This window comes from Phyllobates terribilis, unplaced genomic scaffold, assembly GCF_046119375.1.
Source record: "Phyllobates terribilis strain yellow unplaced genomic scaffold, ASM4611937v1 Scaffold_5__5_contigs__length_657084704, whole genome shotgun sequence".
NCBI classification, from domain to species: domain Eukaryota; kingdom Metazoa; phylum Chordata; class Amphibia; order Anura; family Dendrobatidae; genus Phyllobates; species Phyllobates terribilis.
In genome coordinates this window covers 8,749,766-8,821,854 of record NW_027362765.1, presented here as the reverse complement: position 1 = coordinate 8,821,854, position 72,089 = coordinate 8,749,766, and the positions used below count along the sequence as shown (strand labels likewise).

Genomic DNA, 72,089 nt, shown 5'->3' with positions numbered 1-72,089 from the left:
TTTTGCACATTTTGCATTTTTTACATGGGAAGAAACCTTTAATTTTTTGTTGGAATGGGCTATATGGTATCTGGTTAATTGTGTAGTTCCTAACAGTAGGTGCTATGATGGATCCTAGGTTACGGGCTTTTTTAAAAATGAAATTGGGTCTGTTGGTTATTTGGTCTCCAATTACTTTGTCGTCCTTTAATATGTGCCAGTGTCTTTCTACAATTTTCCTGAACAAGTGAGTGTTGGCACAGTAGGGTGTAATGATGGGGATATTGGCATTATAATTGGTTTCTTTCTGTTTGTTTGTCCTAGTTGCACTTAGGAGGTTTTCTCGTGGTATGGCTGCTATTTCTTTTACTGTTTTTTTCGAGAAGTTGTGCGTTATAGCCCTTCTCTAGTAATTTGTTTGTTAATTGTTCTGCTTCCATGTGGAAGTCTTGGTATTTTGTGCAATTTCTATGTAGCCGTAGGTATTGGCTGCGGGGTACGTTAAGGAGCCAGTTTGGGAGATGGCAGCTATCTATGGGAATATAGCCGTTTGCGTCGGTGGGTTTGTGGTAGGTGCGGGTCCGAATTTGATTGTCCTCGATGTAGATGCTGAGGTCTAGGAAGTTTATGGTAGTGGTGCTAGTAGTGGCTGTAAATTCCAAAAAGAAATCGTTAATGTTAATTTGTTGTAAGAATGTATTTAAAGAGGGTTGGTCGCCTGACCAGATGAAGAGGATGTCATCTATGAATCTCCGCCAAAGGACCAGGTTCGTGTGTGGGGTGCCTCCGGGGTGGATGGCTGTTTCTTCCCATCTGCCCACATAAAGGTTTGCATAACTAGGTGCGAACCTGGTTCCCATGGCGGTACCCCACTGCTGGGAGTAGTAGTTCCCTTCGTAAAAAAAGTAGTTATGTGTGAGTATGAATAACATGCAGTCTTTGATGAAGACGCTTTGTTCAAGGGACATTTTTTGTTGGAGATAGTGGAGTGATGCCTCACAGCCTTTGTGGTGTTGGATGTTGGTGTATAGAGATGTGATATCTAATGTGCCCAGGATGTAATGGTTTTGCCATGGAATGTCATTTAGTAACTGAATAGCGTGTTTGCTATCTTTTAGGTGGGAGGGTAGGGTTGGGACAAGGTCTTGTAAATGGTGGTCAACTAGCCTTGATAGGTTTGCTGTTAGGCATTGGATGCCGGAAATAATTGGTCTTCCTGGGGGTTTTTTTTGGTCCTTATGTATTTTTGGTAAATGGTAGAAGGCAGCTAATCTGGGGTATCGAATGTTAACGTATTCGTATTCGTTTTTATTGAGGTATCCTTCCTGGAGTCCTTGTTTGGTTAGAGTATGTAGTTCCTCCTGATAGATTTTTGTGGGGTCAGAAGGGATGACTTGGTAAGTTCGGGAGTCACTGAGTAGTCTTAGTGATTCTTTGTTGTAGTACTCCTGATCCAGGATTACTATGCCCCCTCCTTTGTCGGCAGGTCTGATGACAATGTTATTATTCAGTTGTAATTGTTTCATGGCAATAATTTCAGATTTATTCAGGTTGTTTCGAAATTTCTGGCATTTTTTGATGTTAAGTTTACGGATGTCGTCTGTAACGTTCTTTTCAATTACGAATACGTTAACATTCGATACCCCAGATTAGCTGCCTTCTACCATTTACCAAAAATACATAAGGACCAAAAAAAACCCCCAGGAAGACCAATTATTTCCGGCATCCAATGCCTAACAGCAAACCTATCAAGGCTAGTTGACCACCATTTACAAGACCTTGTCCCAACCCTACCCTCCCACCTAAAAGATAGCAAACACGCTATTCAGTTACTAAATGACATTCCATGGCAAAACCATTACATCCTGGGCACATTAGATATCACATCTCTATACACCAACATCCAACACCACAAAGGCTGTGAGGCATCACTCCACTATCTCCAACAAAAAATGTCCCTTGAACAAAGCATCTTCATCAAAGACTGCATGTTATTCATACTCACACATAACTACTTTTTTTACGAAGGGAACTACTACTCCCAGCAGTGGGGTACCGCCATGGGAACCAGGTTCGCACCTAGTTATGCAAACCTCTATGTGGGCAGATGGGAAGAAACAGCCATCCACCCCGGAGGCACCCCACACACGAACCTGGTCCTTTGGCGGAGATTCATAGATGACATCCTCTTCATCTGGTCAGGCGACCAACCCTCTTTAAATACATTCTTACAACAAATTAACATTAACGATTTCTTTTTGGAATTTACAGCCACTACTAGCACCACTACCATAAACTTCCTAGACCTCAGCATCTACATCGAGGACAATCAAATTCGGACCCGCACCTACCACAAACCCACCGACGCAAACGGCTATATTTCCATAGATAGCTGCCATCTCCCAAACTGGCTCCTTAACGTACCCCGCAGCCAATACCTACGTCTACATAGAAATTGCACAAAATACCAAGACTTCCACATGGAAGCAGAACAATTAACAAACAAATTACTAGAGAAGGGCTATAACGCACAACTTCTCGAAAAAACAGTAAAAGAAATAGCAGCCATACCACGAGAAAACCTCCTAAGTGCAACTAGGACAAACAAACAGAAAGAAACCAATTATAATGCCAATATCCCCATCATTACACCCTACTGTGCCAACACTCACTTGTTCAGGAAAATTGTAGAAAGACACTGGCACATATTAAAGGACGACAAAGTAATTGGAGACCAAATAACCAACAGACCCAATTTCATTTTTAAAAAAGCCCGTAACCTAGGATCCATCATAGCACCTACTGTTAGGAACTACACAATTAACCAGATACCATATAGCTCATTCCAACAAAAAATTAAAGGTTTCTTCCCATGTAAAAAATGCAAAATGTGCAAAACAGTAATAACACAAAAACAATACACGGTCAAACACCAGGAAGAGTCATACCCTATCACAGAATTTATAACCTGTACCACCACAGGGGTTATCTATGGGCTATCATACCCCTGTGAAAAAATGTACATAGGGAGAACCAAACGACCCATGCACACTAGAATCAATGAGCACCTCAGGAATATTAAACACAAGTTCACGGGCCACCCACTCTCCAAACATTTTATGGAAAAACACAGTGGATCCACTAAAGGGATCAAAGTAGTTGGCATACAGGTAGTCCATAAGAATTGGAGACTGGGTGACCATATTAAGAATATGTCTAGAAAAGAAAGTGAATGGATTTTCAAATTAAATACACTAAAACCAAAGGGACTGAACACTGAATTGGAGCTATTCGCCTTTAATGATTGACAGGTGGATCATGTATATGACGCGCCCCCTGGGCCATGTTGTTAGGGATACCCGGAGCCGGATCAGATGGGGGTTGTAGTTTTCGAGTGGCTGTGACCCGGTCCGTGCCCAGGGTGTCAAACTCAGTGTGCGGCAGTCCTTGCAGATGTTCTTAGTGTCGACTACGCCACCCGTTGATTTGCGGTCAAAAGGCCGCCGCTGCAGAAGGGTCCGCTGAGGCTGGTGGTGTGTGTGCAGCTGTGGTAGTATAACCCCCAACGGGAGGGGTATAGCCTCAGGGGGTCAGACGCGGAGGATGGTGGTTGTGAAGGTGCAGCAAGGAGACTCAGAGGCATGAAATGCAGTTTCAGGGTTTTTACTCACTGGTGTTGCTCGGGTCACTCTGTACAGCAGTGACCACCCAAGCCGTGCTGCATCCACCAGGTGCGGGACTCGGTCAACTCCCGGGCAATTCCTGAGTATGGTCCTGAGCTCCCTTCTTCTCTCTCTCTGGCCGTTCCCACCAGGGATCCACCTGTGTCCGGCTCCCTCGGGTCTCTTGGTGGTTGAACCTTCTCTGGCTTCCCTGACCCTATGCTCGGTGTGCCATTCTGGTGGATTTGGTGAGGGTCGTGGCAGATCCTGACCACGACCTCCGGTTCCTGGCTAAGGTTTGTTTTGGCCTCTGCCAGCTTGGGATCCGGTACCCTTGTCCGCCAACCCTTCACCCTTTTTGTCCTTATTCTGGGATCTTGGGGTTCTCTTCTTGTTTCCTCTCTGGGTCCTTCTTACTCCTCTCTCTCTCTGCAGGCTCTGTTCTGGAGCTGGGCCCAGCCGGAGCCACAGCTCCCTGTCAGCCCTCCTGGCTGAGCTCTCTCCTGGACTCTCTGACCCTGTTCCTAAGATGGTGCCCACCTTATATACTCCCTCTATGTGTGAGCTCAGGTGAGCAGCACCCAATGAGCTCCTAGCTTTACCCAGACTACTCCCCCTATCTGCCCCTACACTACTGGGATGTTCCACCCCCCTCCCACTCCAGCCAGGGACAGACGCTGTCGTACCTGCACATATACTGGTGGGAGTACCGTAGTTCTGTCCCACGGAAATGGGATGTATGTAGTGCATGCAGCCTACTAGCTCAGTTCCACACTCCATCCTTACCCGGGAGTGGAATACCACACCTCTGGCTTGAGGTGTAATACCCCTGTAGCAGCCGAGTCCTCAGGGTGCTACATATACTATACCATCACAAGGTATATAAGGGCACCATACTACTGGGTAGGGCTATCCCTGATGAAGACAGCCGCTGCTGTTGAAACGCGTTGGACGGACTGTCCCTAACTCAGACCAGGAAGCACACCCAGGCTTCCGTACCTCGTGCACTCCGTGCACCACGTGACGCCGCGTCACACGCCCAGCATCTCGCGCGCTTCTCTGCAGGAAGCGCGCGTTCTGATCTCCTCCTCTCCACCTCCTCACAGCGGAACTACGCGGGTTGCGGCAGTCACCGGCCGGGACACCGCACCCGCTCCGGCTACCGGACGTCACGACCAAACCCCAGGACCACCAGGACCTGCAGCCAGAGCCTCCTGCTGCATCTGACCGCACGAGACCAGGTGGCTTTCCTAACCGTATGAGACCCAGTGTCCCTGCACTGAACTCTGACACTCCTCTGGACCACCAATACGCCTTGCAGCTCATATAAGGGCAGCCAGAGCCTCCTGCTACATGTGACCCTGGGAAACCCAGTGCATCTTCTGCCGTACCTGACTGTATGACACCGAGCGCTTCTCCATAATATTCTACTACCACCTCTCTGGACCACCACTAAGCCCCTTGGCTTACAAAAGGCACAACCACTCGGTCCCCTCAGGATGCTAACCTCCATCGCAGCCGCCACGGACAGCTCAGCCAGAGCCTCCTGCTGCACCCACCACGCTCAAACCCAGGTGATTTCCAGTAAGGACACCCACCCACTGGACCCATCACAGGACATTGACCATGTTCGAATCTGATCCAGCGATTGAATATGACTAATACACTGTGAAGTCTACAGGCCCTACAGATCCCACAGACAGGATCAACGATAAAAGTGGGCCAATCATATCCAGCAGAAGCTTAATCCAAAAGGAGCAAAAAACCCCTCCACGCTGAGGAACAATCACCACGTCTGACCAGGTCTCCGCACCAATACCTCCATCAAGGAAAACCGGAACCATATGCCAGCACTGACCCAGTCCAATTGAACTACCTGCTGGCCTATTGATTGATACTCATGTATTGAATTTTATGCACTCTATTTACTTTATTTTATCTATTGAATATTTACCGTACACACCCGGACCCAGTGTACTTCTTACGGACTATATTTCAAGAAGCACCCAGAAAATGGATGGAAACAAAGTCCTGGACAGTTCTGACCAGCAATGAATCCGGATCTAAATCCCATTGAACACCTGTGGAGAGATCTTAAAATTGCTGTTTGGAGAAAAATATAAAAATCTGAAAGTCCTCAGTGGTTGATACAATCTTTTCAGTTAGCCATTAGTCAGTAAGCTTTTGAAACTACTCAGGTCTCTTCATCAGACATAGTATAACACAAAACAAAAAACCAAGCAATGTGAACATTGCTTGTTTTTTTGTCTTGTTTGCGTTCTGTGCAAATTAGGGGTGTGGCATCCCCCTTGTTGAGCTGGTCAGTATATATGTAGCTTACCACGGGCTTAGGTGGTCTGATATTGGGACCCGGTTCTAATTGTCTACCCTTTAATATGCATCACTTCAACTTTGATATACAGTAAGGTTTTTAATATAGACAGTGTAGGACCGTCCTAATTAGGGTCACCTTGTCGTTGGTGGGACGGCTTGTACACTTTTTTTGATCAAAAATAGTTCACTTAGTACGCTTTATTTCATATGCAACTTTGCATTACATTTATATATAATGATGGTAGGGTATGTGATATATTTTTTGTCTTTTGTAGGTTTTGTATAGTATAACACAAAATCTGAATAGTCACATATTAATACACAACAGGGCTCAGGAATAATGCAATAGATAAGACAAGTGACTTGAAGCAGAGGGAGAAGCAGTTGTGGCCGTAAAAAGGTTTGGCCACAAGTAGATCTATTCTTTTTTTCTTTTATTGTGTGGCGATGAGAATTCATCCTTGTTCTAAGTTTTTGCCCTGTCTCCCCTACATACAGACCCCCAGTTGGACATTTGGTACATATAATTAAGCTCATTGTGATGCAGCTGAAAGTACCTGGGATCTTGTGGTCCTGATGTGAGTTGGGAATCTTTATCTTGTCCGTGGTCATTATAAATGGACGGGTTTTACATTTACAGTTGGTGAGAAACTCCTCAACGACTTATTAGTTAGTTGGGTGTGTGGTGGAGTTTTTAGTTGTGCAGCTAGGGCCGTTCTAGTCTGTACAGAGACTAGTTGGGTGTAGTTGCGGCATTCTCCCCTGTGTGGATTCTCCGGTGGTTATCAAGATGCGCTTTCTGGTTAAAACATTTCCCACATTCTGGACATGAAAAAGGTTTCTCCCCTGTGTGAGTTCTCTGATGTTTATAAAGATATGATTTGTGTCCAAAACATTTTCCACAATCTGAGCATGAAAAAGGCTTCTCCCCTGTGTCAGTTCTCTGATGTTTGATAAGATTTGATTTCTCTGTAAAACATTTCCCACATTCTGAACAGGAAAATGGCTTCTCACCTGTGTGAGTTCTCTGGTGTTTGCTAAGAGTTGATTTCACTGTAAAACATTTCCCACATTCTGAACAGGAAAATGGCTTCTCTCCTGTGTGAGTTCTCTGGTGCCTAACAAGATCTGATTTCTGATTAAAACACCTCCCACTCTTTGAACAAGAAAATCTATTCTTCGCTGTGTGAATTTTTTGAGGTTTAAGAAAAGACTTTTTGGGAGGAAAACTATTTCTATATTCTGAATGTGAAAATGGCTTCTTTGCATGAGGAGCAGTTCGTTTTTTAATGCTTGTTTTGAGACTTTGATTTTCCTTAGTAGTCGGTAATGAATCAGAAGACAGGACCTGTTTCAAAGGATCAGATGACAGATCATTGCAGTGAAGGGATGATGGTATATCTGGAGTAATGGCATTCATTTCAATTGTATCCTGTTGGATCTGAAAATTATCTGATTTGAAAATTGAAGATGTCAGCTGTCCCTCTGATCTCCTGGTACAGACATCTGCCAAGAAGAAAACCAATTATTATTTTTTAATAAAAAACCCTTGAATTTTATATTTTTGAACATTTCTACTTAAACTGTCCATAAAAAAGGTAAGTTATATAAAAAAAAATCACTTATTCACCAGGACAATGACCATCTAATAGAAAACCTCATAGAATGGAGCAGTAGAGCATGGTGTTCAACCGTTTGTTCATTCTGCCTCCCAAATATGGAATAAAAAGCCACCAAATGATGTTATGTAGGTGAAATAATACCAATAAAAACTTCTACTTATCTCACAAAAAACAAGCCCCCACTCAGGTCCATCATCTGTCAATGGAATAACAGAGGTTTCCACATTATTAATGGCTCAAAGGCTCTTGAAAAGCAACATGGCTTCCATAAATCAATCCAGCAATATCCGATCTCCCAAAGTCAGCTCTCCCCCTCGCTTATGAGCTTTGCAGTAGTTTATGTGCCTAAATCACATTTAGCATCCATGTATTTGGCATTATTATAGTGAGAAGATCCCACTTAATTTACGGTGTGTGTCTCCTCGAGCACAATCTGGATACTATGTGTTGGGTAATAAAATGTTATATATGCAATTTTCACTCTCCAACATCCACTGCGTGCTAATTTCTGGAAAGTGACTGTGGAGTCAAAATAGTCACTACTCCTATAGATTAATTCACTGAGGGTTATAATTTCCAAAATGGAGTCACTTTATGGGGATTTCTACTGATCTAGTTTTCTACTATTTTGTTATATTAGGGCTTCTGCAAATGGTGTGCCCCATCTCCTCTGGGACGTCTACTTCTCCTCCTGCTTCGACTTGTGTGACGTCTGCTTCTGTCACCAGGCGCCGCTTTATTGATTCTGCAGGCGGCGCTGGTGATGGAGGAGACGTCAGAACCAGAAGCTCTGGGCGGCGCAGGCTCTGTCCAGCCACTAAGATTAGGGTTGCTGTGACCTGTAGTACCATCCAGTCTGGCAGTATGGGTGTGTGTGCTGGCCAGCTGAAGTAATCTGCTCCCTGCTTCAGCCATTTGGAAAGCACCACACCCTACTAAAGCTGGAAGCATATAGACGGAAGCTGCCAGATACAGCCTTGTCCTCCTCTGGTTCAGTCCTCTGTGCTCAGATCCCGGCTTGTGTATTTGTTTCTGTTGTGACCTCGGCCCGTTTACTGACTACTCTTGTGTCTTCTGATTTTGTATTTTCTCTGCCCTCCTGGCTCTGACCCGGCAACCTGATTATTCTTCTTCCCATCTCACACCACAGAACAGCAGGTAACACCGTGGCCCAAGCCTAGGGGTCTCTGTGTAACGCCAGATCCATGTAGAGGGGATAAAGGGTGATGAGGAAAGTAATTTGTGAAATCTGTAAAAGGGCTAGATAAGACAAGCCTGTTCGTGGTAGCCATCTTTTGAGCTTCCAGGTGACCATGAACAGCGCCCCCAATACATTGTGTCTGCGAACTATTCCAGCAAAATCGGCATTCCTAATAGCTAAATAGCGCTTCTTCCCTTCTTAACCTGCCATGTGCCCAGACAGTAGTGTACAACCGTATATAGGGTATTGTCAGATTCAAGAGAAGTTGGAAAATAATTTGTAAGGTCCATTTGTTTCCTATTATCCTTTGTGAAGAATTCCAAAGTTATCACCACATAAAGTGACACACGTCAGATTTGAAAAATGGCCATGATTAGGAACAGAAAACTGGCTGCAGGAAGGGGTTAAATCAGAGGATTACTGAAGTCAAAAACTGTGACTATAGACAATAAAACATCTACTGAAATGAACAAACTCAACAGTCTCCATCAGAGAAAAATGAGTAACTAGTGGTGAAACCTCTCTGGGGTAATTAGAGTATGGGGCTCGGTGGCCCCAGCCACGCACAGCTTAGGGATATATCATGGCACAGGTGTGATGTTTTCTGTATAGTTTATCACAATCCTGTTTGAAGTTAGTTGGTTTTAAAAGAAATAGAACAGTCAGGATAAAGGGAAACTCTGCTGTTATTGTACAGAAATTCACACTTGTCGCTCACTGCACATTTAATGTCGATCATAAAAGTGAAGTTTGGCCAGAAAGACTGGACCTGGTCTTGTAGGAACCATATGAGCACATTCAGCAGCACAGAAGGGAGAGAAGGTATATTCATCCAATAAGATATCAGGGTTCTAGGAAGCCAACAGCATCATTACCCTCCACTTTCTCTTACAGGCCCATCATAATATTTTTCTTCAAGTAATTTTCTGGCTTTGTGCTTTACAGATATGGGCAGGTAACGTCTCCTAATCACAGGGAGTAGGTGGATCCTCCAGATTGTAAGTTCTATAGAAAAGGGCTTTCACAATTTCCCAAAGTAATTTGAACATTTTTGGATGGAAGAGAATGTTGTGGTCTAGTGGCAAAATAGTGATGACATGATTGTGATACGGCCGGACTACATCACCGATAAAGCAGCCACAGCCGGTGACTGAGAAGAATCTGTGACTTCTCTGTATTTAGTGGTTACTACTCACCTGGGTAGTCATATGTAGGAATCTCCTCTTTACACCGCTCATCACCCCTCACATATGTCTCTGTAGTATTAATATGGGTCAGATCTTCACCCTGAAACAAATATTGTAAAAGTCACAGACAGATGGAGAAGTCACATCTATGATCAGCTCTAATCCTGCCATCTCCACCATTCTAATTACACAAATATAAAACATATAATACTGGTGGATAAAAAGACTGAACACAAGACCTTCACAGCCGTCTACACATCATAGGGGAGATCTCATGACACCTTCTCTCCATCTACCTGATGATCCTGAGGAACATTGGGATCTTCTTGTTTAAAGTCCTGTGGAAGAAGAGGACGAGGACATCTCTCTGGTGTTGTCCTCTTACTGGATAGATCTGGAGGAAACACATACAGGGACTGAATTCATTCTTTCTATACAGATAATTATAGGCCGTGTGTATTTAGTCCTCTCTATTACATGGTGATGTGAGGGGCTGGGGAACCTCCTTCATGATGTCCTTGTACAGATCTTTGTGTCCTTCTAAATACTCCCACTCCTCCATGGAGAAATAGACGACGAAATCCTGACACCTTATAGGAACCTGACACATACAATGATACCGTCATCTCCCCGATCCCTTAATAGTGTTACTGTGTAATGTCCCAGCATTCCCAGCAATGTCACCTCTCCAGTCAGCAACTCAATCATCTTGTAGGTGAGTTCTAGGATCTTCTGGTCATTGATGTCCTCATGTATCATGGGGTGAGGTGGAGGCCCTGTGAATGGGCTCAGGTGTCTTTCCCATCCCTCAGACACAGTGTCCTGACAGCGCTCACTAGAGGTCTTCACTAATATGCAATCCTGGTTATGGAGAGACACATTAATAAATCTCCCTCCAGACATTTCCAGAGTCCTCACCTCTCCAGTTCTGTCCATCTGTTATTTCCATAGATAAGAATGATGTAATGTGACGTCATCAGAATCTCTCACCTCTCCAGTAAGCCGGAAGAGGATCTCCAGGGTGAGGTGTAATATCCTCTCCGCCATCTTGTCTCTGTCCATATCCATCTTTGATGGATAAATCAGGAAAATTTTCTTATATAGAAGATCTTCACTGAGAGGATCTGATATTGTAGGGACCTGAATGAGGAGAAGATGAGCCGATGTAACATCATAAAAATCCTGTGTAATAATACAGCTATTGGAGATAATGAGGGGAAACATATAAGGAGATTTATTATTTTACAGTATTTAGTTTTTTCTTTACATCTAGTAATAAAACCTATATATTTTATGCCACATACAACAAGCAGTTTCTTCCTCGGAGTCTGCAGCTGAATACGTTACTCATAGACTCATCTTCCATAAAGCTAATTCTCGTCTAATTTTCTGACACTGGAATGGACATTGAGAATAACCTCGGCACTCAATGGTTCTTATAGAAAATTTTTCTTTTAATGCAGTCCAAAAACAAAAGTAAATGTTTCGGTCGATCTGACCTTAATCAAGAACTATTGGAAATAGCACAAAGAACAAAACAATAAATAAAAGAATAATAATAAGTAATAAAATAAAAAAGCATATACAAATGGATCATAGTGCAATAACATATTAATATCTCTTGTTTAACCTGAACAATAAACATGCTGTCAAACAGTGCATAATATTTCATCAAATCCCATTAATGCAGATACATCATAGTATAGAGCAAGTATATATACAAATTGAAGAGAGGTGACACCTACTAGACTGCTGGATGATATTCAAAGGTAGGGATTCAAAAGTGTGGAGATATGGTGACACTGGTTACTTGGGTCTGCAGAAAAGAGCAGAGAGTGGCAGACTCAGAGTTATCAGACTGAGAGGGACTGTGGAGGCAGAGATACACAGAATAGAGCTGGACGTAGCATACCTGTGACCCCTAGTTCCGGGTTATAAAGTGGTGCTGCACGTAGTGGCTTAGAGAAACGCTGTGTCCACCGCTAGTTCCTGGTACTGTGTGCGTTGTCCTGCAAAAAGCAAACATGGCATCTAAGAAGGCGTGACAGAGTTAGGCTGAATGCCCCTCTTTCCCCAAGTACTCGATAGTATGGGGCTGTCTAGTTCCTACAATACTGAAATGCCTAATAATGGTGTCTGGGCCTGCAATGTACGAAAGTCTATTAGGCCGGACCAGAGGTAGCGTCCAATAAGTTACCTTTTAAACATTAGACTAAAGTTGCATGGAAGCACTGATTTTGGGGGTTTTGGTTGACTATATAATGTATTTGGGGGCCTCCCGACAGTACCAGTCAGTCATACAAACCACAGGAAAGCTGTAATATTTGTGTGTATGGGGGAGTCTGGAGAGATAGCCGTCTGCCAAATGACCGATCAGTCAACACTTATCTCGTGTGTATGGGGCCGTTACTATTGCACAGGCAGTGATGATACACCGCACTACAGTAGTACAGTGCATCACCTGAGCGATCAAAGGCTTGTATGTTGTATGATCGCACTAATGAGAGTGGTTTAAAAACGTTTATAAAAAAAGGTTTAAAAAAAGTTTTAAAGTGAAAATATCACAGTTTTAGCAAAAATAATTATTTGTCACTATAGGGAAAACATGCATATAATGGTAAAATGGAGAAGGAGGTCAGCTCACTGTTTATTCAATGCACTTTGTCTGATGATCACCGCATGGAGCCGCCCTGGTCAGGAACATTTCAAGGTTCAAGTAGAGAAAGGAGGAGAGATGGATTCTCCAGCATTGTCCATATTGTTAAAACCTCACATTTATTGTGAATTCATAAAAACTGTTGTGATGGCATACCACCAAGTGCCCACATACCAAACCAATGCTTATTCCTGATTTACAACATGTGAGTCTCTGTGATACTTTTATATCCTTCCCTTTGGAACGCCTGGGTGTCCATTGATTACTGAGCACTTCTCAGACAATTTAACCCTGTATTGTATGGAAGAAAAAGATAATGCACAAATACAACTCATGCATGAGACATTCAATAAAATCACTGGAAATCAAAGACAAATACAATTAATTGCACTGTAATATTAATCCTGTCTGATGTTCATTCCCTGTGGGGCTCTAGTTTGTAATTTAAATATCCAATATGACTTTCTATTTAAGATTTTTCTTTTCATATCTCCACCTCTTAATGGTTTATAAGACTTTTCTATTCCTAATATCTGAAGGATCTGATATCCCCTTTATGTTTTTGTGAAAAGTGTCTTGAAACCACAGACAGGTTTAATGCTGTGGGATTGATTGCATCAGATAAATGTCTTCTAATACACTCCCCCCAGACACGGCCGTTCGAGGAAGCGGCCCGGGCCCCGACAGTGAGTGGGCGGGTGGGCCCAGACAGTGAGTGGGCGGGTGGGCCCAGACAGTGAGTGGGCGGGTGGGCCCAGACAGTGAGTGGGCGGGTGGGCCCCGACAGTGAGTGGGTGGGTGGGCCCCTCTGATTTTCCAGGGCCCCGGCACTTGCCCGGGTACGCCGGGTGCTGACGCTGGCCCTGCCCTACATGCATGTATACATGCTCGAGGGTATACATGGAGGGGAGCAGGCAAAGGGAAAACCAACTCCAGAGGGATTATTCCAACTGCCAGGAAAAATCCGCAGCATTACCAATTATTTTGCGGAAGCGCAGCGTTTTTGCCGCCATTGACTTGCATTACAACGCATGGAATCCGCATCCCTGCATCTGTAGATGCGGAATCCATGCGTTTCAATGTGCGGATGGTACCCGGGTGTGGAGGACAGGAGACTCTCCTCTGGACCCGGGTACCATAGAACCTGTAAAAAAAAGAATAAAATAAAAAATAAATATTATACTTACCTTCTGATGGCCCCCGGTGTCTTTATCCGATGCGTCCTGGCTTGCCAGCAGCTCGCGATGGTCTGAAAAGGACCTGCCGTGACGTCATTTAGTCATGTGACGGGTCACGCAACCACTGACTTCGGCAGGCCATCAGAAGGTAAGTATATATTTTTTACCATTCTTTTACGGTCACACTATATAAATCCATGCCGGTTGCATGGATTTATACAGTGTGACCAAGTTGTCAAGCACTTTCCAAGTGATGCTAATCGCTTGGAAAGCGCTTGTCAACCCGCATGCGGAAATGCAAGTGAAGAACGCTTCACATCCGCATGTCACTGGCAGGAAAACACATGTAAAATCCGCATGTACAATCTGCATGTAAAATCCACATGCGTTTTTTCTGCCAGGGAGATGCAGAAACGCTCAAAAAAAATCCGGAACATTTCTGTATCGTGGGCACATAGCCTTACATTAATTGTATGACTCAATTAATTGTATTGTATTAATTGTATGACTCAATATTGAGCACACGTAGCCATCTATACACAGCGGGAGGCTGCATGGTGCCATCTATACACAGCGGGAGGCCGCACGTAGCCATCTATACACAACGGGACGCCGCACGTAGCCATCTATACACAACGGGAAGCCGCACGGCGCCATCTATACACAGCAGGAGGCCGCACGGCGCCATCTATACACCGCGGGAGGCCGCTCAGCGCCCCCCCCAGAGACAGCAGGAGGCCGCACGGCGCCGCCCCCCAGAGACAGCAGGAGGCCGCACGGCGCCATTTATACACAGCAGGAGGCCACACGGTGCCATCTATACTCATCAGGAGGCCGCACATAGCCATCTATACACAGCAAGAGGCCGCACGGCGCCATCTATACACAGCGGGAGGCCGCATGGCGCCCCCCCCAGAGACAGCAGGAGGCCGCACGGCACCTCCCCCAGAGACAGCAGGAGGCCGCACGGCGCCATCTATACACAGCAGGAGGCCACACGGTGCCATCTATACACAGCAGGAGGCCGCACGGCGCCATCTATACACAGCAGGAGGCCGCACGGCGCCATCTATACACAGCAGAGGGCCGCACGGCGCCATCTATACACAGCAGGGGGCCGCACGGCGCCATGTATACATAGTGGGAGGCCGCACGGCGCCATCTATACATAGTGGGAGGCCGCACGGCGCCCCCCCCCCAGAGACAGCAGGAGGCTGCACGGCGCCAACTATACTCAGCAGGAGGCCGCACGCAGTCACTCATGCAGTCACGCACACACACAAACATATACAGACATATACATACAAGCATAAACACATTTGAAATACAAAAATACATATAAACAGACATTACACAATGATATCTGCCTGCACACACACACACACATACACATATATACATACACACACATACATACATACACATACAAACACACACACATACACACACACACACACACACACATACAGACTCACCATCCCCCGGCTCCATTCTTCCTGACTGCTCTCTCTTCTCCGTTGCAGCAGTGCAGGCCGGGCGCGCACTGCGTGACGTCACAGCTAGGAGACACGGCCGCGCACAGGGCCGTGTCTCCTAGCAGTGACGCGGCCGGGCCAGCACAGGGAAGTTAACTGCTGCAGTGCTGGCCCAGCCGATGAAGAAGTAGCGGCGGCCGCTGCTGGGGGAGTGGTCCAGGGCCCCCCCTCCCGCCACTGCTACCGGTATGTGCCGCGGCGGACCGCACATATAATGAGGGCAATCCGGCATTAGACACCCCGCCCGGAGCCGCGGGCCCCCTGCAGGCTCGGGGACCCGGGCGGTAGCCCGGATTGCCCTCATTATAATCCACCTATGCCGCCCACTGTTGGAAAAACTCCACTTCTGCACCACATCCTCACCAATCACACATTAAGGGTATGTGCCCACGGTCAGGAGCCACCTGCGGGATAGCCGTGCTGCTTCTGACCTCATTTTATGCAAATGAGTGGCACAGTTTTTTTTTTTGTACATGCAGACTTTCATCATAAAGGTAAAGTCTGTGGAGAAAGTCCACATGTGGACCCGCAAGTCAAATTGACATGCTGCTGGTCTGAAAGATGCACCGCATGTCAATTTCCATGGGTGATCTGCAGGTGCACAGAATCGCAGAGTGGATATGGGATTTCTAGAAATCCATGCACTATGTTGTAACATCTGGCCGTTGTAAGTTTGATGCTGGATACGCACGCAGTGTCAAACCCACAGCGGCTCCTGACCATGTGCACATACCCTAACAGTTCCCATAGAACACCATATCACATACATAGCCAGCAGCTTTTGTATTGGCCAAAAGATTTTGTAAGCCAGCACCATGACAAGGTGGACTCTTCTGGCCGAACCCTGCTCTACTCTAGCCTATTAAACATTTCTTGAAATATCCTGTACTCTTTTTAGGTATATTTTTATTTATTTTTCTTTAAGAGAATGTGTCACATACATTTTTTAAAATGACCAATAATAACACAAACAAGGGACAAATACCGTCACACTATGGCCGGACCACATATTACCACCCCATAGAGACCGAATAATACTACATACAAGGAACAAATACCACCAAACCATGGCCGGACCACATATTACCACAACACAGTGACCAAATAATACCACATACAAGGAACAAATATCGCCACACCATGACTGGAGTACATATTACCACCTCATAGTGACCAAATAATACCACATACAAAGGACAAATATCGCCACAACATTACCAGACTACATAGTACCACCACATAGTGACCGAATACTACAATACTGATCATTACTAAAGAAAACAATACTAATATTACCATAAGTGCAATTATACACAGGAGCTCTGTACATAGTATACAGTGTATCGTGTCAGTGTACAGGTAATACAGGGATCACCAGTGACATTATACACAGGAGCTCTGTACATATAGTCAGTGTACAGGTGATACAGTGATCACCAGTGACATTATACACAGGAGCTCTGTACATATAGTCAGTGTACAGGTGATACAGGGATCACCAGTGACATTATACACATTAGCTTTGTATATAGTGTCATTGTACAGGCAATACAGTGATCACCAGTGACATTATACACAGGAACTCTGTATAAAGTGTCATTGTACAGGTAATACAGGGATCACCAATGATGTTATACACAGGAGCTCTGTATATAATGTCAGGGTACAGGTAATACAGGGATCACCAGTAACATTATACACAGGAGCTCTGTATATAGTGTCAGTGTACAGGTAATACAGGGATCACCAGTGACATTATACACAGGAGCTCTGTATATAGTGTCAGTGTACAGGTAATACAGGGATCACCAGTGACATTATACACAGGAGCTCTGTATATAGTGTCAGAGTACAGGTAATACAGGGATCACCGGTGACATTATACACAGGAGCTCTGTATATAGTATCAGTGTACAGGTAATACAGGGATCACCAGTGACATTATACACAGGAGCTCTGTATATAGTGTACAGGTAATACAGGGATCACCAGTGACATTATACACAGGAGCTCTGTATATAGTGTCAGTGTACAGGTAATACAGGGATCACCGGTGACATTATACACAGGGGCTCTGTATATAGTGTCAGTGTACAGGTAATACAGGGATCACCAGTGACATTATACACAGGAGCTCTGTATATAGTGTACAGGTAATACAGGGATCACCAGTGACATTATACACATGAGCTCTGTATATAGTGTCAGTGTACAGGTAATACAGGGATCACCGGTGACATTATACACAGGGGCTCTGTATATAGTGTCAGTGTACAGGTAATACAGGGATCACCAGTGACATTATACACAGGAGCTCTGTATATAGTGTCAGTGTACAGGTAATACAGGGATCACCAGTGACATTATACACAGGAGCTCTGTATATAGTGTCAGAGTACAGGTAATACAGGGATCACCGGTAACATTATACACAGGTGGGAGGGTTAGGGAGCTGCAACGCTGAATTCAAACAGGGTGAAGATAGTCCACTGAAGGGTGCCGGTCCCGCTGGTGAGCACAGCCATATGAAGAAAACTAAAAAGGAGAAAATCGTCACTCTAACAGGTAAAATATGAAAAAATTTATTGTTTCATTTAAAACAAGGGAAACAATGTAAAATTCTTATGCGTTTCTGGCGCTAGGGTTGCGCCCTTAGTCATAGCAGATGAGAAAAGGACAAGTCATATATATACAAGCACAATGGATTGACATGACATGAAATGAGAAATCAATTAGACATTAAAAAGGTGTGAAGAAAATCCCAGCCACAGTTCACATTGAAGGCTATTAGATCAAATACAGACAAGATGATCATTACAAGCGTCACACAACAAGCCAGAAATGCAAAACACCATGATGGTGAAAAATAAGATAGAATTACACCTCATACTCTTATTCATGCATATCCGTATCCCCCTCTGTATATAAACTGTTTATTGCAGGACATTTGTGTGAAGACCACCGGTGTTAGCTGCCAGGGGATTATCCCATATAGGAACACAACACCTGGATTAAGTGTACAGGTGTGAGATCACAGGGTCAGAACATCACAAATGCCATCAACTATAGCAACGGAAGGTGGGAGGATATACTGATTATAGAGGGACAGGAACATGTATGCATGAGATGGATGATAGATTCAGTATAGAGCATCGCAATAACAATGTCCAATAAACAGAGAAAACGCATCAATGTCTAAATTGTGAATAGAAATATTGTTCTTATCGATCTGACACACGTAAAAATATAATATAAAATAATATGCACAATAACCAATATGGAGAAACTATAAACCTATAACAATGAACATATAAAGAGGAAAAAATTATGCAAATCAAAATTGATTACATAGTAGAAGATTTACAAGGAAATCCACCCGCATCTGATCTGTTGCAAAGTATAATATCCTGGCAAAGGATCATAGAGCCGCAGATATACCGAGCATTATCTGTCATATCAACGGGAGGCAAATAGATGCATCATTGTAAAACAGACGAGAACAAGTACAGAACACTGGTGAGATTACTGTGGAGCATTGTAATGGCGAATCAGATTACTGTGGAGCATTGTAATGGCGAATCAGATTACTGTGGAACATTGTAATGGCGAATCAGATTACTGTGGAGCATTGTAATGGCGAATCAGATTACTGTGGAGCATTGTAATGGCGAATCAGATTACTGTGGAGCATTGTAATGGCGAATCAGATTAGATGGAGCATTGTAATGGCGAATCAGATTAGATGGAGCGTACAAATCCATGATATCCAAGTGCTGGATGTATAACAGATCAATGGCAATGGGAGACATCTGCATAGAGTCTGATGGAGATCCCTGATCGTGAGGCTATAGATGTAACAAGCATTTCTATCTGTATCAACGAAAAACAGGTAATTACATTATAATAAAACTGACAAAAACAAATATCTGATGCAGAACTGAATCGTGAAGCTGTGGATGTAGCGGGAATTTCTATCTGTATCAACGAAAAACAAATCATTGAATTATATTGTGAAAAAACTGACAAAAATAAATATATGAGAAATGGAAGATAAATAAGCTGCAGAACATTGCAATGGAAATACTCCGTCATTGCTGAAAAATCTTTAAGATATTTGCATCATTTATGTCCGTTCTGCGAAGATGAATCAGCGATGATAGCGCAATATACAGAAAGGCAAATAAGTACACCGGCAAATAATAACCGGAAAAACACAAAATAAATTCAGAAAACCTGGAATGTCACCATATAGATGTCTGCCGGGAATAAACCAGTATGAATTTCATCAATAGATGTAAAACCGGTCACTGCGGAAATTCATTACCCGAAGGGTATTTAGTATTTACACGTCAGATCCAGAAGGCTTCACGCATATTAAGGTGTTTCTGTCTGTTTCCACCCCTTAACGCATAATTAACTTTTACAAGACCAAAGAAAGAAAAATGTGTGAGATCATTATTCTCTATGGACACAAAATGTTTTGTTCCCCCGGAGTATGTGCTATTAGAACTGTTGATATTGGAAATCTGCTCCGGTGCTCTCTATGAATCCTACCAATTTGTATAAAACAATGTTGTCCACTATTCTGGAGGAAGGCATTTATTTGTCAGTGTTTAATAACAAAATTCAGCGCTGGCTGTTACCTGATTATCCCATTTTTCATGGGCTCCCCAAAACACACAAGGGTATCCCCACCCCCACCCTTCGCCCTATTATCTCGGGTATGGGTTCATTGAATGAGAATTTAAGCCAATCGCTGGTGAACATGTGTATCCTCTGGTTATTCAAACACCAGGCTATGTGAAAGATACTACGTCTGTCCTGAGGGTTTTTGACAAGTTCGTGTGGTAGGAAGAATATAGGTTTGTCACCAGCAATGTTGTCAACCTGCATTCCTCCATCCCTCATGCATTGGCCGTCATTGCCGTTCAACACCATTTAAATAAATATAGTGGATATTCTGTGAATTTACAAAGGTTCATTATAACATAAAATATTTGTTGTCCCACAACAATTTTATGTTTGATTCTAAATATTATTTACAAGTACTTGGAGCCCCGATGGGCTCCAAATTCTCACCATCTTTGGCTATTCTGTACCTGTAGTGGTGGGAAGAAATTTACATTTTTTCTGATGATAATCCATTTTTGAGCACATTTTTTGGTTTGGTAGATATGTTGATGATGTACTTTTGGTATGGAGAGGTGACCCCCAGTTAGTGTCACAATTTGTTTTGTATTTGAATTCCTATTCCTTAAATTTAAAATTCACTGTCAGCGAACCTTTGATTTCCACTCCATTTCTGGATATTTTCCTGACAGGGATAGTAACATCGTATAAAGTGGACACCACACTCTATAGAAAACCTTTGCCAGGCAACACATTACTGTTGTCTTCCAATTCTCAACTTACTCTATACAGTTCGCAGGGATGACTCCGTATAGATGGAGAGAAGCACTCCGATGCTGTTCAGCAAATGTGACCCGTGCTACACAAAATATGTAACTTCCAACATAAGTGCTGATCCATCCTTCGTGGATTCTTTTTTGCCTAAGGGGAAACCTGCCCACATACCCCCTGTGATGACATCATGGGTGCTAGTCTCCAGCCTTCATATTTTTATTAGATATCTTTTTTTTGCAATAACTTATCGTGGGTTGATCGTAGAGGCCCAAAAGTGATACCATATTTTCCGTTATGATTTTACCTTTCTCCAGAGACCACATACTGTATAGCTGCCGTCTGCTATTTTTTTACTTTTGCACTACAGCTCCCCAGAGGGGCTTACAGTGACGGTTAAATATCCATATTGTTCCTTAGCTGACCCTGCCATATTCCATATCGGCTTCGGGCCGTCTGCAGGGTTTTGCTACATTCCCTCTGAAGCACTGGGAATACAACCTTCTCAGTTAGCTGTAAATCTATCACAAGCCTGTATTAATTGGGTTTGGTAGCAGCTTTTGGGCTAGCATTTGCTTGCAAGGCCCTTCTCATGTGTGTGTTGATTTGCATAGAGGCCACTGGCCAAAGTGTCAGCTCTTCTCCCGTGGACAATTACTATAGGGGAGGAGGGAAGAGGAGTCTGGGAGAGAGACTTATTAATATCTATGACAGGGGAGAAGAAAAGATTTTCAATATTTCCATGACAATCTGTTTTTCATTGATACAGATAGAAATGCTTGCTATACCTATAGCCTCACGATCAAGTTTTGCATCAGACTTTATGCAGACGTATCCCATTGCAATTGATCTGTTATACAGTACAGACCAAAAGTTTGGACACACCTTCTCATTTAAAGATTTTTCTGTATTTTCATGACTATGAAAATTGTACATTCACACTGAAGGCATCAAAACTATGCATTAACACATGTGGAATTATATACTTAACAAAAAAGTGTGAAACAACTGAAAATATGTCTTATATTCTAGGTTCTTAAAAGTAGCCAAATTTTGCTTTGATGACTGCTTTGCACACTCTTGGCATTCTCTTGATGAGCTTCAAGAGGTAGTCACCGGAAATGTTTTTCACTTCACAGGTCTGCCCTGTCAGGTTTAATAAGTGGGATTTCTTGGCTTATAAATGGGGTTGGGACCATCAGTTGTGTTGTGCAGAAGTCTGGTGGATACACAGCTGATAGTCCTACTGAATAGACTGTTAGAATTTGTATTATGGCAAGAAAAAAACAGCTAAGTAAAGAAAAACGAGTGGCCATCATTACTTTAAGAAATGAAGGTCAGTCAGTGCGAAAAATTGGGAAAACTTTGAAAGTGTCCCCAAGTGCAGTTGCAAAAACCATCAAGTGCTACAAAGAAACTGGCTCACATGAGGACCGCCCCAGGAAAGGAAAACCAAGAGTCACCTCTGCTTCTGAGGATAAGTTTATCCGAGTCACCAGCCTCAAAAATTGCAGGTTAACAGCAGCTCAGATTAGAGACCAGGTCAATGCCACACAGAGTTCTAGCAGCAGACACATCTCTACAACAACTGTTAAGAGGAGACTTTGTGCAGCAGGCCTTCATGGTAAAATAGCTGCTAGGAAACCACTGCTAAGGACAGGCAACAAGCAGAAGAGACTTGTTTGGCTTAAAGAACACAAGGAATGGACATTAGACCAGTGGAAATCTGTGCTTTGGTCTGATGAGTCCAAATTTGAGATCTTTGGTTCCAACCACCGTGTCTTTGTGTGACGCAGAAAAGGGGAACGGATGGACTCTACATGCCTGGTTCCCACCGTGAAGCATGGAGGAGGAGGTGTGATGGTGTGGGGGTGCTTTGCTGGTGACACTGTTGGGGATTTATTCAAAATTGAAGGCATACTGAACCAGCATGGCTACCACAGCATTTTGCAGCGGCATGCTATTCCATCCGGTTTGCGTTTAGTTGGACCATCATTTATTTTTTAACAGGACAATGACCCAAAACACACCTCCAGGCTGTGTAAGGGCTATTTGACCAAGTAGGAGAGTGATGGGGTGCTATGCCAGATGACCTGGCCTCCACAGTCACCAGACCTGAACCCAATTGAGATGGTTTGGGGTGAGCTGGACCGCAGAGTGAAGGCAAAAGGGCCAACAAGTGCTAAGCATCTCTGGGAACTCATTCAAGATTGTTGGAAGACCATTTCCGGTGACTACCTCTTGAAGCTCATCAAGAGAATGCCAAGAGTGTGCAAAGCAGTCATCAAAGCAAAAGGTGGCTACTTTGAAGAACCTAGAATATAAGACATATTTTCAGTTGTTTCACACTATTTTTGTAAAGTATATAATTCCACATGTGTTAATTCATAGTTTTGATGCCTTCAGTGTGAATGTACAATTTTCATAGTCATGAAAATACAGAAAAATCTTTAAATGAGAACTAGTGTCCAAATTTTTTGTCTGTACTGTACATCCAACTCCTGGATAGCATGGATTTGTACGCTCCATCTAATCTGATTCACCATTGCAATGTTCTACAGTAATCTCACCAGTGGTTTGTACATACTTGTTTTCGTCTGTTTTACAACGATGCATCTATTTGCCTCCCATTGATATGATAGATAATGCTTGGTATATCTGCGGTTCTATGATCCTTTGCCAGGATATTTCCACCAGATCAGATGTGGGTGTATTTCCTAACATCGGTGGTTTTCACACAAATTTCCTGCAATAAACAGTTTATATACAGGGTGGGATACAAATATGCATGAACAAGAGTATGAGGTTTTATTCTATGTTCCTTGTATGTAGTATTACTTGTATGTAGTAATATGTGGTCTGGTCATGGTGTGGTGGTATTCTTTGTATGTGGTATTATTTGGTCACTATGTGGTGGTAATATGTAGTCCGGAGATGGTGTGACGCTTTTTGTCCCTTTGTATGTGATATTATTTGAAAAAAATGTATGTGACACATTCCCTTAAAGAAAAATAAAGAAAAATATACCTAAATAGAGTACTGGATATTTTAAGAAATGTTTAATAGGTTAGAGTAGAGTAGGGCCCTGCCAGAAGAGTCTACCTTGTCGTGGCGACAGCTTACAAAATCTTTTGGCCAAAACAAAAGCTGCTGCTTTGTATAGCGCCTTGTGAAAGTATTTGGCCCCCTTGAACTTTTCTACCTTTTGCCACATTTCTGGCTTAAAACATAAAGATATAAAATTCAAATTTTTTGGGGTAGAATCAACAACAAGTGGGACACAATCGTGAAGTGTAACTAAATTTATTGGATATTTTAAACTTTTTAAAAAAATTAAAAACTGAATAGTTGGGCGTGCAATATTATTCGGCCCCCTTGAGTTAATACTTTGTAGCTCCACCTTTTGCTGCGATTACAGCTGCAAGTCGCTTGGGGTATGTCTCTATCAGTTTTGCACATCGAGAGGCTGAAATGCTTGCCCATTCTTTCTTGCAAATCAGCTCGAGCGCAGTGAGGTTGGTTGGAGAGCGTTTATGACCAGCAGTTTTCAGTTCTTTTCACAGATTCTCAATTGGATTCAGGTCTGGACTTTGACTTGGCCATTCTAGCACCTGGATACTTTTATTTTTGAACCATTCCATTGTAGAGTTTGCTTTATGTTTGGGATCATTGTCTTGTTGGAAGATAAATCTCCGTCCCTGTCTCAGGTCTTTTGCAGACTCCAACAGGTTTTCTGTATTTGACTTCGTCCATCTTCCCATCAATTTTAACCATCTTCCCTGTCCCTGCTGAAGAAAAGCAGGCCTAAACCATGATGCTGCCACCACCATGTTTGACAATGGGGATGGTGTTTTGAGGGTGATGAGCTGTGTTGCTTTTATGCCAAACATATCCTTTTGCATTGTGGCCAAAAAGTTTGATTTTGGTTTCATCTGACCAGAGCACCTTATTCCACATGTTTGGTGTGTCTCCCAGGTGACTTGTGGCAAACTTCAAACGAGACTTTTTATGGATATCTTTGAGAAATGGCTTTCTTCTTGCCACTCTTCCATAAAGGCCAGATTTGTGCAGTGTACACCTGATTGTTGTCCTATGGACAGACTCTCCCACCTTAGCTGTAGATCTCTGCAGTTCATCCAGAGTGATCATGGGCCTTTTGGCTGCATCTCTGATCAGTCTTCTCCTTATTCGAGATGAAAGTTTAGAGGGACGGCCGGGTCTTGGTAGATTTGCAGTGGTCTGATACTCCTTCCATTTCATTATGATCGCTTGTACAGTGCTCCTTGAGATGTTTAAAACTTGGGAAATCTTTTTGTATCCAAATCCGACTTTAAACTTCGCCACAACAGTATCTCAGACCTGCCTGCTGTGTTCCTTGGTCTTCATAATGCTCTCTGCACTTGAAACAGAACCCTGAGACTATCACAGAGCAGGTGCATTTATAGGAGACTTGATTACACACAGGTGGATTCTGTTTATCATTACCAGTCATTTAGGACAACATTGGATCATTCAGAGATCCTCACTGAACTTCTGGAGTGAGTTTACTGCACTCAAAGTAAAGGGGCCGAATAATATTGCTCGCCCCACTTTTCAGTTTTTAATTTGTTAAAAAAGTTTAAAATAACCAATAAATTTCGTTCCACTTCACGATTGTGTCCCACTTGTTGTTGATTCTTCCGAAAAAAAATTAGAATTTTATATCTTTATGTTTGAAGCCAGAAATGTGGCAAAAGGTAGAAAAGTTAAAGGGGGCCAAATACTTTCACAAGGCACTGTATGTAATATGGTGTTCTATGGGAACTGTCAGGGTATGTGCACATGGTCAGGAGCCGCTGTGGGTTTGACACTGCAGCTTATGCAGCATCAAACCAACAGCGGCCAGGTGTTACAGTATAGTGGATAGGATTTCTAGAAATCCCGTGTTCACTATGCGACTCTGTGCACCTATGGATCACCCAAGGAAACTGGCATGCGTTGCATCTTTCAGACCCGCAGCGTGTCAATTTCTCTTGCGGGTCCACATGTGGACTTTCTCCACAGTCTAACATCTATGAGGAAACTCCACATGTAGAAAAAAAAAAAAATCGCACCACTCAATTGCATAAAATGAGGGCAGAAGCCACACGGCTATCCCGCAGCTTCGGGGCCGCAGGCGCCTCCTGAGCGTGGGCACATACCCTTAATGTGTGATTGATAAGGATGTGGTGCAGAAGTGGAGTTTGGTGAGTACAGTGTGACTGTGGAAGGTTCGAGGAGTGGAGGTGGAGCCTGGGCGGAGTCTCAAGGGTGCCTGAAAATTTTTTGCCAGTATGGGGCCTGAAATTCCTGGTGGCAGCCCTGCCCACATATACATACACTCATATACTAATCTTTTATGATATTGGGGTCTTCTGGAGAGGGCTGCAGAACCCACTGTGGAGGAGAGGACACAGCAGACAGGACTGATTTCAGTTTCCTGCCCCTGCGTGCTGTCCGATGCTGTGGACTCTCCTCCCCCACCCTCTACTCTTTGAGGAAATGCTGCTGGGAAAGGAACAGCAGGAGACAGAAGACCCACTGTAAGTCCCTGCAGGAGGACAGACACAGCAGCCAATGAGCGCTCTCATCACCCTTTTTCAATGGCCGCACTCTGCCCAGGGTATCAAAAATCATTACAGGTGGGAGTGGACGGGGTTAAGCAGCATCAGCCCTGAGTCAAGGGGCCCCATAGCAACTGCATGGTCTACTGCCTGAGCACTGCGCCCCTTCCTGCATGGGCCCCCCTTCACCTCTGGGCCCGGGTGCGGCTGCATCGGTGGTGTGTCCACCCCTGGATGAACCCCTCGCTGCGGCTCTGAACAAATGTTATATTACTTACACACAAACGAGAGGTAAAGAAATCAGTGAGATAAGAACGTAAGAACGCCCATTACACACTCAGATGACTTCCCTGGTGGGTGTCCGAAATGGGGTCATTTTAGGGGGTCGTATGTTCTTCACACCTCGAGAGATTTGCTATTGGCAGCTCCGTACACCTCGTACACACGCGTCTCTGCTTTGTACACCTCGTACACACGCGGCTCCGCTCCGTACACCTCGTACACACGCGGCTCCGCTCCTTACGCCTCATACACACGCGGCTCCGCTCCGTACGCCTCGTACACACGCGGCTCCGCTCCGTACGCCTCGTACACACGCGGCTCCGCTCCGTACGCCTCGTACACACGCGGTTCCGCTCCGTACGCCTCGTACACACGCGGCTACGCTCCGTACGCCTCGTACACACGCGGCTCCGCTCCGTACACTTCGTACACGCGCGGCCCCGCTCCGTACACCTCGTACACGCGCGGCCCCGCTCCGTACACCTCGTACACGCGCGGCCCCGCTCCGTACACCTCGTACACGCGCGGCTCCGCTCCGTACACTTCGTACACGCGCGGCTCCGCTCCGTACACCTCGTACACACGCGGCTCCGCTCCGTACACCTCGTACACGCGCGGCTCCGCTCCGTACACCTCGTACACGCGCGGCTCCGCTCCGTACACCTCGTACACACGCGGCTCCGCTCCGTACACCTCGTACACACGCGGCTCCGCTCCGTACGCCTCGTACACATGCGGCACCGCTCCGTACGCCTCGTACACACTCGGCTCCGCTCCGTACACCTCGTACACACACGGCTCCGCTCCGTACACCTCGTACACACGCGGCTCTGCTCCGTACACCTCGTACACACACGGCTCTGCTCCGTACACCTCGTACACACGCGGCTCTGCTCCGTACGCCTCGTACACGCGCGGCTCCGCTCCGTACACCTCGTACACACGCGGCTCTGCTCCGTACACCTCGTACACACACGGCTCTGCTCCGTACGCCTCGTACACACGGCTCCGCTCCGTACACCTCGTACACACGGCTCCGCTCCGTACACCTCGTACACACGCGGCTCTGCTCCGTACACCTCGTACACACGGCTCCGCTCCGTACACCTCGTACACGCGCGGCTCTGCTCCGTACACCTCGTACACACGGCTCTGCTACATCCACACTGTAAACCCCTCCTGACCCCACACATAAACTTCAGCTCATCCAGCACCATGACAACCAGCACAGCAGAGTCCTGCATCCACTGAGGCCCCTGATCATGTGAACCCTGACTCCTCCCCTCCTGTGACCTCATCACAGGTCCTGTGCGCACAAAGCAGCCATATATGTGGTGGCGGCTCTGCAGGTGGAGGTATGTGGAGACCCCATTACTGGGCGCAGGGGGCATTAACCCCTTCAGCACGGAGACTCTTTTGGGGTCTTGTGTTGCCCCTTTATAAGAATCATAAGGTTTTTGTTCTGTTTCCTGTAATAGATACATACGACCCAACTATGGAGACAGGAAGGGAGGAAACGTATTGTTCTCATAGTACAGGACCCCTTTACTGGCCCCACAGTGTAATGCCCCCATTATACCCCTTATGCAGGATATATGATGCCCCCCACAGTGTAATGCCCCCATTATGCCCCTTATACAGTATGTATGATGCCCCCACACAGTGTAATGCACCCATTATGCCCCTTATGCAGTATGTATGATGCCCCCCACACAGTGTAATGCCCCCATTATGCCCCTTATGCAGGATGTATGATGCCCCCCACACAGTGTAATGCCCCCATTATGCCCCTTATGCAGGATGTATGATGCCCCACACAGTGTAATGCCCCCATTATGCCTCTTATGCAGTATGTATGATGCCCCCACACAGTGTAATGCCCCCATTATGCCCCTTATGCAGGATGTATGATGACCCCACACAGTGTAATGCCCCCATGATGCCCCCACACAGTGTAATGCCCCCATTATGTCCCTTATGCAGGATGTATGATGCCCCCACAGTGTAATGCCCCCATTATGCCCCTTATGCAGGATGTATGATGCCCCCACAGTGTAATGCCCCCATTATGCCCCTTATGCAGGATGTATGATACTCCCACAGTGTAATGCCCCCATTATGCCCCTTATGCAGGATGTATGATGCCCCCCCCCCCACAGTGTAATGCCCACCTTATGCAGGATGTATGATGCCCCCCCCACACAGTGTAATGCCCCCATTATGCCCCTTATACAGTATGTATTATGCCTCCACACAGTGTAATGCCCCCATTATGCCCCTTATACAGGATGTATGATGCCCCCACACAGTGTAATGCCCCCATTATGCTCCTTATGCAGGATGTATGATGCCCCCACACAGTGTAATGCCCCCATTATGCTCCTTATGCAGGATGTATGATGCCCCCACAGTGTTATGCCCCTTATGCAGGATGTATGATGCTTCCACAGTGTAATGCTCACATTATGCCCCTTATGCAGGATGTATGATGCCCCCACACAATGTAATGCCACCATTATGCTCCTTATGCAGGATGTATGATGCCCCCCACAGTGTAATGCCCCCATTATGCCTCTTATGCAGTTTGTATGATGCCCCCACACAGTGTAATGCCCCCATTATGCCCTTTATGCAGTATGTATGATGCCCCACACAGTGTAATGCCCCCATTATGTCCCTTATGCATGATGTATGATGCCCCCACACAGTGTAATGCCCCCATTATGCCCCTTATGCAGGGTGTATGATGCCCCCATACATTGTAATGCCCCCATTATGCCCCTTGTGCAGTATGTATGATGCCCCACACAGTGTAATGCCCCCATTATGCCCCTTATGCAGTATGTATGATTCCCCCACACAGTGTAATGCCCCCATTATGCCTCTTATGCAGTATGTATGATTCCCTAACACAGTGTAATGCCCCCATTATGTCCCTTATGCAGTATGATGCCCCCACATCGCTTATTCATCATACTGACTAGCGATCACAAAGTTATATTAAAAAAATGGTAAAAATGAAAACACCAAACCGCAAAAAACAAGCCCTAATATAGCTAATAGCCCTAATATAGCTCATTCGGCAAAAAAAAAAAAAAGTTTCAACTCTCAGAATATGGCGATGCCAAAATAAATTCATTTTTGTAAAATATTATTTTTAGTCTGTAAAGATAGCAAAGCACAAAAATTATAAATCTGGTATTGCTTTAATCATACCGAACAAATCGGTCTAATCACTTTTCCTGCACAGCGAATGGCGCAAAAAATAAAGAAAAAAAATACCGTATTGCTGGATTTGTTCATTTTATGTCTGAAAAATCTACTTAAAATGCGATCAAAAAATATGTGCAAAATGGTACCCAAAAAAATCTGTCACTCGTCCCGCAAACAATAATCCGTCTTACAGCTCTGTTTGCCAAAAAATAGAAAAGTTACAGTTCTCAGAATATGGTGACAAAAAAAGAATAGTTTTTATACAAAAGCATTTTTACTGTGTGATAGCAGTAAAACTTTGATAAAAAACAACAATATAAATCTGGTGTCGCTGTAATCGCAACGACCAAAAGAATAAATCCGCCTTATCACTTATAAAACATGGAAAACGGTGCAAAAATAAAAATAAGAACTATTCTTGTACTGCTGTCTTTATTGATTCTACCTTACAAAAATCGGAATAAGGCTCAACTCACATTTATCCTGCGATCTCCACTGAGATCTTATGTCGGGATTTCTGTGTAAATTACCCAAAACCGAGATTCAGACAAAACCCGATGGAGTCACTTTGGACTGGTCTCTGTACCAGTTGTCTCCCATTATTTTAAGCTTATTTTTAGCGCACAAGTGTGGGCGACCACTGATCTGTCCACACCTAAAAAGATGGATACCACCAGAGCAGATGCCAAATGGAGCGCAAAGTGTCTTCATCTGCCTCATTATGGTGGGTGGGTTTCTTCTGAACCGCATTTTTGTGGAATTTACACGGAAACCCCACGGTAAGTGCTCAGCGTTGAACACAAGAATGTGATCCCAGCCTTATTCTGGAAGCGATCAAAACATGTATTGTGTCCCACAGTGTTACCAATAAAACACCCTAATTTATCCCGCACAAATCCAACCCCACTCAGGTCCATCATCTGTCACTGGAACTAAGCCCACGTTACTGGTAGAAGAAACTCTGAAAAGCGACATGGCTCCCTTCTCCCTCGACTAAAATCCATTGGATTCTGCTCTCCCAAATCAAAATGCCCCTCCTTCTGAGCCCCACTGTGCCTAAACCACAATAAGCGGCCACATGTTTGGCATTGTCATAGTGGGAGGAGAGCACTTAACAGTTTCCGGGTGCGTATCGCCAGAAGCACAAGCTGGGCACAATGTATGAGGGCGCTACAATATATGGGGGCACTACACTGTATGGGGGCACAATGTGTGGGAATTAAACTGGCAGATTTGCAATTCTCCAGAAAAAGCCTGACGTGGATGTTACAAAATAGTCACTGCATCTGTAGATGAATTCATTGAGACGTGCAATTTCTACGATGGGGTCACTTTTGTTTTTTTTCTGCTGTTCTGACAACTTCAGGGCTCTGCAAATGTCACCCGTAAAATATTCTACCAAAATCTGTGCTCCAAAAGCCAAATAGCGCTCCTTCCTTCTCAGCCCTGACGTGTGGCCTAAAAGCAATTTCTGATGACATATGGGGCTCACCGCGTTCAGAAGAAATTGTTCAATAAATTATGGGGTCCAGTTTCACCTATTAATCCTCGTGTACCTGAAAATTTGCAGCAAATACAATAATTATATTTTTATCATTAAAATGTCATTTCCATGTTTCAGTGTTATAAAATTCTGTGAGGCACCTATGAGTTCAAAATGCTCACTACATCCCTAGATGAATTCCTTAGGCAGTAAAGTTTCAAATATGGGGTCACCTCAGGGGGTTTCTGCTATTTTCGCATGTCAGGGGCTCTCCAAATGCGACGTGGCATTCACAATTTATTCCAGACAAATAGCACTCATTTCTTTCCTAGCCCTGCCATGTGCCCAAGCAAAAGTTTTTGACCACATATGCAGTATCATCGCGTTCGGAATAAATTCCGTAACAAATTATGGGATCCATTTTCACCTATTATCCATCGGGAAAATTACAGATTTGGGACTCAAACAATATTTTTGTGAAAAAAATAAAAATTTTCCATATGACGACCTAATGTTATCAAATTATGTGTAGTACCTGTGTGTTCAAAATGCTCACTATTCCCCTGGATAAATCCTTGAGGGATCTAGTTTCCAAAATGGGGTCACATCAGGGGCTCTCTAAACGCAAAATGACACCCGGAGACCATTCCATCAAAGTCTGCGTTCCAAAACGTAACTCCTTCCTTTCTGAGCCCTGCCGTGCACCCAAACAATAGTTTTCCTCTATATAGGGGGGTATCAGCGTACTTAGGAAATTGAACAAATTTTGGGCTTCAGTTTCTCCTGTTACCCTTGTGAAAACAAAACAATTGGGGCTACAATTACATTTTTGTTGAAAAAATTGAATTTTTTATCTTCACTGCTCTACGCTCAAAACTTCTGTGAAGCACCTGGGGGTTCAATGTGATCACCACATATCTAGATACATTCCCTGAGGGGTGTAGTTTACAAAATGGGGGCACTTATGGGGGGTTTCCACTATTTAGGCACATCAAGGGCTCTCCAAACGCAACATGGTGTCCGGGCTTATTTCCTGCCATTTTTGCTTTCAAAAAGTCAAACAATGCTCCTTCCCTTCCTAGCCCTGCCGTGCCCCTAAAAAGTGTTTTTCACCCACATATGGGATATTTGCATTCTCAGGAGAAATTGCACGACACATTTTGTGGTCTATTTTCTATTATTACCCTTGTGAAACTAAAAAAATTTGGGTCTGATGTTTAATTTTTGTGAAAAAAGTTAAATGTTTATTTTTTCCTTCCACGTTGCTTCAGTTCCTGTGAAGCATGTGACATAACTCTGATTTAAGGGCATAAGAATTAAAAGTTTGAAAATTGCAAAATTTTCGCCAAATTTCCATTTTTTTTTTTCACAAATAAATTTAAGTCATATTGAATAAATTTTACCACTATTGTGAAGTACAATATGTCACTAAAAACAATCTTCGAATCAGTAGGATCCGTTGAAGTGTTCCAGAGATATTGCCTCATAAAGTGACACTGGTCAGAATTGTAAAATTTGGCTTGGTCAATAATGTCAAAATTGGCTCCGTCACTGAGTTAAACAACTCTCCTTTGTGCGATCATACAACATACAAGCCCCTGATTGCTCAGATAATGCACTGTACTATTGTAGTGCCGTGTATTATCACTGCTTGTCATGTAATACTAAAGGCCCCATACACATGAGATAAGTGTTGGCTGAACGGTCATTTGGCTGACTGCTATCTCTCCCGACTCCCCCATACACACAAATATTCCAGCTTTCTTGTGGTCTGTATGAGTGAGTCGCCTCCAGACTCCTCTAGCGGAGGATTATCTACAGGAAGAACAAACGGATTAACCTCTGAAATTCAGAATGCCAGATCTTTCTCTGCCCTGACATTATCTGTCAGGAGGCCCCTAAATACATTATATAGTCAACCAAACCCCCAGCGCTTTCATGCAACTTTAGTCTAATGTGCTTATATTTGACCACATACCGATACATTAAATGGGTACTGGCAAATTACTGACATCCAAAAAGACAGAGATGATATAAATCCAATAGAGTAAAACGTAAATGTTTATGAATCGAACTTTACAAAGACAAAAATATATTAAAATTCAAGAGGAGATACAAGAGAGAGTCACTCCTCACCCAGTATAAATTAGAAATGGTACCCCTGAGTATGTCACAATTACAAAAATTCATGTGATATAAAAATAATAAATAATCATAGTGTAGCCACCAAGTGGATACTATATAACATGTGGTTCTATTACAACATATTCCTAGTGCAATGAAATATCTAAAAATTAATCAGACCCACAGTGGTACCAGTTCAATAGATCATGCACTACTAGAGTAGTTTAACAAAAAAACAGAATTAAATCTATAAGGAATATGTATATATTAATAAGTAAATGCTTATAATACAGCATATAAATAAATACATAAAGTGCCTTGCGTGCAATAGACATACCAGCTAAAAAGCTGAAGGGGTTAAAAGAACTACCATATAAATATATAAGAGCATAGATATATGTATAGGATTAGTACCTAGGATAGTCGCAGCCACTGGGTAGGCGGAAGCCCCGACGCGCGTTTCGCACCTGCTTCTTCCTGGGGGCGTGTGTTTTAGTCCAATGTGTATGGAGGCATTAAAATAACTTATTGGACGTTGCTTAATAGACTTTCGTACATTGCAGGCCCAGACACCATTATTAGGCATTTAAGTATTGTAGTAACTAGGCAGCCCCATACTATTGAGCCCTTGGGGAGGAGGGGCATTGAGCCGAACTCTGTCAAACATTCTTAGATGCCATGTTTGCATTTGACAGCAGCAAGTAGTTAAATTGCCTGGGTTGGTGTAGCAGCCGTACCTGGGCCATCCCTGCAGTGTACATCTGTTCTGGTGCTCAAAAGAGTTACTTTTTAACATGTTAAACATTTGTTTTAACCCCTTTACCCATGAGTGTGGTTTGCACGTTAATGACCGGGCCAATTTTTATAATTCTGACCACTGTCACTTTATGAGGTAATTACTCTGGAACTCTTCAATTCTGAGATTGTTTTTTCGTGACATATTGTTCTTCATGATTGTGGTAAAATTTCTTCGATATCACTTGCGTTTATTTGTGAAAAAAAAACGGAAATTTGGCGAAAATTTTGCAATTTTCAAAATTTTAATTTTTATGCCCTTAAATCAGAGAGATATGTCACACAAAATAGTTAATAAATTACATTTCCCACATGTCTACTTTACATCAGCACAATTTTGGAACCAAATTTTTTTTTTTATTAGGTAGCTATAAGGGTTAAAAGTTGACCAGCGATTTCTCATTTTTCCAACAAAATTTACAAAACCATTTTTTTAGGGACCACATCACATTTGAAGTCACTTTGAGGGGCCTTTATAACAGAAAATACCCAAAAGTGACACCATTCTAAAAACTGCACCCCTCAAGGTGCTCAAAACCACATTCAAGAACTTTATTGACCCTTCAGGTGCTTCACAGGAATTTTTGGAATGTGGAAGAAAAAAATGAACATTTAACTTTTTTCACAAAAATGTTACTTTAGACCCAATTTTTTTTATTTTCGCAGGGGTAACAGGAAAAATTGGACCCAAAAATTTGTTGTGCTATTTCCCTTGAGCACGCAGATACCCCATACGTGGGGAAAAACCACTGTTTGGGCTCACGGCAGGGTTCGAAAGGGAAGGAGCGTTATTTGACTTTTTGATTGTAAAATTTGCTTGAATAATTAGCGGACGCCATTTTGCGTTTAGAGAGCGCCTGATGTGCCTAAACAGTGGAAACCCCCCACAAGTGACACCATTTTGAAATCTAGACCCCTCAGGGAACTTATCTAGATGTGTGGTAAGCACGTTGAACCCCCAGGTGCTTCACAGAAGTTTAGAACATTGAGCCATAAAAATAAAATTTTCACATTTTTGCAACAAAAATGTTTTTCAGCCTCCAATTTTGCATTTTCATGAGGGTAACAGGAGAAATTGCACCATGCAATTTGTTGAGCAATTCCTCCTGAGCACACCGATACCCCATATGTGGTGGAAAACCACTGTTTTAGCGCTCGGCAGGGCTCGCAAGAGAAGGCGCGCCATTTGACTTTTTGAATGTAAAATTTGCTTGAATAATTAGCGGACGCCATATTGCGTGTGGAGAGCCCCTGATGTGCCTAAACAGTGGAAACCCCCCACAAGTGACACCATTTTGGAAACTAAGCCCCTCAAGGATTTTATCAAGGGGTATAGTGAACATTTTGAACCCAGAGGTACGACACAGAATTTGATAACATTAGGTCATCATATTGAATAAGTTGTTATTAGTCTTGAGTGCAAGTGCTCGCTACTTGAGTTTGCATCGGGTACTCAGGTATTCACCATGTATCACGGGTACTCGAGTAACATGCTCGAGTCCCCGCCCGCATGTTTCATGGTTATTAGACATCCAAAAAAACATGCGGGGATCGCTCGTGCATGGCAGGCAATCCCCGCAAAGTTTTTTTGGCCACGAAGCATATGGGCCGGAGACTCGAGCATGTCACTCGAGCACCCGCGAAACTCAGTGCATACCCGAGCACCCGATGCAAATTCAAGGAGCGAGCACTTGCGCTCAACACTAGTCGCCATATCGTCATCTTTTTTTTTTCTTTTGAAAAAAATCCCAACACCAACCCTAACCCTAGCCCAACCCTTACCCTAGCCTAACCCCAACCATAACCACAACCCTAACCCTAGAGTTTATTTTTTTACACCGTTCCTTGTGTGGTATAAGTGATTAGACGACTTTATTCTTCGGGTCGGTGCGATTACAGAGATACCAGAATCATATGGGGTTTTTATGATTGACAGCTGTCACACACTAAAAGACGCATTTTTTTGTGAAATCTAGTTTTTGCATCGCCATATTTTGAGAGCTATCATTTTTCCATATTTTGGCAGACAGAGTCATGTGATGGCTTGTTTTTTGCGGGACGAGTTGACGTTTTTATTGGTACCATTTTCAGGCACTTGACATTTTTTGATCGCTTTCTATTCCGATTCTTGTGAGGCAGAATAAACAAAAACCAGCAATTCCGGAATTGTTTTTATTCTACTCCGCGTGTGGTAAAATTGATAAGGTAACTTTATTCTTCGGGTCAGTACGTTTACAGCGATACCACATTTATATCTTTTTTCTATGTTTTGGCGCTTTTACACAATAAAAGCTATTTTATAAAAAAAATATTTTTTTGCATCGCTTTATTCTGAGAGCTAGAACTTTTTTATTTTTCGACTGATGGAGCTGTATGGCGGCTTGTTTTTTGCGGGACAAGATGACCTTTTTAGCGGTAACATTTTTATTTATATTTGTCTTTTTGATCGCGTGTTATTCCATTTTTTGTTTGGCGGTATGATGATAAAGCATTGTTTTTTGCTTCGTTTTTTTTTTTTTTTTTTTACCGTGTTCACTAAAGGGGTTACCTAGTAGGACAGTTTTATAGGTCAGGTCGTTCTGGACGTGGCGATACCAAATATGTGTACTTTTATTGTTTTTTTTTTTTCATAATAATATTTATTGATGGGTACATTATATTTTTGCATTTTAGCATTGAGGGGGTTAATGTGCCGGGAGCGGTGCGGGATCTTTGGGGTGTGGTGCAGTCTCAGCCTCGCTCGGATCCAGGCAGGGCAGCTTGGTTCATGAATCAGAAAGTAGGAAGAACGATCCAGCGTATCAGGCTATGAACTTGAATAAAACATAGCTTTTATTGAGCCATTAAAAAATGCTGCTACCACCATAATAAGTCTTAGTTCACACAAGGATCACAGCTGTCTTGACCTGCACTTTTCGACGTGCTGTCTTAATCAGGGTCTGTCTGAACTGTGGACTAGTGAGCATATAAAGGTAAGTTGTAATTAAAGATAATAGTTATGTGCTCACTGGTCTCTGAGGTCAGTATGATTAGCATAGACAAAAGTGAAATAAAAACATTAGTGACACATATTATTATCCTCTAAAATTAATATCATTAACTTGTAGAAAAAATTAAAATATTTGTGATACAAATATAGAATAAATATAAAAACTAGCGATATACCATGTCCAAGGTGTAAACAAAACTGTCATTAATATTGTAGTATTAGATCCTGCCTGAGATTTAAAAATCTGCTGGGATTTTACAACTCTGGAAATGTATGTGAAAAAGGAGATGATACCAAGGGGATTAAGGCTAAAAAAAAAAGTGGCCACAGCGCTGTATGATGAGACATTTCAAACAGAGTGGAACTGCATCCTTAGCGATTGTTCAATGAAGTTGATGGGATTACCGTATTTTTCAGACTATAAGACGCACCTAGGTTTTAGAGGAGGAAAATAAAAAAAAATTAAGCAAAAAATGTGTTCATGATGAACTTTTAAGGGGAAGGGGTCTTCTGCTGACACTGGTATAGGGGTAATGTCCCCAAATTCTGACAATATCCCCCATCCTGATATATATGCCCCCCCTTCCTTTTATACGTGGTCCCCATCCCCATCCTGGTATGCCTGGCGTCCCTCCATCCTGGTATGCATGGAACCCCTCCATCCTGGTATGCATGGCACCCCTTCATCCTTATCCTGGTATGCATGGCACCCCTCATCCCTGTCCTGGTATGCATGGCACCCCGCATCCCTGTCCTGGTATGCATGGCACCCCTCATCCCTGTCCTGGTATGCATGACACCCCTCATTCCTGTCCTGGTATGCATGGCACCCCTCATCCCTATCCTGGTATGCATGGCACCCCTAATCCCTATCCTGGTATGTATAGCTCCCCTCATCCCTGTCCTGGTATGCATGGCACCCCTCATCCCCGTCCTGGTATGCATGGCACCCCTCATCCCCGTCCTGGTATGCATGGCACCCCTCATCCCCATCCTGGTATGCATGGCACCCCTCATCCCCATTCTGGTATGCATGGCACCCCTCATCCTTATCCTGGTATGCATGGCACCCCTCATCCTTATCCTGGTATGCATGGCACCCCTAATCCCCATCCTGGTATGCATGGCACCCCTAATCCCTGTCCTGGAATGCATGGCACCCCTAATCCCTGTCCTGGTATGATTGGCACCCCTAATCCCTATCCTGGTAAGCATGGCACCCCTAATCCTTATCCTGGTATGCATGGTCCCCTCATCCTTATCCTAGTATGCATGGTCCCCCTAATCCCCATCATGCTGTACATAAAAAAATAAATAAACACTCCTACTCTCCTCTCTTCTCTCCTCCAGCGCTGCGTCCTGTCTGCCCGCACTGATCTCTCCATGTGATCCGCGCATGACGTCACTACCATGCTCGGCTCACAAGGAGAGATCAGCTGCCGGAAGTCACTGCTCCCCGCGCAGGGAGCAGTGACTTCACTCTCCTTCATAGCCGGCACACAGCATAGCAGCGCTGTGGCTCCTGCTGCTGCCGGGCTATCGCATGTGCCCGCTTATTAAAGGGCATGAATATTCACCCCATCCCCACGCCCATGGGCGTGGAGAGAGGTTGAATATTAATGCCCTTTAACAGCGGGCACAGGCGATTCTGGCAGCAGCAGGAGCCGCAGCGCGGCTATGCTGTGTACTGCTATTAAGGAGCATGAATATTCATTTTCTTTAGCAGCGGGGACAGTGTAGGCTGCAGCGGGCGGCTGCTGCCTCCTGTGCCCCGCTCCTCCACCGCTTCCGCTCCCCCAATAGCCACCATATATATATCCACCCCCCCCCCCCAACATTCGGACTATAAGACGCACCCCCCATTTTCCTTCAAAATTTTGGAGGAAAAAAGTGCGTCTTATAGTCTTAAAAATACGGTAATCCTGAAATATGAGGAGCTGGAACTTACAAAAAGTAGAACAGAAATAAAAAGTATCCAATCCTCATTGGAAAAATTTGTGCACAACAAGAATTTCACTAGCCATAATGGCAAACTGAAAGCTAATTTAGCGAAGATGGAAGATTTTATTATGAACATTAAAAAAACGAAATTCAAACGTGATAGTGAGGATTACTCACAGAACAAAGTGTATGATTGGAATAAAGGTCCATTTTCTATTCTAAAAAAACGTCCCTACAAACATACAACAAAACCTGCCAAAGTTAGTTTCAAGGGTATGGTTGTTTCTACAGATTTTTCTTCTACCTTTTCTACATCAGATGAACATTCAGATTCCTCAGTAAGCTCGGCAAGTGAAAATCAGCAATTTATGACCAGCAGAAGTACTCAGCAAAATACATCTACTAGTATGCCAAAAATGGAGGAAGGGGGTGGCGCAAACACAAGTGGAAACAGATATACCACCCGGAACTGAAACCGTCGCTATTAGAGCTACCAATTTGGAATTTGTCCAGTTTTGTGTTATCAGAGGAACAATTATCACTTTTAAGTTTTGCCCCTACCAATGAGTTTGATGTATTTAGAGCAATTTTGGATGTTAATAGACTGGCGCGGAACCTTACTGTGAAATGTCATTTTGATAGCTCTGATAATGATGTTGAAAATATTACTGATGTTGCAACAGTTAATTATGATATTACTCCTAACAAATCTTTTTCAGAATAAAAGGTGATATTACAATTGAAATCATTGGAGAGGGAATCTATGGAATCTGATACCTCTCTGAATAGTCTGTTTCATAGGGGAAATCCATCCTTTTATCCACTTCAGTCATGTTCCATGGTTTTAGACCACTTTCAGGATCTTATTTAAAAGGATTTGGTTTCTCTAAAAAAATGAAATCACTCATAGGGGAAATAAAAATAACAAACTAACTAGGAAAGAAAAATTGTGCTGAGGGAACTCAAAACTAATATGGATTTGACAGTGCGTCAAGCAGACAAGTGGGGCACAATAGTGGTATTAAAATCTATTTAGCTCAAGCTCAATTTGATTGATTGTATTTGGAACTAACCAGAAACCCCACTAATGATAATGATTTCAATATGGAATTATATATATTGCTACAAGAAGGTTTGAGTACAGGAGCCTTGGATAAAAAAACTGGCGGAACAGCTCTATGTGGAACAACCTTTCATACCTATATATCATTAATTTCCTAAGATCCACAAAAACATATTTCCACCACCACTCAGACCAATAGTAGCGGGCTTAGGTTCTATGGGAGAGAGACTGGGTGCGTGGATAGATTTCTATGTTCAACCACTAGTGCAAGAAATTCCCAGCTACATTAGGGACTCTAAATTTGTGGATACTGTATTTAAAGATTTTTCTATAGCAAGAAAATTATCACTGGCTATCATGCAATGTTATACACACGTGGTCAAAATTGTTGGTACCCCTCGTTTAATGAAAGAAAAACCCACAATGGTCACAGAAATAACTTGAATTTGACAAAAGTAGTAATAAATTAAAAATCTATGAAACTGAACAAATTAAAGCCAGTCATTGCTTTTCAACCCTGCTTCCCCAGAATTTTAAAAAAAAATTAAACTTATGAAATAGGCTGACAGAAATGAAGGTACCCCTGAAAATAATGTGACAAAAGGGACATGTTAAGTCAAGTTGGGTCCACTAATTAGCATCACAGGTGTCTACAATCTTGTAATCAGTCAGTGGGCCTTTTGTATAGGGCTACAGATACTCACTGTGCTGTTTGGTGACATGGTGTGTACCACACTCAACATGGACCAGAGGAAGCAAAGGAAAGAGTTGTCTCAGGAGATTAGAAAGAGAAAATTATAGACAAGCATGTTAAAGGTTATAAGACCATCTCCAAGCAGCTTGATGTTCCTGTGACTACAGTTGCATATATTATTCAGAAATGAAAGATCCATGAGACTGTAGCCAATTTCCCTGGACATGTCTGCAGGAGGAAAATTGATGACAAATCAAAGAGATTAAAAGTGAACTTCTAGCTCAAGGAACATCAGTGTCAGATCGCACCATCCTTCGTTGTTTGATCCAAAGTGGACTTCATGGGAGGCGACCAAGGAGAACACCATTGTTGAAAAAAAAATCCTAAAATAGCCAGACTGGAATTTACCAAACTACATGTTGACAAGCCACAAAGCTTCTGGGAGAATGTCCTATGGACAGATGAGACAAAAATGGAAGTTTTTGGCAATTCACATCAGCTCTATGTTCACAGATGGAAAAATGAAGCATATCAAGAAAAGAACACTGTCCCTACTGTGAAACATGGTTGAGGCTCTGTTATGTTCTGGGGCTGCTTTGCTGCATCTAGAACAGGGTGTCTTGAATCTGTGCAGGGTACAATGAAATCTCAATACTATCAAGGGATTCTAGAGAGAAATGTGCTGCCCAGTGTCAGAAAGCTTGTTCTCAGTCGCAGGTCATGGGTCTTGCAACAGGATAATGACCCAAAACACACAGCTAAAAACACCCAAGAATGACTAAGAGGAAACCATTGGACTATTCTGAAGTGGCCTTCTATGAGCCCTGACCTAAATCCTATTGTGCAACTTTGGGAAGAGCTAAAACATGCAGTCTGGAAAAGGCAACCTTCAAACACGAGACAACTGAAGCAGTTTGCTCATGAAGAGTGGCCAAAATACCTGTCGAGAGATGCAGAAGTCTCATTGACAGTTACAGGAATCATTTGATTGCAATGATTGCCTCAAAAGGTTGTTCAACAAAATATTAAGTTAAGAGTACCATCATTTCTGTCCAGGCCTATTTCATGAGTTTAATTTTTTTTTTAATTCTGTGGAAGCAGAAAAGCAATGTCTGACTTTTATTTATTATTACTTTATTATTACTTTTGTCAGATTCAAGTTATTTCTGTGACCATTGTGGGTTTTTCTTTCATTAAACAAGGGGTACCAACAATTTTGACCATGTGTGTATAACATTGCATGATAGCCAGTGATCATTTTCTTGCTATAGAAAAATCTTCAAATACAGTATCCACAAATTTAGAGTCAGCTTTGACAATCAATTTATTTATTTTTTTACAAAGGAGGGGAGTAAGTATGGGTAGCAAATTTTCACCGTCATTGGATTAATGTCCAAATGGGAGGAGCAACACATTTACAATGAGAGCAATATTTACAGCCCAAAAATATGGTACGGTCGCTTTATCGACGACCTCCTCCTGATGTGGGAAGGCACACAGGAGGAGGCGTTGAAATTTGCAGTAAAAATCTCAACAACAATGATTTCAATTTGAGATTCACATATTGTTTTGATCCCAGAGAAATACATTTTTTGGATCTTATATTGAATGGTGACAAGTATCTCAATACAGTAAAAATAACACCCTATGAAAAGAGATTGCCAGTAACAGTATTCTGCAGGCCAATTTTTACTACCCGCTGCATATCAAGCGCAATATTCCATATGGGGAATTAATTAGGGCGAAACGAAATTGTACGGATAATACTGCGTTTGATATGGAAGCCAGCGAAGTTTGTTACAGATTGGCAAAAAGAGATTATCCTGATTGGAATCTTATAAAAGCATACAAACTGGTATCGAGCTTAGAACGTAAGGATCTTCTCAAAAATAAGGGGCGAAAAAAAGATTTGGGATGTGAAACTTCCAGTGTAACATTCTCTACGACTTATAGTTCGCAGTATAACAAAGTGTTGTCCATTATAAAGAATTCTTACCAAAGATATTCAGTTTGTGGCTGTGGTACCATCCTGTCCCCCAGTCTTTTCCTGAGTGAAGAGCATAGGCATTCTGAATCTACTACCTGGTTAAACCTTAGTGTTTTTTTCAAATATGGAGCGAGCCGCTGTAAAGCGTGTTTGGGGTCATTTAGAAATTTCATTATTTTTGAAAGAAAAGCACTTTTTTTTTCAATGAAGCTAACATTAAATGAATCAGAAATACACTCTATACATTGTTAATGTGGTAAATGACTATTCTAGCTGCAAACATCTTGTTTTTATTGCAATATCTACATAGGTGTATAGAGGCCCATTTCCAACAACTACCACTCCAGTGTTTTAATGGTGCATTGTGTTTGATAACTGTGTAAGAAGTTTAATGGATGTTTAGAAAACCCTTGCACAAGTATGTTAGCCCAGTTGAAAACAGTTTAGATGATTTGAGAAGCTATAAAATTGACGTTCCTTTGAGCTAGTTGAGAATCTGGAGCATTACATTTGTTTGTTCTATAAAACTCTCAAAATGGCAAGAAAAAGAGAACTTTCATGTGAAACTCGACAGTCTATTCTTGTTCTTAGAAATGAAGGCTATTCCGTGCGAGAAAGTGCCAAGAAACTGAAGATTTCCTACAACGGTGTGTACTACTCTCTTCAGAGGAGAGCACAAACAGGCTCTAACCAGAGTAGAAAGAGAAGTGGGAGGCCCCGCTGCACAACTGAGCAACAAGACAAGTACATTAGAATCTCTAGTTTTAGAAATTGACGCCTCACAGCTCCTCAACTGGCAGCTTCATTAAATAGTACACGCAAAACACCAGTGTCAACGTCTACAGTGAAGAGGCGACTCCGGGATGCTGGCCTTCAGGGCAAAGTGGCAAAGAAAAGCCATATCTGAGACTGGCTAATAAAAGGAAAACCTTAATATGGGCAAAAGAACACAGACATTGGACAGAGGAAGATTGGAAAAAAGTTTTATGGACAGACGAATCAAAGTTTGAGGTGTTTGGATCACACAGAAGAACATTTGTGAAACGCAGAACAACTGAAAAGATGCTGGAAGAGTGCCTGACGCCATCTGTCAAGCATGGTGGAGGTAACGTGATGGTCTGGGGTTGCTTTGGTGCTGGTAAATTGGGAGATTTGTACAAGGTAAATGGGATTTTGAATAAGGAAGGCTATCACTCCATTTTGCAACGCCATGCCATACCCTGTGGACAGCGCTTGATTGGAGCCAATTTCATCCTACAACGGACAATGACCCAAAGCACACCTCCAAATTATGCATGAACTATTTAGGGAAGAAGCAGGCAGCTGGTATTCTATCTGTAATGGAGTGGCCAGCGCAGTCATCAGATCTCAACCCCATTGAGCTGTTGTGGGAGCAGCTTGACTGTATGGTACGCAAAAAGGGCCCATCAAGCCAATCCAACTTGTGGGAGGGGCTTCAGGAAGCATGGGGGGAAATTTCTCAAGATTACCTCAGCAAATTAACAGCTAGAATGCCAAAGGTCTGCAATGCTGGAATTGCTGCAAAGGGAGCATTCTTTGACAAAAGCAAAGTTTGAAGGAGAAAATTATTCTTTCTAATAAAAATCATCATTTCTAACCTTGTCAATGTCTGGACTATATTTTCTAATAATTTTGCAACTCATTTGATAAATAAAAGTATGAGATTTCATGGAAAACACAAAAGTGTCTGGGTGACCCCAAACTTTTGAACGGTAGTGTACAAACACATGACTTTATTAATTGCAGCACACCCTGGCTTATATACCTTGTTGAATGTATTACATGTAATATCCAATACATTGGTTGTACTACCGACCCTTTAAAACGGATTAGAGGACACATATCTGATCCGGTTAATCGTTTTGGCTACAAATATTTCAGCAGTGTCAAAACACTTCCGAACATTCCATAAATGGGAAGTTTCAGCACTGAAATTTCAAGGCATAGAAAAAGTGTATAGACCTATCCAGGGGGGAGACCATAGACACAAACTTCCAAATAGGGAATCATATTGGATTTTTATGTTAGAAACCCAAGTACCCCTTGGATTGAATCTCAGACAGGATCTAATGCTACAATATTAATGACAGTTTTGTTTACACCGTGGACATGGTATATCGCTAGTTTTATATTTATTCTATACTAGATGGAGGCCCCATGCTATCGCATCGGGAGGGCGGTAATGTCACAATGGGGACAGGCTTTGCAGCGTTGAGAATATCTCTTCCCCCCCCCCCATGTGCTCACCCACCTATCCACTCTCTTTCCCCCATGTGCTGACTTCTCCCGTCTGTGCTCTCTTCTTTGACCTGTCTGCCCCATGTGCTATCCCCCTTGTCTGCTGTGTCTCTCCTTCCTGCGCTGTGTTCTCCCCTCATGTGCTGTCCCGTTTGAGCTGTCTCCCCCATGTGCTCTGTCTCTCTCCCCCTGTGCGCTTTCTCTCTCTCCCATCTGTTGTCTTCTCCTCTCATGTGATCTCTTCTTTGACCTGTGTACTCTCTCCTCCCCTGTGCTGTCTTCTTCCCTCATGTGTTCTCTCGTTTGAGCTGTCTCCCCGCACAGTAAATCAGACCGCCGTCATCTTTGTGCAGGCAGATAGCGGCTTCACATTAAAACTGCGCATGCGCTCCTCCTGTACAAAGATGGCTGCGGTCAGTGAATTATTCGGCTGATCCCGGCGGCGTGTTCGCGACGGTGTTCCGCTGGTGGTACCGTGCAAGAGGCTGTGTACAGCGTATACAGTGTGTGTGGTTTGTACGGCGTATACAGTGTGTGTGTGGTGCGTATGGCGTATACAGAGTGTGTGTGTGGTGCGTACAGCGTATACAGAGTGTGTATGTGGTGTATACAGTGTGTGTGTGTGGTGCGTACGGCGTATTCAGTGTGTGTGTGGTGCATACGGCGTATACAGTGTGTGTGTGTGTCCTGGTGCATACGGCATATACAGTGTGTGTGTGTGTGTGTGCGTACGGCGTATAGTGTGTGTGGTGCGTACGGCGTGTACAGTGCATACAGAGTGTGTGTGTGTGTGGTGCGTACAGCGTATACAGTGTGTGTGGTGCGTACGGCATGTACAGTGTGTGTGTGGTGCGTACGGTGTATACAGAGTGTGTATGTGGTGCGTACGGCGTATACGGTGTGTGTGTGTGGTGCGTACGGCGTATACAGTGTGTGTGTATGTGGTGCGTACGTTGTATACAGTGTATGTGTGTGGTGCGTACGGCGTATACAGTGTGTGTGTATATGGTGCATACGGCGTATACAGTGTGTGTGTGTAGTGGTGCTTTCAGTGCATACAGAGTGTGTGTATGTGGTGCGTAAGGCGTATACAGTATGTGTGGTGCGTATGGCTTATACAGTGTGTGTGGTGCGTACGGCTTATACAGTGTGTGTGGTGCGTACGGCTTATACAGTGTGTGTGGTGCGTACGGCGTATACAGTGTGTGTGGTGCCTACGGCGTATACAGAGTGTGTGTGTGGTGCCTACGGCGTATACAGAGTGTGTGTGTGGTGCGTATGGCGTATACAGAGTGTGTGTGTGTGGTGCTTACGGCGTGTACAGTGTGTGTGTGGTGCGTACGGCGTATACAGAGTGTGTCTGTGGTGCGTACGGCGTATACAGTGTGTGTGTGTAGGGGTGCTTACAGTGCATACAGAGTGTGTGGTGGTGCTTACGGCGTATACAGTGTGTGTGGTGCGTACGGCGTGTGTGGTGCGTATGGCGTATACAGTGTATGTGGTGCATACGGCGTATACTGTGTGTGTGTGGTGCGTACGGCTTATACAGTGTGTGTGTAGTGGTGCGTTTAGTGCATACAGAGTGTATGTGTGATGCTTGCAGCGTATACTGTGTGTGTTGTGCGTACGGCGTATACAGTGTGTACAGTGTGTGTGTGGTGCGTACGGCGTATACAGTGTGTGTGCTGCATATGGCGTATACAGTGTGTGTGTGTGGTGCTTACGGAGTATACAGTGTGTGTCTGTGGTGCGTACGGCGTATACAGTGTGTGTGTGGTACGTACGGCGTGTACAGTGTGTGGGTGTGGTGCGTATGGCGTGTACAGTGTGGGTGTGGTGCGACGGTGTTCAGCTGGTGGTACCGCGCATGAGGCTGGTACCATCAGCGGTTTCCATATTGAGACACCCATCACTTGGGTGTCCCAATATGGCAGTTGGCGAACTTCCGCCGCTTGGAATTCTGGGATCCGGACACATCTGGATGGAACAGAATGTGAAGACATTATAAGGTAAGTATATATTAGATTTGAATCACAAATATTTTTATTTTTTCTACATGTCAATGATATTAATTTTAGAGGATAATAATATATGTGTCACTAACGTTTTTATTTCACTTTTGTCTATGCTAATCATACTGACCTCAGAGACTAGTGAGCACATAACTATTATCTTTAATTACAACCTACCTTTTATATGCTCACTAGTCCACAGTTCAGACAGACCATGATAAAGACTACACGTCGAAACACATAGGTCAAGACCGCTGTGATCCTTGTGTGCACTAAGACTTATTATGGTGGTAGCAGCATTTTTTAATGGCTCAATAAAAGCTATGTTTTATTCAAGTTTATATCCTGATACACTGGATCATTCCTCCTATTTTCTGATTTTAATATCCGCTTTGTTTATGGAGTTTTTCTTGTAATATAGGAAAGACCAAGGCCAGAAATAAACCCCATAAAACACTGTACATGGAAACTTTGGTATCAAATAGCTCCTGTCTTTGTGTTCTTACAAACAAGCTTTTATAAATGCCTCAAACTTCTGAGTGTGAATCGGACCTGATATCTAACGTGATAGAAGATGACAGTCCGGTGAAGACGGGAAACATATAGACGGCCGGTGGTGATGTAGTCAGTGACGGACTCTGGCCAAATACGTTTATAGAGCTGTAGTAGAAGATGAAGATTTCGTCTTCATCATGAAGTAGTTATTTCTCATATCACGTGTAATCAATATCTCCTGCAGTATTGCTAATGCCGATTCCAGTGTTGGTAAATGAGATTAGAATTAGCAATAAGGAAGATGAGTCTGAGTAAGGTATTCACTAACAGATTCTGAGGAAGAAACTGCTTGTTGTCTGTGGCCTAAAATATATAGCTTTTATTAGTAGATGTAAAGAAGAAAACTAAATACTGTAAATTAATAAATCTCCTGAAATGTTTCCCTTATTATCTCCAGCAATTGTATTATTACACAGGGTTTTTATGACGTTACATCTGCTCAACTTCTCATTCAGGTCTTTGCAATATCGGATCTTCACAGTGAATATCTTCTATATAAGAGAATTTTCCTGATTTACCCATTAACCCCTTAAGCCCCGCGGGTGGTTTGCACGTTAATGACCGGGCCAATTTTTACAATTCTGACCACTGTCAATTTATGAGGTAATTACTCTGGAACGCTTCAACGGATCCCCCTGATTCTGAGATTGTTTTTTCGTGACATATTGTACTTCATGATTGTGGAAAAATTTCTTCGATATCACTTGCGTTTATTTGTGAAAAAAACGGAAATTTGGCGAAAATTTTGAAAATTTTGCAATTTTCAAAATTTGAATTTTTAAGCCCTGAAATCAGAGCGATATGTCACACAAAAGAGTTAATAAATAACATTTCCCACATGTCTACTTTACATCAGCACAATTTTGGAACCAAAATTTTTTTTTGTTAGGGAGCTATAAGGGTTAAAAGTTGACCAGCGATTTCTCATTTTTCCAACAAAATTTACAAAAACATTTTTTTAGGGACCACATCACATTTGAAGTCACTTTGAGAGGTCTTTATGACAGAAAATACCCAAAAGTGACACCATTCTAAAAACTGCACCCCTCAAGGTGCTCAAAACCACATTCAAGAACTTTATTAACCCTTCAGGTGCTTCACAGGAATTTTTTGAATGTGGAAGAAAAAAATGAACATTTAACTTTTTTCACAAAAATGTTACTTTAGACCCAATTTTTTTTATTTTCACAGGGGTAACAAGAAAAAATGGACCCCAAAATTTGTTGTGCAATTTCCCCTGGGCACGCAGATACCCAAAATTTGGGGAAAAAACACTGTTTGGGCGCACGGCAGGGCTCGGAAGGGAAGGAGCGCCATTTGACTTTTTGATTGTAAAATTTGCTTGAATAATTAGCGGACGCCATGTTGTGTTTGGAGAGCCCATGTGTGCCCAAACTTTGGAGCTCCCCCACAAGTGACCCCATTTTGGAAACTAGACCCCCCAAGGCACCTATCTAGATGCATAATGAGCACTTGGAACCCCCAGGTGCTTCACAAATTGATTCGTAACAATGAAAAAGTGAAAAAAAAAACACTTTTTCATTTTTATGAATCAATTTGTGAAGCACCTGAGGGTTCCAAGTGCTCACTATGCATCTAGATAGGTGCCTTGGGGGGTCTAGTTTCCAAAATGGGGTCACTTGTGGGGGAGCTCCAATGTTTGGGCACACAGCGGCTCTCCAAATGCAACATGGTGTCGCTAACAATTTGAGCCGATTTTCCGTTAAATTTGTTAGAGGACACCATGTTGCATTTAGAGAGTCCCTGTGTGCCCAAACATTGGAGCTCCCCCACAAGTGACCCCATTTTGGAAACTAGACCCCCCAAGGCACCTATCTAGATGCATAATGAGCACTTGGAACCCCCAGGTGCTTCACAAATTGATTCGTAACAATGAAAAAGTGAAAAAAAAAACACTTTTTCATTTTTATGAATCAATTTGTGAAGCACCTGAGGGTTCCAAGTGCTCACTATGCATCTAGATAGGTGCCTTGGGGGGTCTAGTTTCCAAAATGGGGTCACTTGTGGGGGAGCTCCAATATTTGGGCACACAGCGGCTCTCTAAATGCAACATGGTGTCCGCTAACAAATTTAACGCAAAATTGGCTCAAATTGTTAGCGACACCATGTTGCGTTTCGAGAGCCCCTGTGTGTCTAAACATTGGAGCTCCCCCACAAGTGACCCCATTTTGGAAACTAGACCCCCCAAGGCACCTATCTAGATGCATAGTGAGCACTTGGAACCCCCAGGTGCTTCACAAATTGATCCATAAAAATGAAAAAGTGTTTTTTTTTCACTTATTCAATTTTACGAATCAATTTGTGAAGCACCTGGGGGTTCCAAGTGCTCATTATGCATCTAGATAGGTGCCTTGGGGGGTCTAGTTTCCAAAATGGGGTCACTTGTGGGGGAGCTCCAATGTTTGGGCACACAGGGACTCTTCAAATGCAACATGGTATCCGCTAACAATTTGAGCCGACAATTTGTTAGCGGATACCATGTTGCATTTGAAGAGTCCCTGTGTGCCCAAACATTGGAGCTCCCCCACAAGTGACCCCATTTTGGAAACTAGACCCCCAAGGCACCTATCTAGATGCATAATGAGCACTTGGAACCCCCAGGTGCTTCACAAATTGATTCGTAAAATTGAATAAGTGAAAAAAAAAACACTTTTTCATTTTTATGGATCAATTTGTGAAGCACCTGGGGGTTCCAAGTGCTCACTATGCATCTAGATAGGTGCCTTGGGGGGTCTAGTTTCCAAAATGGGGTCACTTGTGGGGGAGCTCCAATGTTTAGACACACAGGATCTCTCCAAACGCGACATGGTTCCAATTTGTTAGCGGACACCATGTTGCGTTTCGAGAGCCCCTGTGTGTCTAAACATTGGAGCTCCCCCACAAGTGACCCCATTTTGGAAACTAGACCCCCCAGGGAACTTATATAGATGTGTGGTGAGCCCATTGAACCCCCAGGTGCCTCTCAGAAAATCATAATGTTGACTTGTGAAAATAAAAAAAAAACATTTTTTCCACAAAAATGCAAAAAAAAATATTTTCACAAGGGTACTAGGAGAAATTGCACCCCATAAGTTGTTGTGCAATTTCTCCTGAGTACTCATATACCCCATGTGTTGGAAAAAAACTACTGTTTGGGCGCATGTAAGGGCTCGGAAGGGAAGGAGTGACGCTTTTGAACGCAGACTTTGATGGAATGGTCTGCGGGCGTCATTTCATGTTCTCAGAGCCCTTGATGTGCCTAAACAGTGAAATGCCTAACAAGTGCCCCCTTTTTGGTAGTGTTAGTTGATTTTTGAATTTTGTAATGTAGTGTTATACATCAGTTGTGTAGGACAATCTGACGAACACTACACAACTGATGTATGACATCAGCCCGGAGCAGGAGACCGGGAGCCCGGAGCAGGAGACCGGCGCTGGTGACCGGGAGCCCGGAGCAGGAGACCGGGAGCCCGGAGCAGGAGACCGGCGCTGGTGACCGGGAGCCCGGAGCAGGAGACCGGGAGCCCGGAGCAGGAGACCGGGAGCCCGGAGCAGGAGACCGGCGCTGGTGACCGGGAGCCCGGAGCAGGAGACCGGGGGCCCGGAGCAGGAGACCGGCGCTGGTGACCGGGAGCCCGGAGCAGGAGACCGGGGGCCCGGAGCAGGAGACCGGGAGCCCGGAGCAGGAGACTGGGAGCCCGGAGCAGGAAGACGGGAGCCCGGAGCAGGAAGACGGGAGCCCGGAGCAGGAGACCAGGAGCACGGAGCAGGAGACTGGTACTGGAGCTGGAGATCAGAAGCAAAAGAATTAACAGGGACACTGGGGTGAGGCGGATTGGGATGGGAAGGGGGGTAAAAAGACAGGGGAGTGGGAAGAGGGGTAAAAAGATAGGAGAGTGGGAAGAGGGGGATTGGGGTGGATGAGGGGAGATCAGAGATGGACTTACCAAAGGGTCAGCAGGACTGGAACAGAAGAGCAGGAGCCCGGGAGCCCGGAGCAGGAGACCAGGAACCCGGAGCAGGAGACCAGGAGCCCGGTGCAGGAGACCAGGAGCCCGGTGCAGGAGACCAGGAGCCCGGTGCAGGAGACCGGTACTGGAGCTGGAGATCATAAGCAAAAGAATTAACAGGGACACTGGGGTGGGAAGGGGGGTTAAAAGACAGGGGAGTGGGAAGAGGGGTAAAAAGACAGGGGAGTGGGAAAAGGGGGAAGAGGGGGATTGGGGTGGATGAGGGGAGATCAGAGATGGACTTACCAAAGGGTCAGCAGGACTGGAACAGAAGACCCAGAGCAGGAGACCAGGAACCCGGAGCAGGAGACCAGGAACCCGGAGCAGGAGCCCGGACCAGGAGCCCGGAGCAGGAGACCAGGAGCCCGGAGCAGGAGACCAGGAGCCCGGTGCAGGAGACCAGGAGCCCGGTGCAGGAGACCAGGGGCCCGGTGCAGGAGACCAGGGGCCCAGTGCAGGAGACCTGGAGCCTGGTGCAGGAGACCAGGAGCCCAGTGCAGGAGACCAGGAGCCCGGTGCAGGAGACCGGTACTGGAGCTGGAGATCAGAAGCAAAAGAATTAACAGGGACACTGGGGTGGGAAGGGGGGTTAAAAGACAGGGGAGTGGGAAGAGGGGTAAAAAGACAGGGGAGTGGGAAGAGGGGGAAGAGGGGGATTGGGGTGGATGAGGGGAGATCAGAGATGGACTTACCAAAGGGTCAGCAGGACTGGAACAGAAGACCCAGAGCAGGAGACCAGGAACCCGGAGCAGGAGACCAGGAGCAGGAGCCCGGAGCAGGAGACCAGGAGCCCGGAGCAGGAGACCAGGAGCCCGGAGCAGGAGACCAGGAGCCCGGTGCAGGAGACCAGGAGCCTGGCGCTGGTGACCAGGAGCCCGGCGCTGGTGACCAGGAGCCCGGCGCTGGTGACCAGGAGCCCGGCGCTGGTGACCAGGAGCCCGGCGCTGGTGACCGGGAGTGGAGCTGGAGACTCGGACCAGAGCTGGAGACCGCTGCAGGACGCAGAAAAAAAAGGTAAGGGGGGGTAAAAAGAGGGGGGAGGGGGGATTGGGGTGGATGAGGGGAGAACAGACTTACCAAAGTCTTCTCTGCAGGATCAGCAGCAGGCTCTGGAGCAGGAACCACAGCAGGTCAGGAGCAGAAGATCCAGGAGCTGGAGCAGAAGATCCAGGACGCTGGAACAGAAGATCCAGGAGCAGCGGCAGCAGCAGCGACTGGAACAGTGACAATATTCTGTGGCACTACAAGGCCCAGCACAGACACATCAGATGTGATCGCTCTGTAGAAATCCTCACCAAATGTGAGGGTCTGCAGGGCGGTCACAGGGTGATGATGGGGTGGTGACAGGTGGAGGTAATCTGATTGGAGCAATCATTGATGACATCGATCGCTCCAATCAGAGTACCTGAATACAGGTGACCAGGCGGTCACAGGGAGGTGTCACCCCTCTGTGACCCCCTGTGGTGCATGTTGTGCCCCAGCCATCTGATTGGTGACACTGATTGCACCAATCAGACATGGCTGGAGCAGAGCACGCACCACAGGGGGTCACAGAGGGGTGACACCTCCCTGTGACCGCCTGGTCACCTGTATTCAGGTACTCTGATTGGAGCGATCGATGTCATCATTGATCGCTCCAATCACAGCAGTCTGGGGGCTTGAGTCACATTACAGGGGGTCATGGGGCGGTGACAGGCAGGTCACAAGCCGGTCACCGCCCATGACCGCCCTGTCACCGCGCGGTCGCGCTACGATCGGTGCGATCGATGTGATTGGCGATCGCACCGATCATAGCAGTCCGGGGCTAGGGCTGGGGTGTCCTAGCAACAGTCTAGGATCGGTGCTCATAGGAGCACCGATCCTAGGCTGCAGATCACTGTTTCCGGCAATCACATTGCCGGAAACAGTGAGAAATGCTGTGATTGGCTGTTCAGATTTGAACAGCCAATCACAGCGATCGCTGGTGCGGGGGGGCGGCGACAGCCCCCGGGATGATGACGCCATCTACCAGGAGGTAGGATGGCACCGTAACTTTAATGCTGTCACCGCGACTTAAGTCGCGGTGCCGCATTAAAGATATGACGTACTAATACGGGTCTGGCTCTTAAGTCCCAGGGCACAGACGCGTATTAGTACGTCAGATGTTATTAAGGGGTTAAAGATGAATATAGACACAGACAAGATGGCTGAGAAAATATTACATCTCACCCTAGAGATCCTCTTCCGGCTTACTGGAGAGGTGAGAGATTCTGATGACGTCACATTACATCATTCTTATCTATGGAAATAACAGACAGAACTGGAGAAGTGAGGACTCTGGAAATATCTGTAGTGAGATTTGTGAATGTGTGTCTCCATAATCAGGATTACACAGTAGTGAAGAAGACCTCTAGTGAGCGCTGTCAGGACCCTTTATCTGGAGGATGGGGAAGAACCCTGAGCCCAATCACGGAGCTTCCACCTCACCCCCTGATACATGAGGACATCAATGACCAGAAGATCCTAGATCTCACCTACAAGATGATTGAGTTGCTGACTGAAGAGGTGACACTGCTAGGAATGAGGAATGCTGGGACATTTTCTGGTAAAGCTATGAAGGGATTGGGGGGTTAACTCTATCATTGTATGTGTCAGGTTCCTATAAGATGTCAGAATGTTGCTGTCTATTTCTCCATGGAGGAGTGGAAGTATTTAGAAGGACACAAAGATTTGTACAAGGACGTCAAGATGGAGGTTCCCCAGCCCCTCACATCACCAGGTAATAGACAGGACTGAATACACTGCCTATAATTGTCTATATGTAAAGAATTAATCCAGTCCCTGTATGTGCTTCCTCTAGATCTGTCCAGTAAGAGGACAACACCAAAGGGATGTCCACATCCTCTTCTTCCACAGGACTGTAAACAAGAAGATCCCAATATTCCTCAGGATCATCAGGTAGATGGAGAGAAGGTGTCATGAGATCTCTCCTGTGATGTGTATACGGCCTGAAGGTCTTGTGTTCGGTCTTGTTTTATCCACCAGAATTATATGGTTTATACTTGTGTAATGAGAATGGTGGCGATGGCAGGATTAGAGCTGATCATTAGTGATGAGCGAGTGTATTCGTTACTATTCGCTATTCGCAAGGATAGTACGGTATTTGGGTTACTCGTTATATTGCGAGTATTTGTGTACTCGCCTCGCTATATTCGGATGTCCCGCCCGGCAGTTTTGGTGCCTTCTTTGCAGCCACTAAACATGCTGGGCTTCATAACCAATCACAGTAATGCCGCAGACATCTTGGTTGTGGCATTACTGTGATTGGCTGGCCGCCAAGCGTCATAAGGTCTATTTAAGCCCTGCCGCCGCCATTTTGTGCACATTGCGTCTGGAGCCTGCATTCTATAAGCATAGGGAGAGATTGCTGAGCTGCTAGGGAGAGTGTTTAGGCCTCTTGATAAAACAAAAGCCCTTTTAAGGGCTACCTGCCGTGTATACTAGTTATGTGTTGAAAGGAGCCGCTTACTAGCTCCATAATACCACCAAAAAATAGCTCTTTTCAGAGCTGAAGACACACAACAAAGTCAGAGTACAAGGAGGGAGAGATTGTGTATTAGGTAGGGAGTGTATTAGGTAGTGTTCTTGCAGTGTCCATATTAAAACAGCTCTTGTCAGAGGCAAAGCAATATTTTTCCAGCACACACAGAAGTAGCCTTTTTTTTTTTTAGCACTGATCTATTTTCCCGGCTGTTTTAGGGGTCAGTGCCTGCCTTCTGTCCATATTAGTCCACTAAAAAAGTGTTTTATGCCCTACACAAAGCAGTAGTCCAAACATTTCCTACTGCCTGCTCCAAAGCATGCACCAGGCCATTTTAACCACTATTTTTGGGGTGTCAGCCTGCCATCTGTCCATTTTAGTCCAGTTAAATGATTGAGTGCCCTACACAAAGCAGTAATCTAAACATTTCCTACTGCCTGCTACAAAGCACACACCAGGCCATTTTAACCACTATTTTGGCTGTGACAGCTAGCTTGCCTTGTGCCATCAACATCTGAAAATCTGTCAACAAAACCCAAAATGCCAAAAAAGCCTGTTGTTAAGAGACGTGGACGTGGTATTTTCAGTGGTGCGCGAGAAGGCACTCAGTCTGTGTCAGGTCAGAAGAAGCTTGATGCATCCACTATGTTCCTGGAAAAATTTCCCGATCTGGAACGTAAACGTGTGTGGAAGCCACAAGAGCGAGAGCAGATTCTGTCTTGGATAGCAGACAAGGCCTCTACGCATTTGTCAAGCAGCAACAAATCTTCCACGACCACACAGTCTACTGTGGATACACAGAAGGCTGGTCCATCCAATCCTGAATCTGGTTTTCCTTCCTCCAGCCTTTATCCGTCACAGGAGGCATATAGTTACATAGTTTATACGGCCGAAAAAAGACAAGCGTCCATCCAGTTCAGCCTATTTCTTGGGCACTGCAGCTCTTCCGCAGCGTTGATCCAGGGGAAGGCAAAAAAAACCATGCGGTATAGGCCAATTTACATCATTGAGGAAAAATTCACTTCCCGACTCCAATCTGGCAGTCAGATTAAATCCCTGGATTAATTAACTATCACTAAGCATAAGATGTAATTTTATTGTTCTCAAGAAAGGCGTCCAGGCCTCTCTTGAACTCATTAAGTGAGTTGGACATCACCACTTCCTCTCCCAGAGAGTTCCAGAGTCTCACGGCTCTGACCGTAAAGAATCCCCTTCTATGCTGGTGCAGGAACCTCCTTTCCTCCAGACGCATAGTGTGCCCCCTCGTCTTTATCACCATCCTTGGTATAAACAGGTCATGGGAGAGATCTCTGTACTGCCCCCTGATGTATTTATAAATGTTTAAGAGGTCTTCCCTAAGCCTTCTCGTTTCCAACTTAAATAGGCCTAATTTTGACAACCTCTCTGGGTATTCTAGTCCCTGCATTCCCTTTATTACCTTAGTCGCCCTCCTTTGTACCCTCTCTAGCTCCAATATGTTTTTCCTGAGCACCGGAGCCCAGAACTGAGCACAATATTCTAAGTGCGGCCTTACCAGCGCTTTATACAGAGGAAGAACAATGTTCTCATCATATGCCCCTATTCCTCTTCTGATGCATGCCATGACTCTATTTGCCTTCGCAGCTGCTGCCTGACACTGGGCACTCCAATTTAATTTGCTGTTAACCAAGACGCCCAGGTCCTTCTCCATGTCAGATTTCCCCAACGGTTTCCCATTTAATATGTATGGGTGACTGCTGTTTTTCTTTCCCATGTGCATGACCTTACATTTATCAACCTTGAACCCCAGTTGCCATTTTTTGGCCCAACTCCCCAATTTATCTAAATCCTCCTGTAGCTGTGCCCTATCCTCCTCTGTATTAACTACTTTACAAAGTTTAGTATCATCTGCAAATATTGCTATTTTACTATACAACCCTTCCACTAGATCATTAATAAATATATATTAAATAATATAGGGCCCAAGACAGACCCTTGAGGCACCCTGCTAGTAACCCTGACACACGCTGAGCTTACTCCATTGATGACCACCCTCTGCTTTCTATCACTCAGCCTGCTATTTACCCACTTGCACACATTATCCCCCAGACCAAGCATTCTCATTTTATATACCAACCTTTTGTGTGGCACGATATCAAACGCTTTGGAGAAGTCAAGGTATACAACATCCACTGACTCTCCCCGGTCCAGCTGTGAGCTCACCTCCTCGTAGAAGGCGATCAGGTTTGTTTGGCAGGAGCTATCCCTCATGAATCCATGTTGATATGGAGTTAGACAGTTATTATCATTAAGATATTCTACAATAGCATCTCTAAGAAATCCTTCAAACAATTTACCCACAACAGACGTTAAGCTTACTGGTCTGTAGCTCCCAGGGTCACTTTTAGACCCCTTTTTGAATATTGGTACCACATTTGCTTGGCGCCAGTCTAGTGGGACAGTCCCTGTCCATAAAGAGTGCTTGAATATAAGATACAGCGGTCTGTCTATCACATTACTTAATTCTTTTAGTACCCGGGGGTGTATGCCATCTGGGCCTGGTGACTTGTCTATTTTGATATTATTTAGGCGTTTCTGAACTTCCTCCTGGGTTAGGTGGGTGATATTTAGCGGAGGGTTTACTTTATCACTCTGCATTTCCTCCGATAAATTGTTTTCTTTTGTGAAAACAGTGGAGAAGAAGCTATTGAGTAAGTTTGCTTTACCCTCATCGCCCTCTATGATTTTACCCAGGTTATTTTTCAATGGGCCAACTCCATCAGTTTTAATCCTTTTACTGGTTATATAGTTAAAGAACAGTTTGGGATTCATTTTACTTTCCTTGGCAATTAGTCTCTCTGTCTCCTCTTTTGCTATTCTTATTTGTTTCTTACAGATTTTGTTTTTTTCCCTATAAGATATTAGCGCTTCCTCGCTGCCTTCTTGTTTAAGTTTACCGAAAGCCCTTTTTTTGTTTTTCATTGCCCTCTTGACTTCCTTATTTAGCCACATTGGCTTCCTCCTATTCCTAGCCCTTTTATTCCCATAAGGTATGTGCCTTCTACAGTGACTATGTAGGACTGTTTTGAAAATTTCCCATTTTCTATCCGTGCTCCTATTACTGAAGATACTATCCCAGTCTATAAGGTGAAGGGCATCTCTTAGCTGATCAAACTTTGCCCTCCTGAAGTTCAGTGTTTTTGTGACTCCCTTGCTGGGCACCCTACTGAAGCACATGTGGAATTGTATAACGTTGTGGTGACTATTTCCCAGGTGCCCCCCGACCTGCACCTCAGTTATTCTGTATATGACCCCAAGCTTGGCCACTTCGAGGATCTGTTTGGTACGTATCCTTTGGTTGGCTCTGGACTATCACCGTGCAGCATTGAAGAGGGACAAGAGGATGTTGCGTGCGTTGATGCTCAAGTATTTGAGGATCTACGGCCAGAAGAAAGCCACTTGGCGGAACGTCATTTTTTGTCTCCAGAGGTGGAGGCTGATGAGGATGAGACACAGTTGCTATCAGGTCAGCCTACAATGTCAACTGGAAAGGAGGATGAGGTGGAAAATTAGGTGGTCGATGATGAGTCTACTGATCCGACCTGGACCGTTGGCATGCATAGCCATGACCGCAACACAGAGGAAGATGGATATGTAGCACCAACACAGGCACCAAGGGGTCGTGGTTTGCCCAGAGTGAGAACTGGGTCAACTGTTCCCAAGAGCACCCTCGCTGTGCTCCAAGTCAGGGCAAGGAGGCGTTCAGCTGCTGTGTGGAATTTTTTTTCTGAAAGTCCTTCATAGAAAAACATTGTAGTCTGTAGCATCTGCCATACCAAGTTGAGTAGAGACCAGGGCAAAGGCAACCTACACTCACCATCCAAGGCTCAAGTTCGATGCTTGTAAACCTATTCAGGAGACACAAATACAAAAAAAAATGTAGGGTGGAAAGACATCAGCCCACCACCAGGATATAGAGTACTACCGGACTAAGGCACCCTGAAGGAAAAGCCCCTCCAGAGACTGGCCGCCTTCCGGGCACCCAGTCTTTCATTCTCCAGAGAATGTACCTTCACCAGTGGTCAAAAAGTCTACGTGGCACTCCTTTATTGTTTTGGGTGCCCAGATAGGATTCCACTCCGTACGTAAAAAACAAAATGAACCTGGCACTGCAAGATATGGTGAAAAGATTTTTTAGGAATTTACTTACCCCTTATCATGCTGTCAAGCGCATCACTCTTTATATTGATACTGAACTTCCCATCCACCAATAAGGCGCCTTATAGTGACAATTCTTACCTGGTGCGTCACTTCCGGTGACGCGTCACATTATACACCATGTGACCCTACCATTAGCCCACCAACATGGTGCCTAGTGGCGACATACTTCTCCCGGCGCGTCACTTCCTGTGACGCGTCCAGAAGCTGATCATGTGACCTCCAAGCGCCGGATCAACGTCATGATCCGAAAATTTAGGCATAAAGCACGCTCAGCGATCGTGCTCCTCTCCATTTAGCGCCACATTTATGCCCTTCAGTGACTTTGGTAAGTATTATTCAGCTGTTGAGGTCCTGCACATACGTTCTAGTGTGGTAGTGTGCACAGTTATAGTGATTTGTGCTATTCCCCTTTCTCTTACAGCAGTTGATTGATCCTCTATACATCCACTGGGCAGCATTATATGTCTGTAAATCACACTAAATGTATTTAGCCATTGTCCTCCATATCATGAATTGCTCTCCTCTATTATATATTTCTTTTTGTGTAGGTAATATGCACTTGCTATACAAACTAGGATTCTTATATAAATTGATTATGTTGTATATTTTGAGAATGTGTTATATATTCACATTATATTTTGCTGATTAATTTACTGTTCTGATGAAGGCCGTATGAGGCCGAAATGTCAAATTAATTTTGAAGAATCATGTAAATAAATTCCTAAAAAATCTTTTCACCATATCTTGGAGTGCCAGGTACGTTCACCAGGTCACCTAGGATGCTCCTACAAACTTCATCTACACGGAGGATTTTACTCTGCGTCGAAATTAAAACTCGTGCATTCCATGTGAAATACCTGACCACTACACTTACTATGAATAAAGTGGTTCGGTCCCTTCTCCCAAGGTCTCCGAACGCTCCATAGGCCCACCCGGCATAGGACAGAGTAGCCAGCCACGACCAACAAATGGAAGCTCCCACCCTGTTGTACACCTCTGTATTAAAAGGACAATGAAGCAGGAAGTGCTCCATGCTTTCCAGCATGTTAGCACAAGCCTCATGGGGGCAATTCCTGTCCTCGGAGCCCCTGTACTTCAAATTGCCCCTTACACACAGCTTATCTTGGAAGCAGTGCCAAGTTAAGTCCCAGTACTTCCTGGGGACCCTGCTACAATTACACTCAACCCAACCTCCAGATCCTGACTTGGGCAGTCCTTGAGGACCAATGGACTCTGAAAATGAGAAAGCAAGACCCTCCTATTGAGGAGCTTCCTCGGGAGGGGCCTCATATTCCCAGACCCCACCGGTGGATCATTTTCAGAACCGGGGTAACATAAGCCGGGAGATGCCCATGCAGTGTGCGAAGATCCTTCAATCTTCCCCCTGTCTCCCATTCCTGGAAGAAAGGCTGAAACCATCCCTTGCAGGATAATACCCACAGAGGAGCCCTCTCCTTCCAGAGGTGTGCCATGTTAACTTTCAAGAAGGTGTTCACTAGGAACACCACAGGGTTCACCATATACAACCACCCTAGTCTCCTCGTGTGGTAAGTGACCTCCCGCTTGACTAGGTTCAGTCTATTCCCCCATAACATCTGGATGAACAGACTGTAGACCCGTGTCCAGAGACACTCTGGCAAGACACAGACGCTGCCCAGGTAGATTAGCAAGGGGAGCATGAAAGCTTTGCACAGGCCAACCTTTTTCCTCAGGGTCAAAGACTAACCCTTCCATTGGTCCACTCTTTGGGCGACACCTTTGATTCTGCCTTCCCAGTTTTTCATGGGGTAAGCACCCTGGCCAAAAAACGGTGCCCAGGACTTTGGCGTGTTCTTGGGGTTCGGGGAGGGTGTCCGGAAGATCAAACCCGGGATCTCCGCCTCCCAGCCTGAGACTTTCACACTTATCCTGGTTGACTTTGGACTCTCCCTCTGAGTAGCGCTCCACTTCTGACATCACCACCATTGCCTCCTCTTGCGAAGAAACAAAGACTGTGACATCATCCGCATAGTCCACTACCCTCAGGATAGCCTCCGGCGCCACCCTGCCCATCCGCACCCCTGCCAACGATCCACAATCGATCCTTCTGAGGAAGGGGTCAATTGCAAAGGGCTAAGAGGACAGCCCTGATGGACACCAGATCCTACCCTGAAAGGTTGTCCAATCTACCCATTTACCAGAGGGAAAGTCTCAGCCCCTGCGTACAAGGTCTTAGTTTTAAGCCAGTCCCCAAACCCTCCAGGCAGACAATACCTCAAAAGAGTGGACCAGAGGTACTCATGGTTAACCCGATCAAAGGCTTTTGCCTGATCCAGGGTCAGCAAGAACCCGTTCGAAAGGCCTGCCCTGCCTTGCTCCACGGCCTTTCGGACAACAAGAACAGCACTAAAAGTGCTATGGCCAGGAACGCAACAGTGATGAGCCTCTGAAAGGAACCGGGGTGCAAACTTCACTAGCCTGTTGAAAAGTATCTTAGCTAAAATCTTCCTGTCCACAGTGAGAAGTGCTATGGGACGCCAGTTCTCAATGCGTGACGGATCCTTAGCCTTCGACACAATGATCAAAGCTAACCTCCTAAATGATCTCAGCAGAGTGCCCGAGGAGAGACACTCATTAAACACGTGAGTCAAGAGGGAGACTAAAGAGTCCCTAGAGGCCCTAAAGACCTCGAATGTTTTTGGGTCTAAGCCTATCGATCGCCAGTCTCACTTCCTCTTCAACTTTGAGTACTGCACCAACCTCGTGAGTGGGGATCAGGCTATTATCAGCATAACCATCCCGCTGCTGTGTCTCTTGAAATAATCACTGCATAATCTCAAAGAGGAAGTTTTGAGTGCCCAGCATGTTGGTATGGAGCCAGATTTCCCAATGGGTGTTACTACCCAGCCCAGCCAATATTCTGAGGCAACAATGGGTGATGAGGAGGAAGATGAGGAGGAAGAGGACTTGTTTTTCTGTGCTACCGAGGGGACTCGTAATGCTACAAAGGGGACACCCAACCCAAGCTTCATTTCTGTCCCGGCTGGATGGGCTGGAGAGGAGGACGAGGAGGCGAGTTAGTGTGAGGAGAGGATGGGTACTTTTTCTACTGTTGGGGGCACAGAAATTTGCCTTTTTGCAGCTTGGCCCACATGGCACAGTTCATGTGTAAGTGTCTGTGGCAAGACCCTCGCGTTATACACATTTTATCCAACAACCTATTCTGCTTGGCCACCTTTCTCGATCCACGGTACAAGGAGACATTTCCTTCTCTCCTTTTGGAGTCACCAAAGAGTTTTACAATGGAATCGTTTAAGAGGGCCATTGTAGATCAGTTGCTGAAAACATCACCCTCAGATAATGCTGGTGGCAGAGGTACCAGCTCATTTCAACACCAAGGGATAATGGGAAGGTACTCGAACACCCGCTCCAACGGAGGTGGGAGGAAAATGTGCACAAATTGGGCAATTTTCAATAAACCAGCACAACAGCAAAGGCTATCTGTGCCTGTAACAATGCCAAGGAGGGATAAGTTGCAGAACATGGTCAAAGGGTTACTTAAGTGACCATACGTGCATCCTTTCTGACGCTTCAGTTCCCTTTAATTATTGGGTGTCTAAACTGAACACTTGGCCTGACCTCTCCTTCTATGCCTTGGAGGTGCTGGCCTGCCCGGATGCTAGTGTGGTGTCTGAGCGTGTTTTCAGTTCCAGCGGGGCAATCATCACTGATAGGCGCACACGCCTCTCCACAGAAAATGCAGAGAGATTTACTCTGATTAAATTCAACAAGGACTGGATATCTCCACAGTTTGTAATCCCTCCAGATGACAGCAAGCCAACCTAAATTCACCAAAAATGCAGATTCATGCTACTGCTGTTAACTTCACCCCCTTCCCATAAGAACCCGTTTCCTTCCTTCATCAACCATGACTCAGCCCATAAGGCTAATTTTTTCAAACCCTATGCAGATTGTGCAGTGGACAAACAAGGACAGTATTCCTACTCCAGCCTAACTACTATTTGTGATTGGAGGCCTTTGAGATGGTGGCTTCCTGCGTCAACCATGACTCAGCCCATAGGGCTAATTTTCACAAACCCTATGCAGATTGTGCAGTGAACAAACCAGGACAGTATTCCCTACTCCAGCCTAACTACTATTTGTGATTGGAGGCCCTTGGGATGGTGGCTTCCTTCATCAACCATGACTCAGCCCATAGGGCTAATGTTTACAAACCCTATGCACATTGTGCAGTGGACAAATCTGAAATGTACAGTGGTTTTACCAAACTAATATTTGTCATTGGAGGCCCTTGTCACAGGTTGTGCCACATTATGACTGAGATAGGGGATACATATTCAATAGAAATTTACACTGACTGTTGATGACCGACTGATGGCCCTCTGAAAACTTGAATTGAGGGCCACAACTACTATAGTACTCCATCGTAGATAATGTTTGACAAGGGAGGCCCTTGTCAAGGAATCTCCCTGCACCTATGACACAGCCCCCAGGAGTAATTTTTGGAAATACGATGCATATTCTGCAGCGGACCAAGTAGTACAGTATCAAGAAGTCTTCTCTTCCTATATAATCTGGGGAATATTGACAATCAAAATCTCTGAGACATTTGGAGAAGCTTCTCCAACCCTTCCTGGAGGGGGGCACCATATATCCTTTGTCCATTGACTTGCACAAGTGATATATTTGAGCTCGTCATCCAGTTGACTAGTGCAGCTTTATTTTTCCGGTTCACAGAGTTCAGCCATATCTGAGGATCGCAGGCCGCACTCACTGCTACCTTATAGTACTCCATATCTATTGCCCTTTATCTCTGTAGTCTCTGCCCTTAAATGAGTTAAATAATAGAGTGAAGGCCCTACAATATGAATAAGAGAGGGCACTCTCAAATGTACACAAGAGAGACCTCCAAAATCTCTAGAGGAGTGCACTTCAAAATGTATGTTACACGGCCACACGAGGGCTCTCACAAAACTCAGCTTTCCTGCCTACTGCAGGGCCTCTGTACTTTTAAATTTAGGGCCACAGTATCACATGGTGGTGGAGGAGGAGGGTCAAGCCCAACGCTACAGTGGTCACATTGTAAACTGCTATTGAATATGTATTCCACTATCTGAGTGTCCCTCCAAAACGCATGTTACAGAGCCACCTGAGGCCTCTCAGGTCAAGGATCTACATAGCTACTGGTGCGTTCTAGCTGTGCTTGTAAAGTGCTGGGGAATAGCGAACTAAAAATGATGTATAACAGAGGGACCTACAAAATGTATCAGTAAGGGCCCTCCCAATTATAAAAGGCGAAAAAAAAGCCACAACAGTATGTGTGAACAAAGGCTAAAAGGGATATTTTTAGGTTTCTCTGGTTTATTTAGCCTTATATACAAGTGATTGTACAGGAAAACCTGTTTCTTAATCTTTTTGGCCTGTTAAATGCAATTTAGGTTAAGTTTGGTAGTTGTTCTTGTGTGTCTGTGGCGTAATATTACGACAAACTTATTCCCAGAAACCATATGTGAGTCAGAAATGCAGGCATATTCTCCATGCTCTTCCCATTCTGTTACATCACTTTCCCATCCATTCCAGCCTTTTCCTCAGGCCCCCAGGCCCCTTTGTAGGGTGCAGCAGAAAATTACTCTCTTTTCCCATTGACTTACATTGTACTTGCTATTACAAAGTACTCGTTACGAGTATAGCGATTACAAATATTATGGTACTTGCTCATCACTACTGATCATAGATGTGACTTCTCCATCTGTCTGTGACTTGTACAATATTTTTTCAGGGTGAAGATCTGACCCATATTAATACTACAGAGACATATGTGAGGGGTGATGAGCGGTCTAAAGAGGAGATTCCTACAGATAACCGTCCAGGTGAGTAGTAACAACTAAATGCAGAGAAGTCACAGATTCTTCTCAGTTACAGGCTGTGGCTGGTTTACCGGTCATGTAGTCCATCTGTATCACAATCGTGTGATCACCATTTTGCATCTAGACCAAAACATTGTCCTCCACCAAAAACTGTTCAAATGACTTTGGGCATTGAAATCCCTTTTCTATAGAACTTACAACCTGGAAGATCCACCTACCAACTGAAATTAGAAGATTCTGACTCTTACCTGCCCAGATCTGTAAACTACAAAGCCAAATGACAGCATATGTAGAAAGTGCTGACAAGTTAGAAAATCACTTGAAGAAAAATATTATGATGGGCCTGTGAGAGAAAGCAGAGGGTAATGATGCTGTTGGCTTCTTAGAACCCTGATATCTTATTAGATGAATCTACCTTCTCTCCCTTCTGTGCCGCTGAATATACTCATTTGGTCCCTAGAAGACCAGGTCCAGTCTTTATGACCAAACCTCGCTTTTATGATCGGCAACATTAAACGTGCAGTGAGAGTCAAGTGTGATTTTCTGTATAATAACAACAGAGTTTCCCTTTACCCTGACTTTTCAATTTCTTTTTAAGCCGAATAGCTTCAAATAGATAAAGTATATAAAAAACATTACACCTGTGCTATGATATATCTCTAAGCTGTGAGTGGTTGATGACTGTAAAAAAATTGATTCATGCCTGCAGGAGATATGTTGGCATGACTCGAGCCCTGGTTTCATGGATTCACTCCACGTCATAAATTATATTATCGATCCTAAAGAATTTAGATACAATTTATCCTGAAATGGTGAGCATTAATACTTTCTGTACTCTTCTGGTCAGGACTCATAGTAGCTCCAATGGTCCACCATAAATAAGTGCAACTCTGATTTAGTGTTGGAGTCCCCCCCCCTCCCCCAACATACATTGTTGTTGGGGATGTAATGTGTTTTTTTATTCTGTCTTCTTTTTTATACAGGTTCATTCTCTATGATAGTTTGATTGCGGTGGGATTGGCCTGCCTCACTTATGTGAGTCTGTAACTCAATGGTAGTCTTTCAAAAAAGGTCTCCATTGTCTCTTCCAAATGCCCGAGTTTTCCATTTAAGACACCTCAGCTTTAAAGTTCTCATTAAATGTATATTTCTTCTTGATACTCATCTGACAGAAAATATTGGCCCTTACTATAGTTTAAATTGCCAGGAGCTACCAAAATGCATACTCTAATTATCCCAGAGAGGTTTCACCACTAGTTACTTTTTTTTTATCTTTTCATTAGATGTGTTATTATAGTCAAAGTTTTGCCCATCACCCTTTAACCCCTCTACATGGATCTGTACTTACACAAAGACCTCTAGGCTTGGACTACAGTGTTGTCTGCTGTTCTGTGGTGTGAGATGACAAGAAGAATAGTCAGGTTGCCGGATCAGAACCAGGAGGGCTGAGAAAATACAAAATCAGAAGACACAATAGTAGTCCGTAAACGGGCTGGAATCACAAGAGGAAACTAAGAAGAAAATACACAACACGGGAGCTGAACACAGAGGACTTAACCAGCGGAGAACAAGGCTGTATCAGGCAGCTTCCGGCATTATGCGTGAGGTTTAGTAGGGTGTGGTGCTTTCCATTTGAGTTAAGTAGGGATCATATTTGACTTTGGAAGAGCGGATTTTGCTGTATTGGTTTATGGAAGCCATGTTTCTTTTCAAGAGTTTTTGAGCCACTAATGATGTGGAAACCTCTGTTTTTCCATTGACAGATGATGGAGGCTTGTTTTTTGTGAGATGAGTAGAAATTTTTATTGGTATTATTTTCGCACACTTCATATTTGGGAGGCAGAATGAACAAACAGTTGAACACCAAGCTCTACTGGTTCATGCTATGAGGTTTTCTATTAGACTGTGAATTGTCTTGGTGAATAATTCAATATTTTTACATAACTTGCCATTTGTAACAACAGTTTAAGTAGAAATGTTCAAAAATATACATTTCAAGAATATTTTATTCAAATATAATATTTTTTTTACTTAGCAGATGACTGTACTAGGAGATCAGAGTGGCAGCTGACATCTTCAATTTTCAAATCAGATGAGCTTGAAATCTCACAGGATACAATTGAAGGGAATGCTATTACTCCAAATTTACCATCATCCCTTCACAGCAAAGATCTGTCATCTGATCCTTTCAAACAGGTCCTATCTTCTGATTCATTATCGACTACTAAGGAAAATCAAAGTCACAAAATAAGCATTAAAAAACTAACTGTTCCTAAAGCTAAGAAGCCATTTTCACGGTCAGAATATGGAAATAGTTTTCCCCTCAAAAAGTTTTTTCTTAAACATCAAATTCACACAGCAAAGAATAGATTTCCTTGTTTCAAGTGTATGAAATGTTTTAAAAAGAAAGCAAGTCGTCTTAGTCACCAAAGAACTCACGCAGGGGAGAAGCCTTTTTCATGTTCAGAATGTGGGAAATGTTTGACAGGGAAATCAAATATTAATAAGCACCAGAGACCTCACACAGGGGAGAAGCCTTTTTCATGTTCAGAATGTGGGAAATATTTTACAGAGAAATCAAGTCTTATCAAACATCAGAGAATTCACACAGGGGAGAAGCGTTTTTCATGTTCAGAATGTGGGAAATGTTTTAACCGGAAAGCGCATCTTGATAGACACCAGAGAACTCACACAGGAAAGATGCCTTTTTCATGTTCAGAATGTGGGAAATGTTTTACCCAGAAATCAGATCTTGTTAGACATCAGAGAACTCACACAGGGGAGAAGCCTTTTTCATGTACAGAATGTGGGAAATGTTTTAACCATAAATCAAATCTTCTTAGTCACCAGAGAACTCACACAGGGGAAAAGCCTTTTTCCTGTTCAGAATGTGGGAAATGTTTTAACCGGAAAGCGCATCTTAATAGACATCAGAGAACTCACAGAGGGGAGAAGCCTTTTTTATATCCTTAATGTGGAAAATGTTTTACTTTAAAAGACACACTTTTAGCAAGAAAAAATCTTGCTAATAAATGAGTGTGTCCTATAGACTGGAGGTAGCTTCCTGTGACCGAGAACAATGATACAGTGTCCTTCCTGATCAGTGAGAGAACTGCTGTCTCCTCCAGCCCCACACTTATCTAACTGATTGGTGCAGAGGAGGAGAGGAAGGTACCGGGACCTGTACAGAGGCTGCACGTCCTGAGTGAGCAGCTGAAGAACCTAGCTCAAGGACCTTTCAGATTATGAAACACTGTTTTACATATTTTTAAAAGTTGTCAGGTTCCGCTATGAACTGAGCCATTTCTTAATGAGTTTGACCTCCTGAATTCAAATTGGACAATTGAGTTTTCCTTTTACTGCTACATATAATTAATGATAAAAGTTTCAGTACTTTGAAACATTATTATTTTTGTAAATATACAGATGCAGAATATTTTGTTATGCCAATTTTCTGATATTTAATTAGCGAAAACTTAGAAACAATTCAAATAACTAAAACCTGTCTAAACCCTATTCCGAATTTTAAACAGTTACAGAGATTGCACTACAAAATTAGTCCTCATTCAGTGACCACTGTTTTTTGCTTGTATCGGATCATCTATTAAAATTATGCAACAGTAATCTGCAAGCATTGATGGATTTCATTTTCCTTGATATCTTTTCTCCATAGCTGCAATAACTTGGTTACATCTCTCACCATCCTCGTCTCTCACTGCTCCACAGTTTGGTGAAAGAAAAGTCTAGAATGTAAGAAATTAATCATTAAGGACATGTTACAGCCAAGATCCTTATATGTTTAGAGGACAAATAACACCAACTCTTCATAGTTACTGTATCTGCTCTTGAGTTTCCCAAAACATTAGTTACCACAAATGCAAATGTAGACGATACAGCCTTTTCCTTGCCCTGCAACAAATGAAGAAACTCCTCATCTTGAAAAAGCTTACGAATCTGAAGTCCAATAAAGACTCCTTCTTTTATATTTGCTTCACTTAACTTTGTTAAGTTATAAATCAAATGCAGGAATGCTTTTACATTTTTATCCATAGCCTTTACAAAGTTATTCATTAGGCCCAACTTGATAAGATTTTGTTACCGCCATTGCCTAGGTGGGTCCTCAACTTCTGGATGCAGGACAGTTTACTCCCTTTCTGAAGTGAATGTCAGAGAGGCCTGTCCCTTTTTTTTGTAGCAATATTCTCTTGCATGACTATCCCACTCATAAAGAAAGCAGCAGCACTTTCGTGCAACAACCCTGACGACATATGTGAACAAGCAGATGTAAGAGCTCCTGCCGAGCATCTAGCTAATTATCCAATATACAACCTGACGACCATCCTGAAAATCGTCATACATCTACCAGTTAACTTTCTGAGTGTGGAGGTAATTTGCTCCAGGGGTAAAAAATGACCAGGAAAAGCCACATAAAAACTGCGGGAGAAGCAGGCTCTCCGCTCCAAGATGACACCACGGTTGTCACGCTGGAGACAGATTGAGCAGGGGAGACGAGGAGGAGAGAAGTGGTGGCCAGGCTGTAGCAATTTGCCTGAACAGAAACACAGGTCTCAGCAGGTGACACTGGCCTTCTTATAACAGCTACCCACACCTGTGCATGGGCTCCAAGTGGAGGAGTTGGGTGTGCAGGAGATGGGAGAGGCAGCTGCATTGAAGGGGATGAAAAGACCCCAAAATTGCATGTGGCACAATACTCACTGCCCCACGTCCTAATCTGCACCAATGGGACATACAGGTACCTGAGGAACCTACTTTAAAAGACGTTTTCATTGCAGTGGTACATTGTAAATTCTCTCCATCTGCTTTCAATGTACATCTTGGTGTCTTAAAGATGAGATAGCAGGTATACGACACAAACTGCAGAAAATAGAGCAGGGGCAGTGGAAGGCCGAGTCAGTGCCATTGAGGACCAGATAGTCGATACAAGCGAGGAGAACAGGCTTGCAGAACAGCAAATATAAGCACAGCTGGCAGAAACAGATGATCTTGAAAATAGGTCAAGGCTCAATGATATACCATTTATTGGTGTGCCTGAAAAAATAGAAGGCTCTTTTCCTACTGAATTCTTTGAAAACTGGCTGAAATTAATAATCAGGCTTGAAACCTTAACCCTCCTATAAGCTGTAGAACGAGCTCATAGAGTGCTCATCTTCCTCCTGGGCTTCCACAAAGACCTGTGCTGGCTAAAGTTTTACGCTACCAGGACAGAGATATTATCCTGCAACAGCCAAGGGATCACCCAGATGTAACAATCAATGGGTCCAAAATCTAGATCTTTTCACTTTATTCTATAGAAGTGCAGAAGCAAAGAGACAGATTAATTGATATAAAAAACATCTGAGAGATCTGCACGTTCCATATTCAATTATTATATTTAATAAACTTTTCTGAATTGACGTCTTCAATAAACCAGCAGCACGGGAATTATCCACAAATTTCTCCAGATCCTGATATTCATCGGTTTTGAGAAACCCATGGATCCGCAGCAGCTGAACATCAAACTTAAAACGCCAAAGAAAAGAGTACAAATCAGGTAAGCACAATCTGATACAAATACTCTTAAATGTTTGTTGGGTAAGACCCTATTTGCGCTACTTTCCCCCTAGTGTTTTATCTTGGATACAGCAGCAGTACATTGGAATCGTCTCCCGGTCTGGCAATTGTCAAAGGAGATCTCGGCTGCAGAGGGAATTATCTATATACAGTACAGACCAAAAGTTTGGACACACCTCATTTAAAGATTTTTCTGTATTTTCATGACTTTGAAAATAGTGCATTCACACTGAAGGCATCGAAACTATGAATTAACACATGTGGAATTATATACTTAACAAAAAAGTGTGAAACAGCTGAAATATGTCTTATATTCTAGGTTCTTCAAAGTAGCCACCTTTTGCTTTGATGACTGCTTTGCACACTCTTGGCATTCTCTTGATGAGCTTAAAGAGGTAGTCACCGGAAATGGTTTTCACTTCACAGGTGTGCCCTGTCAGGTTTAATAAGTGGGATTTCTTGCCTTATAAATGGGGTTGGGCCCATCAGTTGTGTTGTGCAGAAGTCTGGTGAATACACAGCTGATAGTCCTACTGAATAGTCTGTTAGCTGCTTTTTTCTTGCCACAATATAAATTCTAAGTAAAGAAAAACGAGTGGCCATCATTACTTTAAGAAATGAAGGTCAGTCAGTCCGAAAAATTGGGCAAACTTTGAAAGTCTCCCCAAGTGCAGTTGCAAAAACCATCAAGCGCTACAAAGAAACTGGCTCACATGAGGACCGCCCCAGGAAAAGAAGACCAAGATTCACCTCTGCTTCTGAGGATAAGTTTATCCGAGTCAGCAGCCTCAGAAATCGCAGGTTAACAGCAGCTCAGATTAGAGACCAGGTCAATGCCACACAGAGTTCTAGCAGCAGACTAGTGTTGAGCGAGTATGTTCTGTTAACCCTTTCGCCGAGTATGCTCGGGCCGAGCACCGAGTATTTACACCTGCTCGGTGATATGTTTGAATCACTCCCGTGTGCATGATTTGCGACTGTTGGACAGTTTTAACACATGGGAGGAATGTCTATTTCTGACACATTCCTCACATGTAATAAAGCTGTCAAACAGTTGCAAATCATGCACACGGGAGTGATTCAAACAGATCACCGAGCAGCTGTAACTACTCTGAGCACGGCCCGAGCATACTCGGCGAAAGGGTTAACGGAACATACTCGCTCAACACTACAGCAGACACATCTCTA

General features: G+C 44.0%; 1 protein-coding gene across 1 annotated transcript; it reads left to right on the top strand.

Annotated features, from left to right (window-relative positions):
* Nucleotides 1–27,910: 27,910 nt before the first annotated feature.
* Nucleotides 27,911–68,944, top strand: LOC141271744 (uncharacterized). Its single transcript, XM_073681842.1, has 6 exons — nt 27,911–27,973; nt 54,108–54,287; nt 54,378–54,501; nt 54,583–54,680; nt 65,243–65,333; nt 67,369–68,944. Exons 2-6 carry the CDS (start codon nt 54,264–54,266, stop codon nt 68,301–68,303), a joined length of 1,272 nt encoding a protein of 423 aa, XP_073537943.1. The 5' UTR covers nt 27,911–27,973; nt 54,108–54,263; the 3' UTR covers nt 68,304–68,944.
* Nucleotides 68,945–72,089: the final 3,145 nt, after the last annotated feature.

Bases quoted from the DNA above. Each gene is read 5' to 3' on its own strand.
- LOC141271744 (XM_073681842.1), top strand. From the start codon at position 54,264: ATGATTGAGTTGCTGACTGAAGAG. The intron at 54,288-54,377 runs GTGACACTGCTA...TGTATGTGTCAG, and splicing joins TTGAGTTGCTGACTGAAGAG to GTTCCTATAAGATGTCAGAA. The intron at 54,502-54,582 runs GTAATAGACAGG...TGCTTCCTCTAG, and splicing joins CCAGCCCCTCACATCACCAG to ATCTGTCCAGTAAGAGGACA.